General features: G+C 45.5%; 2 protein-coding genes and 2 long non-coding RNA genes across 13 annotated transcripts; 1 reads left to right on the top strand and 3 right to left on the bottom strand.

Moving 5' to 3' along the window:
* Positions 1 to 430: 430 nt before the first annotated feature.
* Positions 431 to 5,978, bottom strand: LOC127327838 (uncharacterized). Of its 10 annotated transcripts, XM_071825027.1 has the most exons (12): positions 5,250 to 5,978; positions 4,996 to 5,178; positions 4,782 to 4,877; positions 4,579 to 4,675; positions 4,430 to 4,488; positions 4,214 to 4,232; positions 3,354 to 3,464; positions 2,961 to 3,050; positions 2,230 to 2,330; positions 2,016 to 2,085; positions 1,832 to 1,916; positions 1,108 to 1,168 (listed from the first exon to the last, which is right to left on the bottom strand). In XM_071825027.1, the coding sequence occupies exons 5-10, from the start codon at positions 4,441 to 4,443 to the stop codon at positions 2,058 to 2,060; spliced, it is 363 nt and encodes a 120-aa protein (XP_071681128.1). In that variant the 5' UTR covers positions 4,444 to 4,488; positions 4,579 to 4,675; positions 4,782 to 4,877; positions 4,996 to 5,178; positions 5,250 to 5,978; the 3' UTR covers positions 1,108 to 1,168; positions 1,832 to 1,916; positions 2,016 to 2,057. The 10 variants fall into 10 exon arrangements, 2 of the variants coding, with proteins under 2 accessions (XP_071681128.1, XP_071681127.1); XM_071825026.1 differs by lacking the exon at positions 4,782 to 4,877 and having other exon boundaries at positions 5,250 to 5,975; XR_007868750.2 differs by lacking the exon at positions 4,782 to 4,877 and adding an exon at positions 431 to 756 and having other exon boundaries at positions 2,016 to 3,045; positions 5,250 to 5,951.
* A 1,389-nt stretch (positions 5,979 to 7,367) lies between these two features.
* On the bottom strand, positions 7,368 to 11,663 carry LOC127327837 (uncharacterized). Its single transcript, XR_011750791.1, has 5 exons — positions 11,478 to 11,663; positions 11,231 to 11,296; positions 9,780 to 9,876; positions 9,480 to 9,674; positions 7,368 to 9,211 (listed from the first exon to the last, which is right to left on the bottom strand). It is a non-coding gene; the product is annotated as an uncharacterized lncRNA (long non-coding RNA).
* An 11,041-nt stretch (positions 11,664 to 22,704) lies between these two features.
* LOC139835627 (uncharacterized) lies at positions 22,705 to 28,632 on the bottom strand. Its single transcript, XR_011751212.1, has 3 exons — positions 28,512 to 28,632; positions 24,258 to 24,342; positions 22,705 to 22,938 (listed from the first exon to the last, which is right to left on the bottom strand). It is a non-coding gene; the product is annotated as an uncharacterized lncRNA (long non-coding RNA).
* A 5,796-nt stretch (positions 28,633 to 34,428) lies between these two features.
* LOC127327836 (uncharacterized) lies at positions 34,429 to 37,764 on the top strand. Its single transcript, XM_051354639.2, has 9 exons — positions 34,429 to 34,554; positions 34,648 to 34,759; positions 35,685 to 35,721; positions 36,315 to 36,384; positions 36,588 to 36,692; positions 36,794 to 36,944; positions 37,059 to 37,141; positions 37,241 to 37,334; positions 37,425 to 37,764. The coding sequence occupies exons 1-9, from the start codon at positions 34,527 to 34,529 to the stop codon at positions 37,507 to 37,509; spliced, it is 765 nt and encodes a 254-aa protein (XP_051210599.1). The 5' UTR covers positions 34,429 to 34,526; the 3' UTR covers positions 37,510 to 37,764.
* The last annotated feature ends 33,824 nt before the right edge of the window (positions 37,765 to 71,588 follow it).

The following is a 71,588-nucleotide window of genomic DNA, read 5'->3' as shown; positions in this document are numbered from 1 at the left end:
GGTCGGCTCCGTCGCCCAGGCGCGTGCTGGGCGCCGCTGCTACCATGTTTCTTCCCGGTTTGAGGCCGATGGCGCTCGCCGGAGAGGAAACCGGTGGCGACTCACCGGAGAGGAAACCGGCAGCGGGGGCGGAAGCTGGGGAAGAGGTTGCTGCAGGATTGGGGGAGGATTGAGATAGGGTTTGGCTGGGCGCTAGGTTTTGTCTCGCACGAGCGTCCGTGTTCAACCGAGACCCACCACGTCCACTTGCCTCGCGAGCCTGTAGCCACACGTGACTCAACCAAAGCACACCCCAGGTAACAGACGAGCGGGTCAACCAACCGCAGGCCCCGCGTGCAGCCGCATGTGAGTAGAGTGGCGCCATTGCATGGCTTAATCTAGCCAGTGGGGAGCGACCAGAATCGACGGATGAGATGCACCGATGAAAAGATCCGACGGTCCACGTGCTCAAATCGTTGTGAGGCCCCCTATGGGGGGCATCTATTACACCTTTAGACTAGATTTAGATGTGCGCCTTGGCGCACGATCCCGTGAAATTCGCAATGATTTACATTTTATATAACAATGATAAAATAAGTTGAAAAATGGTAATAGGTTTCTTTGATTTTACAAAACAAAGTCTATAAGATCAAATTAGGATAATGCACACGAAATCATGAGAACCGCCGGAAGAAGCAAGGAGCAACGAAGGGTTCCATGAAGCTCGATGAAGGCCTCCCCGTCTTGCGTGGAAGAATCGACCTGACGAAGCAGCACCTGCAACAGCAGATGACAATAAAATTAGGAGGTGAAGACTTAGTCGACAGCTACATCCGAATCAAGGAAGCACACCATCATTTTAAGCTAGTGACTTATAATAGTCAGCTACTACCATTTTTGAAAACTGAAGCCACAACTTCTTGGATGCTGGTTTGAAGATATCGGAGTTAAATTTAGCTGTTTACTCTGCGTCCTTGAACATGCATGCAATGAAAGCTACCGAAGTATTAACAAATCAAAATATCATTGCAACCATGATTCCAACTTTATAAGACATTGCATTTGCATTGGTCATGAAGCATTGACCTTACTGAAACGAAAAGGCATAGTAACGACCAGAGAGTTCACCTGTATGCAGTCTAGTCCAGCACTCGTAGGAGGTGCTGCCATGTCATTATTCATCGCCATCCTACAAACAACAAAGAGCTCAAATTTCTTGTGAACCAAAGAAAAGGCAGTCTGGTTTGGGCCACGTCATTGCAAAGCAGGTCATTACAGAGAAATAATAGTTTACGCAAGTCCATATAAATCAACTGATTAATCAACATATTTCTTATGGAAATGGTCTGTTCGATGATAAGAATGAAACACAATTATTTACTACTGTTTTGTGTAAAGGATCTTCAAGATGCTAGACAACTTTGCACTGCTTGATAATACTTGATCAGTATTCTCACATAGCACAGTATAGTTCCTTGAACTGCAACATCCCTTGCAGTAATGGCCATAGATATTGGCAATATCTAAAATTGTTGAACATCACTTACAACAACGTCAATAGACACAAAAACCTAATCTAGTTTCCTATCATTTTATTCAGAGCAAGACTGAAAAAAGGAAAATTATTCAAAACTGACTTAACAGGAGAAGTGATTGCAACAGTGGGCATCACATATATTTCGCTTAAATGAGTTAAATAAGTGTATATATAAATAGATTAGCTTAAGAAAGAATAGTAATCATGTATTTTTTTCACTACGATGTATCTGTCACGTATTTCAGTAACGAACAATTTGAAAAATCTGATATTCAATGTCATATATGTAAGATGTCTATGCAAAAAGTATGGAACCTGTGAGCACAGAGCTAATCCTTTTTTTTGTTCTTGGTCTCTGCACCCAACATGCAACATAGCTTTCTTCATCGAGGACTTATGCCTGGAACCATCAGTATAAGGCGACATTAGAACACACAGAAATACACACGTGTATATGACCATCACCATGATTTTTTTTCTAAGGAAGAACAAATATTACCTCTTTTCTGTTCCCACTTTAGCATGTGTGTTTCTAATGGATTCACACGGACATGTGCAATGACCTGCACCTGCAGTTTAACAAGCAAATGAAGAGGAAATCCTGGAGTACCAATGATTGCAGAAAAGAAACAGGCCTGCACCTGCAGTTTAACATCCCTGGAGAACATTCAATACAATGTCATAATAAAAATGGTTAAAAAGAGGAGTCTCACTCAGTAAGCATCAGCATAAACATGAGCCAATTATACTTCCAAGGTTGGGTTTGGATGGTACTGTACTTGGTAATTTCAAGAGCAACAGCAGAGATGCCATACTGGTGCAGATGCCAACAGTAAGGGTATCAATAATCAAAAGTAGACAAAATTGTCAATTAGAAGTTGCTACAGTCTGAACAAAATAGTTGCGCATACCAAGGAGTCCCTAGGAATTTCACTTGTCATCGATCTGCAATTTCATCGAAATATCTAGTCCCTATAGAATACTGTTGCAATGCCTAGTGCAACATATGAGCCTAGTGCAAAAATAGCATGCAATGCCTGCAAACTATTTGAGTCTTTCCCTGATTTCTTGCATTTTGTAAAATCATGGAGAATTAACAGACAGTAAGGATTTAACCATCTGAATCCAAGAAGATATATATACACAAGAAATATGCAGGCCGTGTATTGTTAATCTAAGGTCTAATCAGTCAATTACATAATTAGATTGCATGGTACCTGAAGGCGTTTAGGTAGATGGAAATTTTGCCTGATCACGTTTGTTACGTACGGGGATGAACAACTTAAGTCGCACAAATGTTCAGGGGAATAGAATGTGAAATGCACTATATGCATAAAGAACACTAACATCACATCTATGAAATCTAGGATCTAGAACTTAAATCCGATGTGTAAACTAACCAAGAAGTAGGGAACAAAGAGGGACTTACTCTACCAGGGCATACCTCAATAATTGTGCTGGATTCTGTTTCTAACAATAAAACTACAGCTCTAGCTTCAAACTCGCCAGAACAAAATAGAAGAGGCCATCTGGACTAAGAAAATTCATCAGCCAATTTTTTATACACAATGAAAATAACTGTGTTCCTCATATATTTATAAAATCAAGCTAGTTCTATATTTCAGCAGTTAATCAGGAGAAAGATACCAGGAGAGAAACCTAGTTGATTATAATGCCAATGTAACCTACTACCTCAAACACCCAACGCCACTTTATCCTAATATATATACTAAGAAGTGCTTGAAAGCAAGAGACCAATTCTTAAACATGGCAGACAAAAGCAGCATCCAAATGATTAATTATGGGTTTCCCATTTGGAGTATTTAACTTCACATACTATTAGCATGAGGCGTGATATTCTCCATCTGTCTTTGCACAAGAACACTCCATGAATAAGAATTAAGGGAACATCCTTCAGCAGTGCTCCTTCCATTTCTCCGATGGGCACCTGTGCGGAGCAATGCGAAATCAAAGATTATGAAATGCAAGACACCGAGGCTTTATAAGAATGTATATGTTTCTTCAAAGAAATATACAGGGATGGTCGATTGATTACCTTGCGCAAACTTGAACTGCAAATAGAATCTATCCTAATTAGCAGTTCTACTGATGCACATATAGGAATAAGAACAGAGAGGTGGCACATAAACCAATCATTCGCAATTTTATTTTACCCTCGAACCTATAGGCACGACAACTCCTCGCACGAAAATACATTCTCTAGTCTACAAAAAATTCATTTCAACAGCTATAGCCGGTGCAGAACACATCGGTATAATTTCAGTGGCAAATGGTAACCCATCTATTACCTGCCATGATACATCAAAGAGAATCTGCCCAGGCTTGCATATGGTAAATCTCTGGTTCCAACTAATCAGAGTAGGCCAAAAGCATATAAATAAATAGATAGAGAAAAAGGTAGCACGTGTGTGTCAATGTGCAACAGAGCGATCAGCAGGGAGAAAACCGTCCACCCAAGCATTGTGTATCATTCAGTAGCAAGCCGGAAGAGAAAAATGGTAAGATTTCCAATAGAATGATAGTTATCTAGTTTTATGGAAGATTGAGGTGTATCATACTGACACTGAGTGTGATCAAACTCTGTTGACATCTAAGAACTGGCCTTCTAACAAACTTATATCAACTAAAGAATAAGAAATAGATATAAATTGATGAATTTATCAAAGGGTAGCTCACCTCACAGGACACTGTTTCTCTGCAAAAAGAATAACACAACTATCAGCCTAGAATAAATACGGTAATCCACTAACAGTGAATAAAGGTTCATTTTTGTTACTGTTAGTCATATGAACTGACTATAAGAGCAACCAAACAAAACCATTAGCTGGAGAGAAATTATGGGGAGTGAAAGAGAGAAGGAATGAGACAAATCAGAGCAAAAGAAAAGATAACCTTCGGCTGCCCATGGATTCATGATTGGGGGGGAAAGTGCTTTACATCATGAGAGCACCCTGGACAAAAACATGATCACAATCAATGTGATCTAGTGGTGATATATACATACAAGAGAGATATAGATCAAGGAAATGAATAGGACATACCTTGAGGGCGGATTACCAGCAGAGTGCGGCGATGTGCTTGCAAGATATGGGCCCATTCTTCTATTATTAAGCTGCATCTTCTTCCTTTAGAATACACCTGCACCAAAACAGAGGGTAAAATCAAATAAGTAACCAATAGACAAATGCACAATATGATTGACAAAGAGAGAAAGGCCTAATTGAACTTGTCCTGGACCACGAACCACAGCGCTGCAAGCATCCTCAACCTCTTCTCTAATTCATGTATTATTATGTTCATAAACCGATGGTGAACAATAAGAAGATGCTACAACCAAGACCTACATGTCCGCAATACTGACATTAATTCAGTGCTTTCTGAATAATTCCTAATATTGTCTAAATCAGGAACACATGGACGAACTGGAGATGAACAAATTAAAGGAGAGAAAAAACCACCTAGTTCTTTGGATCGATGCCAGCAGAGGATGGAGGAATCTTGGCATTCTGAACCCATCCTTCCCATGAGACCTCTTCTCCTCCTTGGATCCACCTGGTCATCGCCGTCTCTTCACTAGCCTAGGGATCGCACTACAGCGCCGGCCATGACAAAACCACCGCCCCAGAACGCTCCCCTCGCCACTTGAATCAAACAATTAGAGGTCAAACCCCTGGAAGGATACAAACGCGTGCCAAGCTCGAGCAGATCCTACCTTCGAGGCAGCACCGAGCCGAGCCGTGATGTGCTCCGAGGCGGCGAGCTTAGTGGAGGGAATGGCGGCCTCGGCATCCGACGGGATAGTACCACCATTCCGCCCGTCCGGCCACTATTCAATCTTGGCGATGTGGAGAGAAAAAAAGGGGGCGAGCAGACCATGGGGAGGCGGTGACCCTGCTCGACGTCCTCTCCTTGTCTTGGTCGGGGAGGAAGAGGACGTGGATGGCTGCAGCTCAACATCTTCTTCTCTTGCTCAGGGAGAGAGAGTCAGAGAGAGCAGACCAGGCAAAATCGCCAGAGACGGAGGCGGACGGGAAATCGATGGGAGGCGGGAGGCCTGGCTCCTTCGCGATGCGCGGGGGCAGGGAGGGGGCGTCGGCGCGACCGGCCACTCGCGGATTGGAGAACTCCACTGGCTCGCCGCCGTGTCCGGCCGTCCGGCAAGCCTCCGCCAGCGTTGCGGCCGGCCGTCCGGCGAGCCAGCGCCGCTCCATCCGCTCGTCTGGTGAGACTCCATCTCCGCGCTGCCGCGTCCGGCCGCCCGGCAACGTCGCGGCCGGCCGTCCGGCAAGCCAGCGCTGCTGCATCCGTTCGTTTGGTGAACCTCCACCTCCGCGCTGCCGCCTCCGACCGTCCGTCGCGGCCAGCACCACTGTTGTTGGATCTGGAGCTCGAGGCGGGGGGGGGGGGGGAGGGGGGGGACAGCGGGTCGGGACGGCGCCGCCGCCGCGGCACACGCAAGGGAGCGGGAGGGGAGGAGACGAGCAGATGAACGGGATTGTGGGGCTAGGGTTTGAGGGGGATTGGAGGAGACGGCCTTTTTGTCTCAGTGGGGGGGATTTTTTTGTCCGGCCAGTCTTCGTGCACCGAAGCCAACCCCACCTACGGCCACTGACGGGCGGGCCCGGACGTTGGTGGGACCCACGACCAGCCTCAGACGGGTAGGACATCGCTGGTGCATGGATTTATCTAGAAGCTGTGAGCTAAAAAGCAACGGACGAGATTCGCTAGGCAGGACGATCCGACGGCCACGAGACGCAAATCGTTGTGAAGCCCCCTATGGGGGGCATCGTTTATACCTTTAGACTAGATTTTGATGTGCGCCTTGGCGCACGACCCCGTGAAGCTTGTACCTATGTTTATTTTGTATACATTTGTAAAGATCAATAGTAAGCAAGCAATGAATGAAAAGTGAATAACTATCCATTACAAAAATTATCAGTTGATAAAGAGGAGGAAAAGAACATAACATATCATTTGTCTTATATCAGTCTGTCGCTTCCCGGGCGGTCACCTTGATCCCTCGAGTACCTAATCAAACATGAAGCCAGGGACACAACCCGGCCAAAAGGATGGGGGGCTGAGCCCTAATCTCACCGCCATGCGTCACCATAGCGTCCGCCACTTTATTACAGGCCCGAGTACTGTTTCTTTGATCCATATGAATATAAATTGGTGGTTCTATGTAAAGAATATATCTATCTACCCTAAGAATTAAAAAAAATGCAGTAAGCAAATAATGAGGTAAATAACTACTTAAACCCTACAAAACAGTTTACTGCCAAAACTGATTCATATAAATGGGAGATCATCCAATAAGATGGGAAATTAGCTTTTCTGGCCAAGTAGTACCTTAGGGTATCAACTAAACCAATGCACAACATTGTTAATTAAATAATTCCTCGGATCAGATTCCCGTATAAAAGGTCTGGAGCAAGCAAGAGGTAGTCGACAGCCCAACAGATCACTGTGCAAACAGGAAAATAGGATAAAAGTATAGATACATATGAAAATAAAATTAATGGCTATCGGTAGATATGTTTATCAAATAAACAATTAACGTAACGTAGCTGAGCTACTTCTTACATTACATTGAAGGTAAGAACATCTGACATCCTCATTAAATAGAACTGAATTTCTTATAAATGCAATCTAAAATAGAGTGAACAGAAATCTATGAAACAAAAAATGATTGGATAAATAGTAGCCTGGCCTTCATCTGTTTGTCAAGAAATCAGCCTGTTCACTTTTATCGAAAATTGTCCTGCTCGTGAAAACTACTGAAGGGAAAGAATGATGAAGTTAACCTCCCCATCCAAGGACCTTCGAGAAGCTTCCTCGGAAAGCTAGCTTGAATGGAAGCCATTTTGCCTGCAGAATTCAGAAGTATCAACATAGCATCTGAAGCCCAAATGACACTAATTATAAAGCGTAGCACAGAAGATTTTCCAAGAAGTGAGCAGAATCATCAAGATATGAGTAGTAGACTACACCTTTGCAGTATGGGCACAAAAGACTAAGGTTCGTTCCGACAGCCGGCAGCGTTTTCACCATGCGAGGGTTCTCATTCAAAGAATTAATGGAGCAAGGCAAAAGAAAATCTCATCATATGACTAACAAAAAGAAAATGCCAGTAATTCAAGAGAAACATTAGTCTATTACATTCGAAAATGTACACCAACTAAGCTACTGCAACTATGGCATAGAAGCCTGGAATATTGCTGCTAGCAGATAGCCTTTCCCTGACCCAAATTAAATTGCTTAAAGCCACGGCATCAAATACTGAAATACATACTTAATATTTATTCACCATAAACTGAGATAACATTATGAACTAACCATATAGATGGCTTATGTTTTCACATGATTATCCTTACAGATTGCTAATTTATTTCCTAAGAAAATATGGCTACCTCAAAGGGAAAACATGGCAGTTCGGTAAGCAAGGAACAACTTTCCTTGATGTTCCCTGATGCACACAATTGGGCACTCAAATACACGCTGATACATATATGCCAAAACAAAACAGAGGGCCATGCATTCAACTATTCAAGATATTTATTCGCCTGCATGCTATGAAGATTTGATTTGATCCTGATTGCAGGAATCAATGGACATATCAAACATATCTCCTACTCGACATCTATCATTCGTGGCAAGCAGTCTAGTAAGACCACTCAGAAGATGCACAATTCAATTGCATCCGACAGGGAAAAGGACCTGACATCACATGGCGAGTGCAGTTGTAGGCAGAGTAAAAAAAGAAGAGAAGAACACACAATTTACATGCATAGATGAGAGAGTGAGTCTAAGTTATAGGACGATGATCTTTCTGTTGAAAACTAATTGACAACGGCAATGCAATTTTAAGATTGTCAAATGAATACTAAGGTTATTTTGAAGTACTTCAATAGATCGACTGTAGGCCAACAACATCGAGCACAGTGGCACACACACCATGAGGAGTACCGATGGTTGTTTTTCTGCATAAAACACTGTGTTTGATTAATATCTTACCATGGCATGTTTTAGAAACAATTAATGTCCGGAATTGCCAGATCGATGTACCTCACGTAAGTCATGTAAATGAGTCGTTTTTCCTATTTAGCATCAATGACTACATGAACCAAACCAGAGATCTGCAGTTTACATATTGTTACTACAAAAACCTTTGTATGCACGTGAGGTTATCATACCTAAACCAATGATTTACTTCCAGGCCTGGAAACATAATATTTTGATCCATTTGATTCGCTCACTCTGTAGTTACAAACATAGAGAAGTTCTCAGCCAGTGGAAGCACTTCATTTACTAAAGTTATTTCAGTGGAGTAGATCCCTAAGGGGTGGACGACTGTGTTGGACTGTATCTGTATGCAAGTTGTGCCATCCCCGAGACTCTGATTCCACCAGAGAGGGACATGAGCTTGAGGAGGAAGGCTGGAGGGCCACCCGCCGAGCCAATTCATCAAGTATTGGAGCAATGGTAGGCAGCGATTGCATGATTTGTGGTTATAGGAAAGGAAAGGTAGGTAGAGGAATACCTGAACGCAGCCGAATTGATTTCTAGGCATCGAGCAGCGGCACACAGCCCGCCTCGATGCAGTCCGCCTCCGTTGGTGCCCAATGACATCACAATCTTTGATGTAGCAAATAACTCATCTTGATTCTTGAACAACTATAAAAATTAACACAGTAAAAACAACATGTTTTTGGAAATCACAATTCCGGGCACAAGATTAGCAGCCACTTTATACAGAGATGTTTTTAGGATCTAAGAAGAATCACCCGCACCATCAATTGCATGCAGAACTAAGCCCACTGCTGTAAGTTTATTTAGAGGGGCCAAAAAGAAATCAGGGTATAAATAAACATAGCGCATCAAGAAAAAAAACACCTTCTGTAGGGACGACGGTGGATTGGAGGCGAGATGGAACCACCCTTACCCTTTCCTAGATCATTAGAATCATCATGAACAAGAACTGTCCTTCCCAGTATGGAGTGAGGTCAGCTTAATGAAATCTTCATGCAAGAAGAGAAACGAATACCAATACAACAATTATTATACCAAGATGGTCAAATGATATATTATCCTTCAAGCCAACGGAACCTATAAGTCCTTCATCAAACTTCTGCAATGCCTGAAATAAATAACGGATGTATTAAAAACAGGGATTACATCAAGACAACAACTTAAACCGTAGTTGCCTAGACCTGAAGAAACATCGAGTAGTCATATAACTAACCATCTTTGTTGGCTTGTATGCTTCGCCGGTCACCCACATGTCATGTCATCATCCACCGGTACTTCATGTGACTTATTATTAGGATTAAAATGAGGTCCTGTTAAAAAAATAAGTTTGATCAGGACAACATAAAGTTCCAAATAAGGTACTTTCTTCAGATTTAAATCATTATCTACAGAATATGTAGTTTGCAAGAAGTTGCACAAGATACCTCCATGTAGCTTAGATAATAAAGATATTTTTATTACTTAATGAAACTATTATCTCAGCTCGAACGATTAGTAATACAAAATAAGCAATTAGCCCAATATGTCAAGAAGAGACCGTAATCTAAAGTCTACCAATGCACTAAACTACAATATCCTGTGAAGAAAATCGCTGCCCCATCTAATAAAACACAAGTAGACCATCTGAAAAGAGCAGCAACCAGTAATCCCATATAATAACTGGAAGGAAAACAATTCAACATTGGAAAAAATATTTCACACCCACACTTGACCTGCACTATTCTATGCACAGCATTATTAATTGTTTGAGCTGAATTACTCCACCAACATGTACTGAAGACATCTACTCAAGTGGTTTCCATTTGCCATCAGTGGCGTAAATTTCCACAGGCAAGATAATTTTTTGGAAAACAACCTCAAGACCCAGGTTTCTCTGGTACTTCAAAATTGGCATGTGAGAGAACCATTTATGTGATAGAAGCGTGTTGTACATGAGTAGTGCTCTGCTATGGTTTGCTAGGTAGGACTTCAATGTTCTGTACTTCTATGGCGTTCATGTACTCAAACACAGCAGGGGGGGGGGGCGGGATGGTAGGTCAAACATACGCATGTCACTCTGGTACTTCATCACGCTTCCATAGTCCCATGTATACATTATGCAGAGAACCAATGATGAGAAAGCTTACATAATAAAAATACCTCGATATAGCTTACATAATAGAGATAATTTTTATAACTTTATGAAACTGTTATCTCAGCTCAAACAATTAATAATGCTACAAAATAATCCATTAGCCCAATATCTCAAGGAGAGACCGGAATTTAAATACCACAATTCACTAAACTATAATATCATCTGAAGAAAATCGCTCCCATCTGAAAAGAGCATCCGGCAGTAATCCCATATGATAACGGGAAGGAACAAAATTCAAAATTGGAAAAAATATTTCACAACCACATCGAACCTACACTATTCTATGCAAGCTTACTACCAAAACAATGCACAAAAATGGTTGTCTATTCCGCCAACATCTACTGAAGTGGTTCCATTTGCCATCAGTGGTGTAAATTTTCACAAGCAAGGTAAATAATTAATAATATCATATGTCTATGAGTGGTAACTGGACATCGGCTGACTGTTATTCAACATAGTATGTTATGGCCATGCCAGATTCACAACACCATTAGATAGAAACAAAAGAAAAATACAGGAGAAACACGCACCTTCTTGCAGCTAGCTGATCCATCCTGTGACTTCCACGAACTTTTCATCCAATATAAATCATGGATCTGTATAAAAAAAATTCAAATAAAATCAGAGCTTAGGTATATTGGCAGGTGCAGAGAGGCAGATGCAGCATCTCCCAGCACAGCTTTCCATGATAGCCTAGTATTCAGGCTTAGAAGCAAATTCCCACTATCAAAGATTGATGCTCCCAAAAGATAGAGAGAGTGGATGAGAGAGATGTACCAGATCAAGCACACGCTCTCCTCCTTGATGCAAGGACTGACGACGATGTGGGCGGACATGGAGTACACCACATTCCCAAGATCAACCGTGAGACAAATCACTCGAGCAGGATCTGCGGCCGGCCGGCCGGCACGCCGCCATGCCATCTCGTGCAGTAACGACCCACTTTCCTCCTGTCGGTGAGGCAAGCGGCATGAGAAAAAAGAGAGGTGGATTCCAGAGAGAGGGAGGGAGAGGATACCTGTTATCCTCAGTACGCTCTGTCTCTGATGCGAGGAGGAAGAAGATGGTGGCACCATGGAATCCGTCTTTGGCGGCTTGTGGATCTGCCCTCTTCTGCTCCCCTGCCCAATGAAAAAGGGAGTGGTGGAGGAGGAGATCCTCCACTGGACTTCACCACCGCTAGCTACTGCTCTGCCAGATCCTGAGTTAGGTAGAGGAGCGGAGGAGGACGAGAGCACCACCTCAACATCGTCGCCCCCGGCTGTAAAGAGAGTGAGAGAGGAGATGAGACGGGCGAGGGAGAGAGAGCAGAGACGGGCAGAGATGGAGGAGGGAGAGAGGGCAGATATGGCGGAGGGAGAGGGAGGCGTACCTGCAGGCGACGCCTACGACCACTACAAGGTACACAGTGTCGACGTGCTCGGGATCAAAATCGCCGCCGCGCTTGTGATCTTGTCGTCGCCACCGTGCTCTATGTCAGACACGGGGTGGACAAGGAGGCCTCTGCCTCCGTCGCCGCATGGTCACCTCCGCCGTGTTTCGCCAGATCCATTCACCCCACCACCGCTTGCTCCTCTCCTCCCTCCTGCTTCTTGATCCTTTCCTCTGCGCGCCGCCATACCACGGAGACGTACGAGGGAAGAAGAAGAGGGGAAAAGAGAAGATAGGGTTTCGGGGTGAGCTCTCGTTCTCTCCCCAATCTCCATGTACGGGGCCAGGGGCAGCCGGCCGAGGGGCCTCGCCGACATCGCGTTGTAGCGAGCGCGTACGGCGTCGCCTCCCAGCCGCCACGCGCGTCCGGCGGTGGAGGAGAAGGACGAAATGGGGATGCGAAATGGCAAAAATGCCCCTGGTGGACAATCAAAACCACAAATTCAGCCACCGCGCGTTACTGTTTGGCTGTACACCACAGAAGCTCACGTACACTCGGTCGCTGCCGTCCGGGCCCCGCGGAAAGAAGTCCCACAAATCAGTGGCTGGGCGGGTGTATCACGCACGGTGAAAAGGGAGGCTTCGCCTGCTGGTTGTCCCACGCTCTAGTCGCGCCTAACCAAACCAAACTTACCCCATGTGAATGACGAGTGGACCCGGACAAACATGGGTCCCGAACGCAGCTGCAGCTGGGTAGACCATGGCCGTTGCATGGCTTGATCAAGAGAGTGTTGCTGTCTAGAATGGATGGCCAAGATCCCCTGCCTAAAAGCTGATGGCAAGATCCGACGGACCAGAAGCTTAGATCGTTGTGAGGCCCCCTATGGGGGGCATCGTTTATACCTTTAGATGTACGAAGGGCATTTTCTCTTCAGGAGGAGGTATAAACCACTGTCCTGGACATCCTGATTTGTGTGCTTGGTGCTTGGCCTATGAACATTTTACTGATGATAACATATCGATCTCCCTGTTGGTATTTAATAGGCTAAAAAATCTATATGTTATTGTATTTTTGAAATGCATTTTGCACAACAAAGTTACACCTTTTTTTTTGAACAAGAGTTACACCTTTTTCAAATATAATTGGATCATACAACAATTGTTCTTGTAGTTTAATTAATTGTACTAGCACACAATGCCCGCACGTTGTTGCGGAAGAACAAGCACAAAGATCGGCATTGCTATAGTAGCACATTAATTAAATTAAAATAACAATATTTGATATGTTCAAATCTATACGTCAGTCGAATCAATAAATTCAAAGCTTTACAAATACAACATGTGAAAATATATTAGTACATTGCAAGAGGAAAAAATAAACTCGAGTCATAAAATCATGGACGACAATACCATGGTGAAGAATCTTTCAACACCATCTAGTTCCATCGACATATATAAGAGACCACGGAATCATTTGTCAACCTTGATATAGCACGCTGCAATCAGTTGTATAGTAGTACATCTCCCAAGCTTTCTCTTTCTATCTTAAAAAATAATTGAGTCATGAAAATACACGCAGCCATACATATCCGGTCCGGCGAATTGGCCAAGGAATGCAACCGACGCCCCAAACCCTCGAACGCAACTGCTCAGCCACGCGATTCCCGATAGCCTTTCACCGTTTCTCTTCAGCCCTCGCCGCCGGCTCCTCCATCAACTGCGGCACCGCCCCAAATTCGCACAATCCTTAGAGCATCCCCACTCGTTGGCGCTCCCCACGCCCAAATCCGGCGAAATTTTCGTCCGGATTGGATGAAGATTTGGCGTGGGGAGCGCCGAAGTTCCAGCCGTCCCCCCGGCAGGAAACCCCCAACCTCGACCATTTGACATATTTCAAACAAATTCAACATAAAATTTAACAAGTTCGGCATACAAGAGGACGAAAATTGCTGAAACAATTTCGGCGATAACAGTACAATGTTTAACAAGTGCTGAAACAAATGAAGCACACAAATTTCACAATTTTTCAAACAAATTAAGACAGACTAGTTGGCGTCGGCGTTGGCGTTGCCTCGGAGCCTCCATATGTGCTCCACCAGATCATCTTGCAGCAGCTGGTGCATTGTAGAGTCTCGAATCTCCTGGCGCATAGCAATGAAGGCGGCCCATGATGGAGGCACCTGGTGATTAGGCTGTGCAAGAGGACCCTCTCTCTCATATGGTGCTTCTTGCTCAGCCAGAGGAACCGGATGCTTTCGCTCATCTTCAATAATCATGTTGTGTAGGCACACACAGCAGTTCATCACCTCCCACATCTGATCTTTGGACCAAGTCATAGCGGGGAACCGGACGACAGCAAATCTCTGCTGTAGGACACCAAATGCTCGCTCGACGTCTTTTCGGCAAGCTTCTTGTTTCTTGACAAACTCGCAAAGTTTGGGGGTGCTAGGGTTGGAGATCGTCTTCACAAATGTTGCCCACTTTGGATAGATACCGTCTGCAAGGTAGTATCCTTTGTTGTAGTGCCGACCATTGATCACATAGTCCACCGGGGGAGCATGACCCTCAACAAGCTTGGAAAAGACCGGGGAGCAGTTTAGGACGTTGATGTCATTGTTGGATCCAGGCATACCAAAGAAAGAGTGCCAAATCCAAAGATCATGGGTAGCCACTGCTTCAAGTATCACAGTGCAGCCTTTTTTGTGACCCTTGTACATTCCACCTGCCACGCAAACGGACAGTTCTTCCATTGCCAATGCATGCGATCAATGCTTCCAAGCATCCCTGGAAAACCTCTAGCTTCATTTGTTGCAAGGATCCTCGAGTGTCTTCGACAGTGGGTGATCTCAAGAAATAGTCCTCGAACAACGCTATGACGGCCTGCAGTAACCGGTAGAAACAATCAAGGGCGGTGGACTCCGCCATCCGAAGATAGTCATCTGCAGTATCACCGGAGCTCCATACGCCAAGATCCTCATAGCCACTGTGCACTTCGCGGTGGACGAAAATCCAACCAAACCAGTGCAATCCGCCTTGCATCTGAAGTAGGGATCAAAGTGGCGGATGGCATACACAATTTGCAGAAATAGCTTTCTGCTCATCCTGAAACGACGCCGGAAAACAGTCTCACCGTGCAATGGATTGTCGGCGAAGTAGTCGGCGTATAACATGCAGTAGCCCTCCATTCGCTGTCTCGGCTTGCACTTCCGGCGACCTCGTGCCGACCCACCACGCCGACGAGTTGCCAGTCCGGCGTACATGCTTGCCAAGCAACCAAGGATCATCATGTGCTCGTCGTCTTGGGCGGCTGCTGCCATCTCTTCTTGCATAAGCTCGACGAACATCTGCTCCTCCTCTTCGTCCGAGTCCATGGCCGGCGAGGCAAATGGACGAACACCTGACGGGCGTGGTCGAGGCAACCCGAGCCGCGAGCGACGACGAGCAAGCAGGCCGGAAAACAGGCCGGCGGAAGAGCAGCCAGATAGGCCGTCGTCCAAACACGGCGGAATATAGGCAGGTGGGGAAGGAGTGGCGGCGCAATCTGGGCAACAAGCCGGCGGGGTGGTGCCGGCGGCGAGAGAGATACGAGGGGTGGGGGAGATTTTGAGCGACGTGGCGGTGGGGTTCGTGCGTCGAGTCACCGACAGATCGGGCCCTTCCCCGCTTTTCACTCGTCCGGAGTCCCCGAGAGCTCCCCGGGGGGCCGGGGGGGGGGGGGGGGGCGTGGGATCGCCGGATGAATTTAGGCCCAAATCCGGACGAAAACGAGGAACCGGGGGCGCGACTGGGAATTTCGCCGTCCGGATGGAAAAAACGCTCGCCGGGGGCCTCCTCGGGGGGACGAGTGGAGATGCTCTTAATGCCGTCCTCTCTCTCGCTTTCGTTGGCAGCCACGGGGCTCACATGGCCCATGTGTTAATTCCTTCCTCCTCTTTAGTTAATCTTAGACCAAACGATAATGGTGCTGCTTATTGTTATCCAAGGCGGCTTGTTGATTCCGGAGAGGTTGATGTATATAAATGGGTGAAACTGGATATGACAAATCGAGATGGGACTATTGCACAGGTCTGAGGTGATACTAATTTATTTTACGTTGCCTGTTGGAAAAGTCTTTGCAACCTATTTGTGCAGACCAGGCCTTGTAACGGAGCTACATGGCCCATGTGCAATCCGGACAGTTCGGTGACCCAGAGCAAGACAACACGTTTGCACAATAGTAGATGGCCCATCAGCGCAGAGGTACTATCGGACAGAGAAAATATCGGGACCATGTGAAACGTTTTTCTTTTCACGTTCATTAAGCGGTGGTAACAGCCGTAATTCTTATCAAAAAATATGGACAATATAAAAACGGACGAAAAATAGGGGAGAAACCTTACTTCCTTTATTAGTAGGTAAAGATAAGCTGCAGGAATGAAAAATGAAGAGCACAATACCAGGTACTAACCTATAGGAAAACCAGTCTTCTGGCAGTATTGTGTGTATGCTCAGAAAGTCAAACTCGCAAAGTCAGTACCATGTTGCCTTCTTGGAAGAGATCGGAATACCACCAACATTGTCGCTGAGGTTGAGGCAGCGCTGGCGTGTCCCGACTCTCCAGAGTTGATGTCGTCTAGGAAGAGGTATCTGCATCCTTAAGGAGGTCTGAAACTATTGAATTATCACCAATCATATCTTCTAATTATTAAATTATGGTAATTTTGATTTTACTGCTTACAGGATTTCTTCTCGCATATATGTGCCTTTATGGTTAATGCTTCATTCAACTTTGGCTAGCAGCTAGGGTGCGGGATCGATTGAACAGTGTATTGCAGCATAGCAATGGAGTGTATCTAATCCAGAAAGGCATGCATAAAATCAGATATGGGAGTGTATATTATTTGTGAGCAAAAAATGAAATTGTTTGCAGTTGGCAGTTCATTGATATTGTTAATCTGGATTTATATGCCCTTTGGTCTCCCTATCTGCGGCCACGCTCTTTGGGCCACTGATTATTTATTTAGGCATTTATTTAGACAATCAGAAAGTGTGTGCATGTGCACACTTACCAAGACATAGTTTTTTTTGAAATTGATACTTCACTTGAATTTGGAGCATAACGAAAACCAATCCACATATTACACGGGCATCGCACATGCACATTTACTAATATTTCATCAATACCTGCTCAGAGCAATTTTTCCATCCATCCTCTCACTCTGTTCCGTATCCTATCTTTTCAGAAACTTGAAGACTTCATCACTCTTAGAATTACCTTCATCTGATGGCATTTCTTCTCCGAAAAATATTCACTGGAACATTTAGGGTGTGTTTGGTAGACTGGGTCACCTCAGAGATTCTCATCTCAACCCAGCTTTTTACAGTTTTTGTTGTTTGGTGGGTCGGCTCGGGTCAACTGGGCAGTGCCCACCTCATACGAAAAAGGGCTCTCAGCCCTGCCCGGTAGAGAAGCTGAAATCGAGCTTCACACATGGGCAGGGCTGACCTCGCCCGGAAAACCCCCCGCGCGTCTCGCTCCTGGGCCGAAACCAACTGGGGTCACCCGCCCGAGCCCTCATTTCCCCCCCGAAACGCTCTCAATCGACCTCGACTCCAGGCCTCGCTGCGGCCTCCCCGTCTCCAGTCCTGCGCCGCCGCCTCCCCGGCTCCAGTCTGCGTTGCGGCCTCCCCGTCGCCGGCCTGCGCCGCCACGCCATGGACGAGCTCCACGACGCCATGGACACGGGACAGCGCCGCCATGGCCAGGGACACAGGCCAGCGCCGCCATCTCCCCGACAAGTCCCGCGCCGCCGCCTTCACGACTCCGGCCTGCGCCGCTACCTCCACGACTCCGACCAGCGCCGCCGCCTTCCCGACGCCATGGACACGAGCCGGCGCCGCCGCCTTCCCGACGCCACGGACACGGAGCGCGCCGCCACCTCCCGACTAGTCCGGCGCCGCCGCCTTCACGACTCCGGCCTGCGCCGCTACCTCCACGACTCCGGTCAGCGCCGCCGCCTTCCCGACGCCATGGACACGAGCCAGCGCCGCCGCCTTCCCGACGCCCTGGACACAGGCCAGCGCCGCCACGTCAAGCTAGGGACCCGATTGCTTTTGTTTTTTATGTATAGGGACTCGATTGCTTTTTCGTTTTCTTTTCATGGGCCTTTCTGTAAAACTAGGACCTCAGCCTGGTTGAACGCATCAATGACCACCAAACAGGTTCTTATCATAGCATGGTTGAAGGCACCCGACCCACCAAACACATGGAAAATTCTGGATCCAACTTGTATGAGATGAGCATGTCTTAGCTGAGAAAGACAATCTGTAGTGAGCCGACCTACCAAACACACCCTAGAATCTGTTTCACTTTTTCTCGGATCTGATCGGGTTATCTGAAATGCATTCTGGGCTGAGACTGAGAGTGAGGCCGCTATAATCATGCTGGGCCTGCACGGGCAGACCACTAAAAAAGTCTCAAAACGCAGTCTGCACTCACTGAGAAAAATAAGGCAGTCTCAAAATTCCCCGCACCTCTCGGTTCCGGCAGCTCGCCTCCGCCGCCGCCGTACGCGCCGGCGCGGTCGTTTCCGTCGCAGCAGCAGGCCGGCCGGCCGTGCACGGGATGGAGAAGAGGAAGAAGAAGGAGGACGACGAGAAGAGGGTCAGGTGGCAGCGGCGGCGCGGCGGGGCCGTGGGCGAAGTTTCCCCAGCGATCTCCTCCCCGAGATCCTCCTGTCTCTACCGGTCGCTCTGCCGCCGGTTCAAGTGCGTGTCCAGGGCTTGGCTCGCGACCCCGCCGTCCGGAAGAGGTCTCCCCAGACGCTCTCCGGCTTCTTCTGCTGCTCCCTCCGCCACGGCCGCTCGCGCCTCGACTTCCTCAACCTCTCCGGATGGGGCCGGCCGTGCGCTAGTCGACCCCTCGCTCCGTTTCGTGCGCGGCTACCAAGAGGTCAAGCCCCTGCACTGCTGGGGCGGCATCCTCATCTGCTACTGCTGGAGAGTAGACATGCAGGAAACTGAACAAGTCGTGTGCAACCCCGCCACCGAGGAAATCTGGGCCGTTCTGACCGCGCCTTGGAATGAACTGATGAAGAACCTCAACAACACCCACCTATGTTTCAACCCTGCCATTCCGAGCCGCTTCACGGTGTTCGTGTTCATGCACGATCGTACCGGGATCATCAGTGTGGAAGTGTACTCCTCGGAAACGGGACAATGGACTTCCATGAAGAGCGAGTGGAGCCCCACGACTCTCGTTTTGGCGAGGATTCAAGATGTGTCTTCTTCAATGGCGCCCTGCATTTGGCTACCTGTGATTCACGCTCTGCATACATGTTGGACCAAGAGGGGAAACTGATACGCTGGATAGTTGCGGTGGACACCGAGGGGAAGACTTGGAGGAGAATTCAAATGCTGCACCGCATTGATTCTTCTGGTATCATTGGGCAGTCGCAGGGGCGACTATGCGCTGCGTGTATAGGCCGCGAAAATGGCTGCCAGCTGTCAGTTTGGGTTCTTGAGGATTATGCTAGTGGAAAGTGGACCTTGAAGCATACTGCCAGCGTTTTGGAACTGTTAGGAAGGCCTCGCCTCCAAACCGGTGAACTCTACATGTTAATTGCAATCCATCCAGAACATAATTTGATTTTCCTTGAAGGCGGGGTGAGACCGGAAGAAACACTTATGTCGTACGATATGGATAGCAAGAAACTGCAAGTTATCTGCTCTCTTGGAGAATCCCAGGCGTGGAGATTCCAGCCTTACATTCCCTGTTTTGCGGAAAGGCCGTCAGCATCAGATGGTCACGAGCAGCTTAACATTTGCCAAGTCGGCATGACTCCGGTGCCTTATGAAATTCAGATGTTGGGTATGGTCCAGATTCTCCTAGTTTTGGGCAGTGGATTGGATAAGTCCTATATCTACCCCAATTTGGTTTTCTTGTCTGTTGGTATTCAGGATCTTCAGGGCGCCTTTGAACAATGTTGGCTAGCCTTGAACATTTTGTAAGCTACCCTTCCATGTGTAATGACTAGTTATATGAATGAACCTAGTCGGTTAATCTCTTTGCTTTAAGCACTGATTGTTGTGGTCACTTGTTAGCTCTGCATGTGGCTAAATGTGAGACACTGGGCATTATATATGTTTGAAATTATCAGCATTTTCACCTCTTTCTATTCATCTATGTAGCTGGAACCTTTACTGTCCAACTTGTTATCTGTCACAGCAAAATTTCTATGTCACCCTGAATTGATGGACTTGAAAGTAGTATTCTCATATGTTATTTGAAATAGTTATCTCTTTTGTAGTAGTTTAATACCTTGGAGTCTTGGATCAACTGTTCTGAGTTGTTGTATATATACAGTGATTCTTCCAGTTAAATCTTCATATATGGTGTCAAACAACAGGTGCTAGACCAAGACAGAATTATATTTTTATTTATTTGTAAGGGAATATTATATTTATTTGTTTCTAGGAGAAGAAAATAGCACAACTGCACAACTCATTCACTGATATGTTTAGTAAAGACTGGTTGTGTAATGCCATGAAGGTTCGCCGTTCATCACCATAGCTCTTACACCCTATAGTCTGTTCTTATCCTTGTTCTGAGTAAACTGTCCATACCATTATAGTTCTGCCCTGAGTTCCTGACTAGACTAGAGCGTTATACCTTCATCTCTTCTTACTTTTAATCCAGGTTGTTGCCCGATTGAATCCATTCCTGAAGCATCATAAGATTTCTGTTATCCATATTTTAACTTACTGATTTTTCTTATCCTCTACGGAGCAATCTAAACTGTACATTGAATTCTTAAATATGCAGATTGAATTCTTTTCTTGTAGCTATACAGTAGTTCTTAGTTTAGATTGGTAAGGTTAAGCAGAACAAACAAAGCAAAGTCAAATCTGGGTATGATTAATGAATCATGCAATATCTTCCTGTTATTTCAGTTTTGATCACTTCTCTTCACTAGAACCTGAACATGACAGCATTTTTTATACGGAGACCACATTAAACACGTTACCTTGATCCTGTTAATGTTACTTATGTAGAAAGTTAGTCCTGTTATTGTTACTTGCCAAAGGTAATCTATTTACCATGGTGTTTCTTTGAAAAAATAGCCACTCAGGAATGATTCTCATAAAAGAAAAGGAAAACATGAAACACAGAGTGTGAATTCCATGTTAAAGCTTAAAGTGAAAGATAGGCTGTGCAAGATCATGGTGAATCAGCAATCACAAATCACCAGCAACGATTACATGACGCACATACAGTGAATTCTGAGGTTTCCCTGTGAAAGAATTGTGTTTTCTTTTAAATATTAGCTGTTTGATCTCCCCCCTTCATAGACCTGACTTTCACTACTGTGCTTTGACATCTATCCATTGACATTCTCACACTCTAACAACTCTACCACGCCTGTAGCTATAGGCCACATCAAAGGAGATAATGTTTGATTCTTCCACTCTACCAACTTTGAGCCTTTTTTCGACGTTCAGGATTTCAGAATAACAACAAATAGCTGGAATTTCCTGCCTGGAAAGTTGAGTGTCTAGAACATAGTTGTTCCTTCAGCATCTTGCAAACTTCTCTTTGTTGATTTGAGTGATGTGATGCATCCATCCCTTTGCTGTAAACATGATGTTATTTGAGAGAATTTTAGTCGGTAGCATGATAACTTCACTTGTTGGCTGGATGCTGAACTTGGCATAAATCCAGAAATGGGCTATGTGTGTACATTCGTTTTGAACATAGCGGCAATAGCACGTAATTCCTAAACAGTAATATACTATTCTGATCTTGATCTTTTGCCAGCGCACTTACAAACATTTTTTCTATTAATGTCAAGGGAAGGTAATCTTTCACATGTTCTACTACAGTTCTATGAGGTATGTTGGTTACTCATAGGCTAGAACTTACATCCAGCTTTGCGTTTCTGAATCTGGATCTTGTCATCATTGTGTGCTCTTCTCCTTTTCTGGTGAGAACCGATAGCTCTGATAAAGTTGAATACAAGACAAAACATACACACTTAGAATGACCTGATCAATGGATATTCAAACTTAATCCATGGGACAAGCTCTAGCTTTGAGCTCTGATAAAGGCATAAAGTTGGACTACAGTTTGTTCAAGTAATGACATTTTAACTGCCTGAGCCTGTAGGCCCATAGACACTCTAGCTTTGAACTCATTTTCCAATGTCATTCATGGATTATATTGTTCCATCTCCAAATTTTAAGAGAGATTAACGTTTTTTTATTACTTAAGGTTGATCATAGGATGTATTCTGCAGCATGCTGACCATAACTTCATTTTGTATCTCTAATATTTTTCTCTTCGGTGCGCTTTTCAAAAGCCTAAATTGAACATTGAATCAAACATGCACACAAAAAGACACCAAATATATAAAATAAAGTTAATGCATGTCAACAACCAATAGTACAAAGGGGAATATTTGTTAATTTGAAGAGAGATCAATCAATACAATAGTGAGCACACATGTGACGCCCCGGAACCGGTACCATGAGGATCCCAGCGAACCTGCCGAAATCCGCACGATATCGATTCTGAGGCGCCCTCTGACACGACGTGCGCGATGAATCACACACGTGATGCCAGAGGAATTAACACGAGCGGTAACATTACATCAGGTTTACAATAGAGCCCACAAGATACATATATTACAACAACGACTCCAACGAGTCAAGATACAAATATACAATACAAAGATCCAAATCATACAGAAGATCGAATACGTCCGAGTACGGACAAGATACAAATTGGACTAAGAGTCCTGAAGATAACCAGTGACGTCCATAACCCTGCCCAGGCCAAGCCGGAAGGGTAACCTCGCTAACGTCGTCTTCATCGAACATAACTTCATACCTGTCCGGTTATGTCCCAAAGAAGCAGCAATAAGTACGGGTTCGTACTTAACAAGACTTCAAGACGTATAAGCATTCGTCAACCAGTCGTCCTTTGTACTTGAGGCACGCAGGGGACTTAGAGGACGCAAGAGGAACGTCATAGGCAATATGGTGGGGTTAAGCGGCAGCGCGCAAGCACTAAAAGCCTATAGAGACACTCTGCAACAGTCGTCTAATCAGAGAAGATGAGAGAGCGTATAAGCTAGCAATTCTATACTCTGCAAACATAACACAACCGATGCGTTCCCCCCTTGCAAGGAAGTACTTACAAAGGCACTCACACGGTGGACAAGTTTTATTAGGTAGCCGTTGTAGTAATTCTATATTACTACGCAAGTTATTATCAAATTATAAACATCAATATAAAGGTGTAAGTTGTTCTATGATCGAGCTATACAATTCCAAGTCGTCCATAACCGCGGACACGGCTTATCGATAAGATGTACACCCTGCAGGGTTGCCCAAATGTAACCATACGCATGCTCGACCCACTTACGACAGGTGGATGTCTCACAACAAGACCGTTCCCAGTTCAACAAGAAAGTCTAGGGGGGCCACCCGACTAAGCTACCTGTAACGAAGTCCGGCCGTACTCCGAAGCGGACTCAGGGTTTGCGTTAACGGCTAGGCGTGCAAACCACACGCTTCGCTAAACGTTCCGCGGGGTACAGTACAGAATATAAACACCCGAAGGCAACAGGAAGTAAACACCCGAAGGCAACAGTAAGTAAAGCATGGCATACATGGCATAGGCAAATAAAACCAAGGTTGTGGCCCCCTTTTCAACTGACTTGACAAAAGGTAATGGGTGAGGGGGGGTCCCAATAAACGTCCCCACGTACGGGTAGAGCGCTCAATCTCGGAACGGATAACAAGAACTCGGGTCCTAGGGGACATTAGCGAGTCAAAGTTCCGATGCTTTCGCAAAGGGGCTCACAGATGCCTCTGCTTACAATTTTAGTTGTTAACAAAAAGTAAGTGTGATTATCTCCAACAACATATCCATAAACCATGTATCATGATTCCCCAACAGATAACCCGATAAGATAACGATAACGGCAACGAGATAAAACAGCACTAGCATGCACTAAGACTCGCAAGGCAGACCCGATAACCAAACAACAGCTGTAGGAGGTTGGTGGAGGCAATATAGGCTGCTTAAGGTAACAGGTGGGTAGGACATGTGACAAGAACGCAACTCAAGGCTACCATGAGGGAGAAGACAAAATAAAATAGGTAAGCGACTCCTGCAGAGACAGGAGTTTAGGAAATGCTTGCCTGTTAAAGCTTGCCGAGGAACATCCGGAGAACTTGTCGTATCTCACAACACCACTTCGCGATCCTATCCGGGAAGAAGCAAATGCTGGAAACACACATCGTATGCAAGTCTTACTACTACGGATAAGAAAAACTGGCATGCTCAAGATATGGTATGCATGCATGACATGGCAAACATGATGCGGCGATGCAACTTATCCAATTAGGCGGAGTCGGAACCCCGGACAGACAATTAGGGTTGAAGTTGCATTTCTACCGACAAAGTTAAGTTGTTGTTAGCATGGCAGTAGCATGGCAAGGGTGAGCTACTTCAAGTTTAAATGGAACCGGGACAACAAATAGTTATATCCCACATATTCCATATGTTCCTTATTAGGTGATAATGCAAACTATCACGAGATTGTATGATGCATTATGCAAAAGCAAGTATGGATGGCATATTCATGTTCCTCTCATTTTTCTGATCAAAAATCATATATAACACTTTTTATTTCGAGTTACGGTTTAAAAGATATGATTTATACGAGATATACACATTTCTGGAATTTTCTGTAAAACATAAAACAGATGGGGTTTTCCTCACCGAGGGGCTGGCTAGCCCTGGTGGCTAACGCGCGGGCCCAGGGAGAAGCTGACAAGGCAGAGGGGGTCCGATTTGGTTCACAGCACCTACGGGGGGGGGGGGGGGGGGGTTCAGAAAACCAACATGAAGAGGGGCACCGGGTTAGGGAAAAAGAAGCACAGGGGCCTTGATGCAAACTTGCCAGATCTGGATCTGGTGGGGTTTTCTCACTGGGAGCTGGACCAGCCGCAGCGGATGACAGGTGGGGCCCAGGGGACGACGTGGCCGCCACGCTGGCGAACCATCCGCGCACGCACACCAGGTGCTCGACGCCGTGCACGGATGGTGATCACTGCGGGCCGGCATGGCGCGCGCGGGCGAACGAGCGCGTTCCAGGAAGCTTGCGTGGGCGCGTTCGCCTCGTCTCGTCGACGCGGACCAGGGGATGGCGGCGCCGCTTCCAGGAGGTAGCCGGAGCGTCACCGGCGGCGGGTTCCTGCGGCGGCGCATTTCGGCTTCGCGGTGAAGAGAAGCAAAACGGAGGCAAAAAGGAAAAAGGGGATGTCCAGAAGGTGTGCGAGCTCACCCGCGAGCTCAACGTGCAGACGAGGTGGCCGGAGAGGAACCAGAGACGCCGTAATGGACGGAAAACCGCGGCGGCCGGAGGAGATGGCGAGGTCGATTTCGTCGCGGTTGAGCCCTCCCGGCTCGATTCGTCGCACCAGGAAGAAGAGGACGTCAATAGGAAGCTTTTGGTGACCTTGGTGCGACGCGGGGCTACCGAAACTGGTGGCGCCATGGCGAGGAGGCGGTGGCGTTCTCGGTGGCTTGCAGAGAGGAAGAAAAAGAGGGGAAAAGAGGTGGCGGCGCGAGGGAGGGAGAAGGTAGGGGCTAGGGTTTTGCAGGGCACCGAGGTGCGGCTAAAAGGAGAGGGGAGCCGGTGCGGGGTGGTTGGCGAGGAGGACCACTGCATCCTCACGCACACGGCGTGACCGCGCCGTGGGGGAAGACGACAACCTCTCCTTTTTCTCACGAAGGGGTACGGTGGAGCTGGGCCGGGTCAGGCCAAGAAAGAGAGAGGAGGTGGGCTGCTGGCGGGAAAGAAGAAGAGAAAAGAAGCTAGGGGTTGGGCTGAGGGAAAAAAAGACGCGGCCCAGGATAGGTTAGGTTAGATTAGGGTTAGGTTAGGTTAGGTTTTCTCTCTTCTTTTATTCTAAAACTGTTTTGAAAACTTTGTAAATACAAAATAGAAGAAAACCAGTTTTATTTTGAAATATGAAAATATCTGTAAACATTTTATTTTGTTTTCTAAATACTTAGTGTTTAGGGTTTTGTTAAAAGAAAAAGAAGGGAAGGTTTTATTCAACCATATGAGAGGAAAAAAAAATAGTTTAGGATTTATAAAATAATTTTATTTGATAATACATGGATGACATGATGCATGATGCATGATGATGCACAAAAGAAAAAGCACAAGCAAATCTAATAGGGGGTTCTACCCGGGGCCGTTACAATCGACACCACTAATAAGGAATCTCGCCCCGAGATTCCACGTCCAGGTACGGGGGAAGAGAGGTGAACTATCGGATCTTCAGGCGACGTGTCGATCTCCTCGACACCACTAACAAGAGTTCTTGCTCCATGCTGATCGGTCGACACCACTAACAAGAAGTCGTTGTTCCGCTGTCGATGGTGATGCACTTCTGATGAAATCCTCCGAAGATCGGACCTAACAGGTGAGGGGCAAAGATCGTCCAACCCACGTGGAAGTCTAAGACTCAGAGAAGCAGATTAGAGTGAAGACTCAAAACTCGCAAGGTAAGAGGAGCAAGAATAGGGATAAGGAGAAAAATCAGAGCTAATCAGAACTATCCAACGAATTTTAGAAAATAGTTTAGACACTAGACACAACAACGTCCGTTGGCAAGGTTATCCTACAGGCTGGACTAGTGGGGTACCGTCAAACCTGAGGCTCTGATTCCAACTTGTGACGCCCCGAAACCGGTACCATGAGGATCCCAGCGAACCCGCCGAAATCCGCACGATATCGATTCTGAGGCGCCCTCCGACACGACGTGCGCGATGAATCACACACGTGATGCCAGAGGAATTAACACGAGCGGTAACATTACATCAGGTTTACAATAGAGCCCACAAGATACATATATTACAACAACGACTCCAACGAGTCAAGATACAAATATACAATACAAAGATCCAAATCATACAGAAGATCGAATACGTCCGAGTACGGACAAGATACAAATTGGACTAAGAGTCCTGAAGATAACCAGTGGCGTCCATAACCCTGCCCAGGCCAAGCCGGAAGGGTAACCTCGCTAACGTCGTCTTCATCGAACATAACTTGATCCCCGCCCGGTTATGTCCCAAAGAAGCAGCAATAAGTACGGGTTCGTACTTAACAAGACTTCAAGACGTATAAGCATTCGTCAACCAGTCGTCCTTTGTACTTGAGGCACGCAGGGGACTTAGAGGACGCAAGAGGAACGTCATAGGCAATATGGTGGGGTTAAGCGGCAGTGCACAAGCACTAAAAACCTATAGAGACACTCTACAACAGTCGTCTAATCAGAGAAGATGAGAGAGCGCATAAGCTAGCAATTCTATACTCTGCAAACATAACACAACCGACGCGTTCCCCCCTCGCAAGGAAGTACTTACAAAGGCACTCACACGGTGGACAAGTTTTATTAGGTAGCCGTTGTAGTAATTCTATATTACTACGCAAGTTATTATCAAATTATTAACATCAACATAAAGGTGTAAGTTGTTCTATGATCGAGCTATACAATTCCAAGTCGTCCATAACCGCGGACACGGCTTATCGATAAGATGTACACCCTGCAGGGGTTGCCCAAATGTAACCATACGCATGCTCGACCCACTTACGACAGGTAGATGTCTCACAACAAGACCGTTCCCAGTTCAACAAGAAAGTCTAGGGGGGCCACCCGACTAAGCTACTCGTAACGAAGTCCGGCCGTACTCCGAAGCGGACTCAGGGTTTGCGTTAACGGCTAGGCGTGCAAACCACACGCTTCGCTAAACGTTCCGCGGGGTACAGTACAGAATATAAACACCCGAAGGCAACAGGAAGTAAACACCCGAAGGCAACAGTAAGTAAAGCATGGCATACATGGCATAGGTAAATAAAACCAAGGTTGTGGCCCCTTTTTCAACTGACTTGAGAAAAGGTAATGGGTGAGGGGGGGTCCCAATAAATGTCCCCACGTACGGGTAGAACGCTCAATCTCGGAACAGATAACAAGAACTCGGGTCCTAGGGGACATTAGCGAGTCAAAGTTCCGATGCTTTCGCAAAGGGGCTCACAGATGCCTCTGCTTACAATTTTAGTTGTTAACAAAAAGTAAGTGTGATTATCTCCAACAACATATCCATAAACCATGTATCATGATTCCCCAACAGATAACCCGATAAGATAACGATAACGGTAACGAGATAAAACAACACTAGCATGCACTAAGACTCGCAAGGCAGACCCGATAACCAAACAACAGCTGTAGGAGGTTGGTGGAGGCAATATAGGCTGCTTGAGGTAACAGGTGGGTAGGACATGTGACAAGAACGCAACTCAAGGCTAGCATGAGGGAGAAGGCAAAATAAAATAGGTGAGCGACTCCTGCAGAGACAGGAGTTTAGGAAATGCTTGCCTGTTAAAGCTTGCCGAGGAACATCCGGAGAACTTGTCGTATCTCACAACACCACTTCGCGATCCTATCCGGGAAGAAGCAAATGCTGGAAACACACATCGTATGCAAGTCTTACTACTACGGATAAGAAAAACCGGCATGCTCAAGATATGGTATGCATGCATGACATGGCAAACATGATGCGGCGATGCAACTTATCCAATTAGGCGGAGTCGGAACCCCGGACAGACAATTAGGGTTGAAGTTGCATTTCTACCGACAAAGTTAAGTGGTTGTTAGCATGGCAGTAGCATGGCAAGGGTGAGCTACTTCAAGTTTAAATGGAACCGAGACAACAAATAGTTATATCCCACATATTCCATATGTTCCTTATTAGGTGATAATGCAAACTATCACGAGATTGTATGATGCATTATGCAAAAGCAAGTGTGGATGGCATATTCATGTTCCTCTCATGTTTCTGATCAAAAATCATATATAACACTTTTTATTTCGAGTTACGGTTTAAAAGATATGATTTATACGAGATATACACATTTCTGGAATTTTCTGTAAAACATAAAACAGATGGGGTTTTCCTCACCGAGGGGCTGGCTAGCCCTGGTGGCTGACGCGCGGGCCCAGGGAGAAGCTGACGAGGCAGAGGGGGTCCGGTTTGGTTCACAGCACCTGCGCGGGGGGGGGGGGGGGGGGGGTTCAGAAAACCAACATGAAGAGGGGCACCGGGTTAGGGAAAAAGAAGCACAGGGGCCTTGATGCAAACTTGCCAGATCTGGATCTGGTGGGGTTTTCTCACCGGGAGCTGGACCAGCCGCAGCGGATGACAGGTGGGGCCCAGGGGACGACGTGGCCGCCACGCTGGCGAACCATCCGCGCACGCACACCAGGTGCTCGACGCCGTGCACGGATGGTGATCACTGCGGGCCGGCATGGCGCGCGCGGGCGAACGAGCGCGTTCCAGGAAGCTTGCGTGGGCGCGTTCGCCTCGTCTCGTCGGCGCGGACTAGGGGATGGTGGCGCCGCTTCCAGGAGGTAGCCGGAGCGTCACCGGTGGCGGGTTCCTGCGGCGGCGCATTTCGGCTTCGCGGTGAAGAGAAGCAAAACGGAGGCAAAAAGGAAAAAGGGGATGTCCAGAAGGTGTGCGAGCTCACCCGCGAGCTCAACGTGCAGACGAGGTGGCCGGAGAGGAACCAGAGACGCCGTAATGGACGGAAAACCGCGGCGGCCGGAGGAGATGGCGAGGTCGATTTCGTCGCGGTTGAGCCCTCCCGGCTCGATTCGTCGCACCAGGAAGAAGAGGACGTCAAGAGGAAGCTTTTGGTGACCTTGGTGCGATGCGGGGCTACCGAAACTGGTGGCGCCATGGCGAGGAGGCGGTGGCGTTCTCGGTGGCTTGCAGAGAGGAAGAAAACGAGGGGAAAAGAGGTGGCGGCGCGAGGGAGGGAGAAGGTAGGGGCTAGGGTTTTGCAGGGCACCGAGGTGCGGCTAAAAGGAGAGGGGAGCCGGTGCGGGGTGGTTGGCGAGGAGGACCACTGCATCCTCACGCACACGGCGTGACCGCGCCGTGGGGGAAGACGACAACCTCTCCTTTTTCTCGCGAAGGGGTACGGTGGAGCTGGGCCGGGCCAGGCCAAGAAAGAGAGAAGAGGTGGGCTGCTGGCGGGAAAGAAGAAGAGAAAAGAAGCTAGGGGTTGGGCTGAGGAAAAAAAAGACGCGACCCAGGATAGGTTAGGTTAGATTAGGCTTAGGTTAGGTTAGGTTTTCTCTCTTCTTTTATTCTAAAACTGTTTTGAAAACTTTGTAAATACAAAATAGAAGAAAACCAGTTTTATTTTGAAATATGAAAATATCTGTAAACATTTTATTTTGTTTTCTAAATACTTAGTGTTTAGGGTTTTGTTAAAAGAAAACGAAGGGAAGGTTTTATTCAACCATATGAGAGGAAAAAAAAATAGTTTAGGATTTATAAAATAATTTTATTTGATAATACATGGATGACATGATGCATGATGCATGATGATGCACAAAAGAAAAAGCACAAGCAAATCTAATAGGGGGTTCTACCCGGGGCCGTTACAACACAGAAATGCAGAATGCCCCAGGTACTTTAAAAGGCATAATTCCTCTGATAATGCTATCTACAATCTTCCCATTTTGCAACATTCCTTCTCGCATTCTGGAAGTTTGACTTCTGAGCATCTCCAGCCGCTTCCCCCAAACGGCGTCGGATTTATCGTTTGGGGGACGTGTTTCCTTCGTGCCGCGTTTGGGAGACGTCGCTCCCTAGCCGCGTCCCCAAAACAAAATTTCAGATATTTAAATCTTAAGCAAATTCATTCAAACTTGCTATATATTACATAGATTCGAACGAAATTCGATAAAATTTAAACTAAACCCTAATCTAGTAGTACTTGCGGCGGCTAGATGTGTCGCAGTACTGGTGGAAGTTGTACATGTCATCGACGACGACGTCCTGCTTGTCGCGCTCGTCAGGCTCGTCGACGGGCTCGTCCTTCACCGCGCCGCTTGGCCCAGCCACGCCATCGTCGGTGAGGTCCACATGCGGCTTCCCGGAGTCGCGGATGGACATGGCGATCGCCGTGTCGAGGTCGCCCCTCCATGCGTCCTTGTCGTTCAATGATGCCAAGCACGCCGCTCGCAAGCCAGGGCAGTCCTCGGGGTCATCGCTGCTGGCGATGAGACGCTGCTGCCGCTCGTACTCCGCCAACAACGTCGCCTTCCCGGCTGCCTCGTTGTCCTGCTCCTCCTTCACCTCCGGCTTTGGGATGAGGAGGGCGCCGCTGGCGCGCCTGTGCTGCTGTCGGCTAACGCTGTTGCCGCCGCGCCTCGGATTGACGGGCGGCATCGCGAACTCTGGCTCCTCCTTCACCTCGCGCTTAGGCACGGTGTAGGGTGCGGTGCGGTGCGACGAAGAAGGCGCCGGTCCTGACGAGGAAGAGTTGGAGGAGGAGTACATCCTCCACGCCTGCCAGCGCGCTGCGGGCGTAGGGGATGGTGGCGGCGATGACGGCATCTCCAACCTGGGGGTGCCGTTCTGGATGCCGTCGACGACGTGCTCCAGGGTGCGCCCCGGAACGCCCCAGAAGAGGAGGTGCCCCTCCTTGTTCCAGGTGTTCCGCCGGCCGATGAGGCCGGCGTTGCTGTTCATCTCGGCGCTGTGCTGCGCCTGGAAGTAGTCGACCCACCAGGCGTCGTTGCCGGTGGACGCCCAGGTTGGATCGGCCCGCTCCTCGGCGGTGAGGCGAGCCCGCTGGGCCCTGATTGCGTCCCTCCAGCGCTCCGTGCCCTCCCGCGGTGGCGGCGGGACTCCGACGCCGTTGACGGCCATCTTCCACCCACTGCTGCTTGGCAGCCGCATGTCCGGCGGGACGGGATATCCCGCGCAGCGCCCACGCCTCCACCACGGTGAGGCTGCCGCGGCCGAAGCCGTTCGCCACGGCGATCTTGCGGGACGACGACATTGGAGGAGGAGGTTGGGAACGGCGAGGGAGGAGGAGATTTGGGAGCGGCGAGAGGTTGGAGCGGCGAGAGATTGGGATGGGGACGGAAGGAGGGGCACTCTTATTATGCAGCGACGCCAGACGAAGCGGCAGCGGGGCGTTGGACGCAATAAACGCCGGCGCGGATGGCCACGCGGCCATGCACGGCGAGACACGTCCCTTCGTCGCTTAGGAAAGCTGGGACGCCATTAACGTCGCTTGACCAGAGGGTAGGCGACGGGGTTTTAGGCTTCCCAGTCGCTGACGCGTCGGGCCCGCGTCTTCTCGCCTCGCTTTTCGTTGTGTCCGGCGTACCCGGAGCGTCCCCTGTGTAGCGGGGACGGGCTCGGGGCACCGGGCACCGTATTGAGCCGCGCCGGACGGAAAGGGCCTTTGGGGCACGCGGCTGGGAACGGAATTTTGTCCGGCGCGCCCCAAATCCCTTTGGGGGCCGCTTTGGGGGACGCGGCTGGAGATGCTCTCAAGCTTTGATGTGGATTTCTTGTTACAGTGAGTAATCTATACCAAGTGATTTGGCCCTAGTGGTAGCTGAACTCGAGAATGTATCTAACTGCATGTTCAATCAGAAACTTGCTTGCTTGGCAAAATATCAGTGTTACGGTGGAAGTAGACTACATGTATATTGTCACTGCTATTGTATATCATCCTCTTGGCAGGAGTAGTGTTGGAGTTAGCTTGTTGATTTGCAAAGCTGAATGAAGCATGAAGTAGATAATATTTTAAGAAGAGTGTTCTTTTACTGCTCTCATGTATTCCCTAACCGTATACTGTTGAAAACGACAAATCTGATATTCTGTACATGAACCTTCTCAAGAATGTTTTCTGACTTCATAAAAACCCCACCTTTTGTAGCAGTATGTGCATAAGGTTGAGGAAAAATATGTAATAGTGAGGAATATGCGGGCTTCTAGTACTAAGACAGAGCACAAACATAGACTACAATTTGCAGTGTAAGAAAGGCTAGATCAGGTAGCTGATGAATCCGTCTCTCGAAATAGCTTCATCTACCTCAGTGCAGCTCTAAACTTCTAATGTTAGAAAGGGACAAAAATTGCATATAGATCACATACAAATCATTAGAAAATGCAAAGGGGAATGGTATATGATTCTTGCTGCATGTAGTGGGTTAGTAGTTAGCACACCAGAAAAATCAGATGCAAACTTTTGCATCACTCTGGTATCAAATTACTGAAATTTCGTTGAGGTCAATTTATTTTTTAGCACCACTTGAATTTCCACCGCCGAAAAGGGATCAACTGCGCTCCATTGCTGAAATAAACTAGGCATATTGCGCAAAGGTTCCCACCTTTGCTGCCAAGCAAACCTAGAGTAGAAGATAGCTATGAGGTAGCTCACACCAATGTAATTATGTAAACGAAAAAGATTGTTCATGTCTTGTTCAGTAAAATTAATTTCTGTTGTAAAATAATGTAAGCAAGACTGACTTCGTTATTTTACGGCAAAAAAACACTGAAGCTTAGAATAATTCCAACATGATATTTTAACAATTTTTGCCATCAAAAGTAATAAGCAACCATATGATGTGTATGACACTATAACTACTTCATATTAATCACTTATGTTTGTGTACTTATGTCTGAAAGAATTTGTACCTTCATCAAGAGCGCACCACGTTTTATGCTGCAAGTTGAATTGCATTTCAGCTTGATATGGTTCCCTCATCCATGCTGATTTGGTACTGGCACTTGACAGGTACTGCTGGCAATATAATAATTCTTTCTTGACACTATAGCCTGATGGTATACCAAAACAAGTTGCGGTATACAATTCTTTTGACACTGAAATTCCACTGTCGGAAATTATTTTCTGAAAGTCCATGGATGATACTTGAGGTAAGGGTTCCGCATGAAAGCTTCATTGTCTAGGAAATAAATTCGCTTATGATTTATATTCCTTGCCATTTACTTAACTTTGTAGCATAGGAGTCACGCCAATTCGTGCAGAAGAAGGCAGTGGGCATTAGTACTCCATGCAACGAGCAGAGAAATGTTTGGTTGGCTGCAAAATGAGATCAATGGGGGATGAAGCAACATTTATATATTTTGGTTCCCTCTCCACTGCCGAAGATGCATCTTATCAACCTGTGTGCGAGATGCACCCTTAACCTTTGTATGAAATGGCAGGTTTCACCATCACCATCTGTGTCTAGGCTGTAAGTATTGTGCCAAATTCTTACTTCTAGAGCAATACCCATCGATTGTCCTGCTAATCCCGAGAGTTTTCTAGGTTCCAGATTCTCTTGTCATGACAGCTTCAGTGAGCACGGTGGCAAAAAAACCACTGTTGTGTGATTGATGCAGATTCAAGGGATTCTTCGACATATATTCCCTTCTTCAAGGCTTCAGGCTTCCACTATAAATATAGACAAATGGGGATGTGGACTTCATACACTTCCTTACATCTGAGATTATACTAGTACTAGAGCTCATAAGCATAAGTACCTAGTGCTCTTGTTGCAGAGACAACAGAGGCCATGAGCTATTACGGAAGCAGCTCTTCTGGTAATTTACATCTTCTCCATAGATATGACCATGCTCTAATGCACCATGGACACTGAAAGGTCAATGCTGAGATCATTGCAATTGGCCATTCAGGTGGCAGGGGTGGCCGTCGAGTCGAGTATGGGAGGAGCTATGTGGTGAGGCCAAAGGGACGTCACTTAGCCACCATTGTGTGGCTCCATGGCCTAGGTGACAATGGTGCAAGGTATTACTTTTATCTTAAACTACGACTACTCAGGTTATGCCACTCTAGTGCTAGCTAAACATGCCACCTATCTGGTTTTGATCCTTGGATTGACCTGGCACACCTTGCTTCTCTTAACAGAATACCAGAATTCCTAGCCAAATTTAGTAAATCAGCCAAATTTAGTAAATCATAAATGATGGCACTTTTCATGCAACATGCATGCTATGTGTTGTGTAAATGTGATAGGGATGCAAGAAATCACACATGTCGACCAAAGAGGATCCGAGTTAAGATCATCGCGATGTTTATGCAGACACTTTATTCCCTTGCATCTTTTTGCTTGAAACAATTGAAGTGGCCTCCTTTTCGCATGCATATATTCCTAGTATTGCATTACTCAAAGTAAATAATTTCCTTGTCCTACATTAAACCTAACAATCATCTCATGGCCATCAATATGCTCTCACTTTTCTTCATGCAGTAAGTGGAGAGGAATATCAAATACTTCGTTGATGTGGTCTAATAATAGATAAATACCGCACAAGTGTAGGTAGCTCATGGAAGATCCCTAATTTCCTATCCCATGTCTTGGAAAAGCATGTAAAGGATGCCATAATTTATGATTAGGCAGTAGAAGAGAGCATTAGTTTCTGGAGCAGAGCAGCTAAAAAGCAAGCCTAAAGATTTACCTTTTTGTGAAAAGGAAAATACAGTAATACCTAGAAGGATCTAGATGTCTTTCTAACAAGTAGGACAATAACAAGAGCTGAGCCGAAAAAGACTCAAACCTGGGGGGTAAGAATGCACTTTTAGGAGACATGTGCAGTTTACATAATCTGTTGCAAGACGCTGGAATGGAATATCTTCACCAGTTGCTGCTGCTGCTGTAATGCTATTCCTGATACAGTCTTCTAACTTCTTTTGTCCGTTCTGCAATTTTCAGCTGGTCCCAGCTTCTGGATTCTCTTCCTTTGCCCAATGTAAGCATCGATGCTTTGTACTTGAAGCACTCTTGTTGCCCGAAAATCCAATTTAGAGCTCGAGCTACATGGAGCTCGGTTTTTTTCCAAAATTTGAAAACACAATTTTAAAGTTTCAAAAAAAAATCTGAATTTTTAGATAATGATGTACTCTATGAACACACAAAATCTCAACCCGAAATGACTTATATTATGGGCTTAACAAAAATGAAAAAATCTGACAGAATTTGGAGGATTGAATTTTTGCACTGTTCACTAATTTGGATGTCAGATTTTGGCATTTTTGTGCAGCCCAAAATACGGGGTATTTCGAGTTGAGTGTTTTTTTTAAGTTGATAGAGTACATTATTTTCCACATTATTTTCGTTTTTTGGAAATTCAAAATGTCATTTTTAAATGGTTCAAAAAAGGGCCTATGTGTAGCCCGAGCTTCAAATATCCACTCTCTCTTATTTCCCAACTTAGGCATAATATTCACTTTCAATGCAATACAATCAAAGTGCAGTAGTGTAGCCTGTCTTTTTCAGTACCTTTGGGCAGTTCGTTTATCCTGCAACCAAGTTTATTCACCTTGAGGTTTATTGCTCATGTAGATCAAGTGGATATGCCCCACCGCAGCAACTCGGCCTGTCGCTGCTTTTGGCGGATTCCCCTGCACTGCATGTGGGTTTCTTCTTCGTTCGAACTTTGTTGCATATTTTGAGGCCCGATTTGGTACCTGGGAACTTCCCTTGAATGCTATGGGAAATGAACCGAGTTTTTTTTTCTCGTGAAATTCATGTGCTCCACAGAAGCCATGAAATTCATTTGAACATGGTTATGTATCTGAAAACGAGCTAAACAGCAGTTTTGTGGCACTGGAACAGGGTTTGACGTGGACGACACTTCGGTGGATGGTCGCGATGACATAGAGGGCCTGGATGCTTCAGCTGCACACATATCAAACCTACTGTCGTCTGAGCCGTCTGATGGTACTAACCTCAGGATCAACCGTCCCATTACATGGACAGCTCAATAGCTTCATCCAACTGATTATTCACCTCGTTTGGTGTTAACGATTGTGTGGATGCAGTGAAGCTCGGGATCGGTGGCTTCAGCAATGGTGCAGCCGCGGCGTTGCACTCGGCAGCATGCTATGCTCACGGCAAATTCAGCAGCGGCATCCCCTACCCAATCACGCTCAGCGCAGTCATCAGCTTGAGTGGCTGGCTCCCTTGCTCAAGGTGGTCCAACTCTGTCCACTCAGCGCAGAATCTCATCTACCAAGAACACCTGGCACTTTTTTGCTCCTAATATTGTAAGAGGCCCTAATGGTCTTGGTAATTTGATGCGTTCAGGACCCTGAGGGGCAAGATCGAGAGCTCACACATGGCAGCAAGAAGAGCCCTCTCCCTGCCCATCCTGCTCTGCCATGGAAGAGGTAAGAAGCAAACGAACAAGGTTATTGAATCAAGTAGAGCAACTCAAAAGATGAATTACACTGCCTGTTACTGAATTCTGTGTGATGTTACTCTTGCAGCGGATGAGGTCGTGTCCTACAGGAACGGTGAGCGGTCGACCGAGTATCTGCGGTCATCAGGGTTCTCATCCGTGACCTTCAAATCCTACAACGGGTACACATCTCGCATCCTAACTCGTCCTCTTTACTCCCTTGCTCCCCAGATTACATGAACACTGAACAAGGGTTTTCTCTGACGGTGCAGGTTGGAGCACTACACTATCCCCGAAGAAATGGACGATGTCTGCAAGTGGCTCAGCTCAAGGCTCGGCGTTGACCGATCTCGCTAAATGGAACAGCCTCAGTTGTGCTGGCGATGGCTTTGCCAATATAGCATATACTCCTAGCAATGAGTGTAAAACTATAGAGGGATGAATGCAGACTTAATTGGTAGCTTGTAACACTACGTGCCATGGTGTAGTGTTGGTGCTGTATAACTGGTAAGAAGTGAGTACATCGGAAGAATATGTAATGTAGTGCTTGTTTTGTAATGCTGTAATAACGCAACTGAGACAGGATGTCCGTACAATCATGTATTCATACTATACTGCCTGTGCTCATATAACTGCAGAATTTTTTTGGGTTTCAAACACCGATCAGAATCCCTCTAAAGTATAAGAAGAAAACTTTACAAGACTATACAACCTTTGCTGGCAATTATTCCTACACTTATACGTTCTGAACTACTATATCAATTTGATCTAGAGCTAGGTCCACTGTCCTTAACCTAGTTGTGTTTACAATCGCATATTCGACAGGCAGGAAGCGGCATATTTGAATGGAGGATGGGCGTCATGTACTCATGTTGAAGATGGTAAGGCGGCATGCTCTGAACTGATAACTTTGAGCATCACTGTACAAAAGGTGACTGAACTGAAGACTGTCATCATCACTGCGCAGAAGGTGACATTCTCTGAACTGAAGACTATGATCATCGTTGCAGAAAAGGTGTCTCGATCAACTGACTGTCATCATTTTTTTTTTTTTTTGAAACGGGGGCAAAAGCTTTGCCCCAATCTATTGATTAAGAAGGAGTTTTACATGAAAGAAACATGTTTAGGTCCGAAAACACAAAAGCCTACTCTCTCGGCATGATTTCTCCCAATCTCTTGGCACCCGCAATGATTCAAAGACGTGCCTCCCTCTTGACCCTATCTAGCATTACATGCAACGGTGCACTCTTATTATGAAAGATCCTATCATTACGCTCGTTCCAAATTTCCCACGTGACAAGAAGGGTGATGGAGGCCATGGCCTTGCGTTTTCTTGCTTGGTCTCCCGCCATAAGATCCCACCACTCGGTGACGGTGAGGTTGGTGCCATTGTGATGTTGATGCCCCACATCGAGTGCCAACCATTGTTTGATGGAGTTCCATAGTCGGGTTGTGTAACGACAATTGACGAAGAGGTGGTCGACGGTCTCCGTACATTGCTTGCAAAGTGGACAAAGGCCGCAATTTGGCCAACCACGCTTTGCCAAGCGATCGGCCGTCCAAATCCTATTTTGGTACACAAGCCATGCAAATAATTTGGTCTTAGGCGGCGCCCATGCCGAACCATTGCATCTCATAGGCCGATTTGGCGGTGTAGCTCCCATCTTGTGTGAGCTTCCAAGTGATCTCATCATTGCTATCGGGGTCAAGGAGGACGGTATCAAGATGCGCCCAAAGATCAACAAATTGTAAGAAGTGTTCCATGGTGAAGTCACGTTGTAGGTCGATCTTGTCAATCCAAGCCTCCCGGTCAAGCGCTTGGCGATTTTTTTTAATAATACATTTTTTTCCGCTATTTCTAGAAATAATACTCGGTTTCAATATTTGTTACAAATAATACACTTTCGGGGAGTACAGGAATCGGGAACAGCAAACCCGATTAGATATAGTCAGGGTAGACTACCCCGAATTCTTCTGAATCTCTGCGCCAGTCTGTACGATATTGCATAAGGAAACCTATCGGAAAACTCTAACCCGAGTGGCGCTAGTCGGGATGGCCTAACCCGATTAGCCATGTCCGTCAAATCACTCTGCCGTGCATGCCTCACTCCAAATTTAGACCCCATTATTTTTTTATCAAACTAAAGCTGGTTCATTGCTCTGCCATGCAGCAGCTCTACAACGAGTACATGGTATTTTGGATTCGCTGCCTTTCTGCGAGAAAATCAGCAAATAAACAGTTTGCGTACTTTTGGCTACCAGATCATAAACCAACGATCCAGATCGACTGCTACAGTACATTGCACATCAGGGCATCTCCAACGGGGCAGCGTATTTCGGAAGCTCAAAATATCCGCGCGCGTCCGTTTGCGTCGGGGGTGCCCAGCGGCACGACGCATTGTTTTCGGTTTTGCATTTTTTTCAACAAAAAACATAATTTACATAGTAAAGAAAGGAAAATATAAAATATAAAAACTAACGCATACGTCTACTCGTCGTCGTCGTCGTCGAGCACGGCGAAATCCGGTACCGGCAACAGCTAGTTGGCAACCGGCAGAACATACGCCGGTCCCGCCAGCGGTGGAGGTGGAGCATCCCACGCTAGTGGTGGAGGTGGAGGTGGAGCATCCCACGCCGGTGGTTGAAGTGGAGGTGGAGCCGCCCACGGATGGTACGCCGGAGGTGGAGGTTGAGTCGGAGGCGGCGGTTGCGAGGCCGAGTTCTAGAGCGCCCGTCATAGGGCCTCTTCCTCCGCGAGGCCCGGCGGCATGATACTGGTGGCGTACCGGGGCACCGGTGGCTGCATCGGTCGGTCCACCTCCGAGACGAGGACGCCGAGCCTCTCGATCTCGTCGTCGGTCATCGTCGTCGGGAAGTTGAACTTCCGGCCCTCCGCCATGGCCGCCTGCCATTCGTGGAAAATGCAGGCGACGAAGACGTCGCTGTCGTCCTTGGCCTCCTCGTTGTGGTAGGCCAGCGCGTCGCTCGTCGTCCTGTGGAGGCGCCGTCGACTGCCGTGTTCTATGACAAGGTGGCGGTGGCCGCTCAAACGGGAAGTCCCGGTCACCGAGGAAGCCCACCTGCCTCCTCGGATCGTCGTCGGTCTCGCGCCAGGTGTGCCAGCTATTGGAGTCGACGGCGAAGGCGGGATCGGCGCGCAGGTCCGGCGGCAGGTACCGTCGCCTGAGCCGGATCTCGGCGCTCCTCTCTGGCTCGTGCAGAGGCACGGGCGGGACAGGCACCCGAATGTGGCTGAGCCGCCAGCCGCCGCCAGGCAGGTGCACGTCCCCCAGCGGTGGCACGACGTCCAGATCCGGTGCATGAGCCGCCCCTGTTCGTCCGCTCCGCCTTCTTGGTGCCGCTACCGGATGCCTCGGAGTCGTGCTTCTTCTTTCTCATGGTTATGCGGTGTCACGTGGCGGTGAGGCGTGGGAGTGGAGGTCTAGGTGGTGTGGACAATGGCAGGGACGATGCCGGTCGACTTTTAAAGGCCGGACGCGCGCGGGATACGATGCTATTGATGGCGGCGCAGAATTCCAGCCGCCGCCCGCCAGTGCGCGTGCAGAAGAGGCAGCCGCGACATTGATGGCGAAGGCTGCGGTGCAGACGCAGACGCGGAAGCGATGTCCGCAGAAGCGGCAGCCGCGGAAGCGACGCACTCGATATATTCCTATGGCTCGCTGCGAGACGAGCCCGTTGGAAAAGCGATCGGTCACTTGGCGCGTCCACGCAGCGTCCACCGCGATGCATCCCGGGTGCAAATATACGCCGCGTTTGCGTCTCCGTGGACGGCTCGATCGCTATGCGTCGCCCCGCTGAAACAGGGTGCAGACGCATTTTTCGACCGCACGGATGTAAACAGTTGCTCAGCGTCCGTTTGCGTCGCCCCGTTGGAAATACCCTCACCATCCAAAAAGTGTTTTGTGCAACATTACTTCTGCAAACAGTGTTTTGACATCACGTTCAGCCAAACCGAGCCCATCACAGGCAGGAGCTGGGAAACAACTGCATGCAAGCAGCTGACTCGGGGTAGCTGTTTCCGATTTGAGCCGACAAGAAGCAATCGGGGAGCACGAGCCCGACAACATACGATGGAGGAGGCTGGATGCAGATTAATTCGCTGCTACTCGGGGTGCCTTATCCCAATACTTTATAATCGGGGTACTAGTCCCCGACAGTGTATTATTTTTGGAAAATTTTAAAATCATACATTATTTCTGGAAATAAAGAAAAAAATGTATTATTTTAAAAAAATTGCAAGCGCTTGTGCCACTATCATCATTAATTACTGCACAATAGGAGCAGAACTTATTTTTAAAAAATGTTTAGCAGCTTCGGAGAAAATGTTGGCAGGTTCAAAAGATGTTCACGAGGTCCAATAAATCCGTTCATGGATTTTAAAAAGTTCACCGATTATGAAAAAACTGTTCACAAGTTCAAAATAAATTTTGGGAATTATAGAACTGATTTTAGAAAATTGAAAATGAAATTATCATGTACTTTCATTTTTATTTCCCCTTTCTATTTTTTATTTCATAAACTATGTGATATTTTTTGAAATATATTACTCGCTCCATCGTAAATTAATTAACGTGGATTAGGAGTACACTTGTACTAGACATATTACATAGTTTTCGCCAATTAATTTGGACTGGAGGGACTAACATATTATATAATGTATATGCATATTATTTTTTATTAATGTATATTAATTTAGAATATTATTTTTATTTATATGGACATTAATATATAAATGTATATTAAAATTTAAAAGAGCACGAGTAACAATTTTCGCAAGTTCGATGAACATTTTTGCGGAGATAAATTTTCCATGGACGTTAACAAATGTGTTCTTACTATTATGCTAAAGCTCCTATAAAACTATTCATGTTTCAGCAAAAATATGAACATTCCTCTCAACAAAAGAGTTCTTAGGACAACGTTATTTTTATAAAAACACAATTTTAATTTACTATAATCTCATAATGACACACGAGTGACACGACTCCGTTAGTTAGCCAACACAACTGGCTAACCACAAGGACACAGAAGTTGGCAAATTGCCAGACCATAATTGCCGACTAATCTCATGTTCAAAAAAATGAAAATGACAATAAAAATACTAGATGCTGTTGTTTCAGTGAACAGGCCTAGCAACTAGCAAGGTACCACTGATTTTTCGATTAACACAAGAAAGAAAGCGGGAGAAACAGCCGGAACGCGTAGTGGGCCTGGCCCATATCAGGTCTCCTTCAGGCGTCAAACAGGCGCTCGCTACAACGCCCGCGCAGGCCTCGGTGACCCGCCTAGACGACGGTAGACCCTAGATCGGAGTTGGCGATGCCGCCGCCGCGAGGAGGAGATGGCTGCACAGAGCAGCACCACCAGCCAGCGACCGTCCACCGTGCCAATGACGAGGACGCTCTGTCCCATGCACCGCAGGTTTGTGTTCTATCTCCCAGCACGGCTCCCATCCAAGAACGGGAAATCAATCGACGACCTAAGCGACCCATCTCTTCCTCCGTTTGTAGAAGAAGCAGGATCATCGGCGCGCGGCGAGCCTCCACGACGACGTCCTCATCGACATCCTGTCGCGGGTGCGTTACAGGTCGCTCTGCCGCTTCAAGTGCGTCTCCAAGGCGTGGCTCGCCCTGTGCTCTGAGCTCGACCTCCACAACAGGTCACCGCAAAGGACCGTTTCTGGCTACTTTGGCAGGAACATCGGCGAGGCTTTCAGCTTCCATGATTTGACGGCGGGCGATGGATACCATCCTCCTCTAATGGATCCCACTCTCGCTTTCTTGGGCAGCTACCAACGCATCGACATCGAGCAATGCTGCGGGGGCGGTCTTCTCCTCTGCAAATGCTGGCAGTCACGTTCTGATGAAGACAAATACAGTTATGTAGTGTGCAATCCCGAGAAGTGGACCGTGCTGCCTCCTATAGAATTCTCGGACACCTCCCCGGATGGTCGCCATACCGTGGAAGGTCGCCTATTTGATGTAAGGGTGCATGGAGCCTCGTGGAGAAGCAATCGCTAGTCCATGGGGCTCATACTTCAGCGCTGCAGCGCTTGGTACTCGGACCTCAGCTCGAGGCATTTTCTCTACCCCTTCTTACCCTGACAAAGCAGGGTCACCTTGTGTTCTTAAACCTATAACCATCTTTCGGCTAACCTATGATAGATGCACTAGATCGTCTAGAGTAGATCTTAGCCGGGTAGGATTGGAATACTGCGGGTGCTGTGAGTTTACCTTGTCACTTGGAGGAGAACTCGCTGATCTGGACATGGCGAGGACGGCGGTGCGTTGGGCGAGGTGGTGGTGGTGCTTCCCGTCGGCACTGCACTACCCTGATCGATGGGTTGTCTGGTGGAGCGAGTGGCAGCTCAGGGCAACCTCGTACCGAGTGCCACTGGCCCCCACCACTCTATATAGTGCAGGCGACAGGGGCCCACCAACCAGCGAACGGTTGGGCGCCCCCGATCAGGGCGCGGACGAGGTCAAGGGATCGTGCCAGAGCCGTTGGGCTCTGGTGCGGTGGAGATCAATCCTAACATTCTCCCCCTTGATCTCAACTTTTCTTTTAACTTTATACTTTCACTTTATTCGTTTCATTTTGGATCAGTCCATAGGGCATGTTTCATCGTCACAGCTCTATTGCCGATAGAATCAGACATGCACAATACACTTCTCTGTTTTGAAACAAATTCTTTTACTTTTGGGCCTCTTATGATCCAGGATAGGTAAAACTTTCCCTTAAACCCATGCCGGCTACGTGCTCCTTGAACACGCTGGGTGGTAAGCCTTTCGTTAGCGGATCCGCAAGCATATCTTTTGTCCTTATATGCTCGAGACTTATTGTTTGATCCTGGACCTTGTGTTTCACAACATAATACTTAACCTCAATCGGTTTCGTAGCATTACTCGACTTGTTGTTGTGAGCATAAAATACTGCAGGCTCATTGTCGCAGTACATCTTTAGTGGTTTGTCAATACAATCTACCACTTTCAAGTCGGGTATAAATTTCTTTAACCATAATGCCTGCCCCGTGGCTTCATAACATGCTATAAATTCTGCATACATCGTGGATGATGCAACTATCGTCTGTTTGGAGCTTCTCCACGAAATAGCTCCCCCTGCGAGGGTGAATACATATCCAGATGTGGATTTTCTATCATCTTTATCCCCCGCAAAATCTGCATCTGAATACCCTCTTATTTCTAGGGAATCAGATCTTTTGTATGTTAGCATGTAACTCTTTGTGCCTTTCACATAACGCAATGCCTTCTTTACCATTTTCCAGTGTTCAAAACCTGGATTTTCTTGATATCTACCGAGTACTCCGGTGATAAATGCTAAGTCAGGGCGAGTGCACACTTGTGCATACTGTAGGCTTCCAATAGCCGAAGCATATGGAACCGCTTTCATTTGATCGAGCTCGTATTGATTTTGGGGACTTTGATGTTTCCCAAAACTGTCGCCCTTGACTATAGGGGCAGGTATGGCACTGCACTTATGCATATTATACTTACTTAGAATCTTTTCTAAATAAGCCTTTTGCGATAGTCCTAATACTCCATTGTTCCTATCTTGGTGAATTTCTATGCCCAAAACATATGACGCTTCACCAAGAGCTTTCATATCAAAATTTGAGGGCAAGAACTTATTTGTCTCTTGCAGTAGACTAACATCACTGCTGGCAAGCAGAATATCATCCACATACAAGATTAGGAAAATATATTTCCCACTTTTAAATTTTGCATAAACGCAATTGTCCTCAATATTTTCTTTAAATCCAAATCTCTTAATTGTCTCATTGAACTTTAGATACCACTGTCTGGAGGCTTGCTTTAATCCATAAATGGATTTCTTTAGGCGGCATCCCATTTCTTCCTTTCCTTCCATGATAAAACCCTTGGGTTGTTTCATGTAGACATTTTCTTCTAAATCACTGTTTAGAAATGCCGTCTTTACATCCATTTGATGCAACTTTAAATCAAAATGTGCAACTAGTGCCATGATGATTCTGAAGAAATCCTTACATGAGACCGAAGAAAATGTCTCATTGTAATATATCCCTTCTCTTTGTGTAAATCCTTTTGCCTCTAGAGGTGGTTGTTGTTGCTCCCTTTCATGCTCAACAAATGGTTCATTCGGCTCATGACGGACAGGTTCCAAATTTTCACTCATCGTTGTCATAGGTGGAGTCACAACAGGCGCTTGCACTACAATCGCAGGGATCATCGGTACAGGTGCACATGGTAGCGCAAAAAATGGCTCCCGAGTCATCGGATTAGGTGCATGCACCCTTTTCTCCTCAAGATCAATTTTCGGAGCTACCATGCTCCCCCTCATCATTTCGTCTTCTAAGAAGACAACATGTCTCGTTTCCACAAACTTTGTGTATTTCTCTGGACAGTAGAAACGATAACCTTTTGACTTTTCAGGATAGCTAATAAAATGGCAGCTGATTGTTTTGGTATCTAACTTTGCGATATTTGGATTGAATACTTTTGTCAACACCCGGATTTTTAAGTCCAGATGCCTATTATGCCATTCATCGCAATCCCAGGAATATTGTTTTTGCGAGGCATAATAGATTGATATCACAACACATCATTCATTACATACCATAATCGTCTTACAAATAAAGGATCACATGATCCATTCTCATTACAACAATAGAAGTTCTATTTATTCATTACATAACACATAGCGGAAGCGAAAGTAGCGTAGCAGTAGTCCATCTATTCCACAGCAGCTGAGCGTCAGGAGTGATCCTAGTTGTCGTAGACGTCCTGCTGTCCTTCTTCCGGGTTCTGGTACTCCTCTTCATAGTCTGGCCATTTGAATAGCCAGGGACACAGCCATGAGTACTTTAAAGTACTCGCAAACAATTACTAAGGTAAATACTATCAACTATAGTAAGGGGGTTCTAAGCTCTAGTTTCATTTGCATAAAGCCAGTTTTATTTCGTAAACACTTTAATAATCAAAAACCTTCATTTGCTCAACTAACTCAAGTGGGAACATTAGTGTCATTCCCACAACTCAGTTGTGATTCAAAGTCAAAGTCACCTTTCAATTCAAATCACAAGTCACCATTCATATTTTTAGAAAAGTTCTGATGACGGAACAGTATGGCCTTTCCAACTGTCCATAACCGCGGACGCGGCTATTCGAATAGGTTTAACTCTGCAGAGGTTGTACACTTGTGCCACAACAATTGCAATAGTTCGTCAGGGGTAACTGGCCCTGATTTATCGTACGCAGTACACGAACTACCAATCCTAACCCTTCATTTACATACTCTAGTATGAGCACCTCTCCCCATGAGCTTGGCCTCCCGGTGAAAACCGCAGTCAACCCGGGAACTGCACAGGGCTTGGGCCGGACATTCACCTCATTTCACGTCATATCGTATCGTTGTGTTAGTTGTAGAGGCAGCCCTCGGCCTAACCCCGATGACGCTTGTTCAGAGGGAACCCATACTAAAGCACATAAATTTCCAGCTAAGCCTTACCCAGATTCAGGTATTGTGGGGGTACTTGTAAAATTGGAATGGTATCGCATCCGAACCCAACCATCAGTTGTTTTTGGTAAAAATTCACCAAGTCATTCACCAGTCATATTCACCTTCAAAATCTCTCAATAGAATGACTCATCATTCCAAGGTTTTCAAAGTCGTTTCAAATTCACAAGTTCCCAACTAGAGTAGCCACTTTCAATATTGAGCACTAGCCACTAGTTATGAGGGTGCTAAGTATCTTGGAGCTTGCTAGGCTAAGTGTGATTCTCTTGTACTACTCTATAACTCCACTAAGTGAATCATAAATCAAAAAAAAGTAACTTTGATAAATAAAATCAAATAAAGCTTGTAAGGTAAAAACTTGGGATAGGTTCATAAAGAAAAAAATGTAATGGTGCCTTGCTCTAGTAGAGCTTTGCACAAGGGGACCTTGCAAGATTGTTAGCTTGCCTTGATTGGTGATGTGATCAAAGTGTTCTTGCTCTTCCTCTTGGTAGAAGACCTCTTCCTCTTGATAGTCTCCGGTACTAGCGTCTATAAACGAATACGAGGATACAATCACCAAACAACACTTAAGTATTCTTAATTAGCCTTAATGGCTCACACAATTGATCTAGCATCATTACTTAACATTTATTCTCAAATTATGCTAGGGTTTCTTTATTTAACATTAGGAAAATAATTTCCTCTCATTGAAAATTGGAAGTAGGGTTTATCTTTGGTTTGGAGAAATAATTTCCTCTCATTGAATTCTTCTTAAGATTTAATTTCTCTCATGAATAATATATGACCTAGGTTGACCAAAGTCAACCTCTTCATACTTATCATTTGAGAAAATGATTTAAATGAGGTTCCATACCTCATGCAATTTAATACTAACAAGGTAGTGATTTAATGCCACCAAATAATTCATTATGGGAGTATTAGACCATGGTCACTACCTCATGTTGAATTACTTGAGAACAAGATTTAAATGAGAGGAATACCTCTCATATGCTTTAACACATAGTTGTAACTAATTTAATAACAACTACTATTGAGGTGATGCAATACTCTCAAATAACCAGGGATGATCCCATGTGGACCAAGGTCAACACTTCACACTTAGTATTTGAGAATAGGGATTTAAATGAGATTCATCATCTCATGTGATTTAAATAACTAGTGCAATTTAAAAACTAGGTTGGTTTAAATTCTACAAGTGAGCAAGTATGAGCCTAAGCATTTAAAGGTCAACACATTACTTCACCACTTGTGAGAATGATTTAAATGAGGTGCTACACCTCATTGGTTTAAATTCTAAAAGTTGAAATAGTTTAAATGGGCTAGTATTGACTACATAGCCAATATTTTGATTCTAGCCCATGATCATGTACAGAACCCATATCATATTTTTACATAATAAATTAGAGTTTGTTAAATGTGAATTATTGCAATTGGATTCACTTCAAAATTCAAAATGGTTGAATTTTAAGATTTAATTGAATACTGAAAAGTCTCTGTTTTGTCATTTTTGCTATTCAAAATCTACACCACATATGAGGTTGAATCCAGTGGGGTTGGTTAGGGCAAAACATAAGCTTTCTGAATATATAAAATTTACTAAATTTGGTTCAGTAGATTTTAAACTATTCAAATTTGAATTCAGCATCAGCAGGGAATTTGAGTTAACAGAAATTTGGTTTTTGAATTATTGGGCTTGGCGGGAACGCGAAATGGGCTACACAGGAAATAACGGACTGGGCCGGCCCAGCAGTGTGACTCGCTCACGCGGGCCGCCTGACGGCGTGGGCTCGACCGGTCGGGGACCCTTTAAACGCCGAAACGGTACCTGGCACGGGCGCCGTCGGATCAGGTGGACGATCGACGGTCGAGCGTTGTCGTCGTCGACGGGGGAGGAGAGCCTGCTGCGCCGGCGAGGTAGGGGGTCGGAGGGCGCGCTAGGTCGCCGGCGGTCGAGGGAGGGGGTCGAGGCGTCGTTGGCGAGGGTGAATAGGTGCCTGCACGATGGCGGAGCTCGGGGCGGCGTGGATCAACGGATTGATCTGCGGCGGGCTTGCGGGTCTCCGGCGAGAAATTGGAGCTCACTGTGGAGTAATCCGTGGGGAGAAGAGGTGGAGGAGGTCGAGGAGAGGTAGGGGAGCAAGTTTGTTGTGGAGAGTGAAGGCGGATATGGCCTCTATTTATAGATGGCGAGGTGACCGGCGGTGCTGTGAGAGGGTGTCCAGGGCGCGGCTGTCTGGAGCGGTGAAGGGGCAAGCTAGGGGGTGCGCGAGGTAGGCGACGGCTAAGAGAGGCTACCGCGCGTGCTGGCGCAGCAAGGGGAGGACGATGGCAGGCTGGCGTCGTTCGAGTGCTCGCGGTACAGGTGCGGCAGAGCGTTGATGATGGCGACGGTGTCAGTGCTTCCGCGAGCTATCGAGGATGTCTAAGAGGTAGCTGGTGCAGGGGGCCGTGCGTGTGCAAAGTGAGAGAGGGGTAGGCGGACGAGGGCGACGGGTCGACGGTGTGCTCTGGCGCGTCCAGGGTTGGGTCGGGGCGCGGTCACCGCGTGCCTGGCACGTCCTGGGCGTGTCTGGGCACGCTTTGTTCGGCCAATGCCATGGTCGAGCGTCGCTGGGGCGTGTACCGTTGAGGTACTGGAGGGGTATAGATGCTCCAGGACAAGGAGAGGCGCCAAGATGGTGGCCAGAGAGGAGGGTTGCGTGTGTGCGTGCATGCTCACGGCATGAGCAAAGTCTTGGCATTTCTCCAACTTAAACAACCGATGCAAGTACTGGGTTTGGTGTAGGGGTGATAGGGGAGCAATGATCATCCAGAAATAAAGGTAGTTTAGGCAAAAATCCAGAGGATATTAGCATGTCTCTTATTTGCCAAATGATGCCTGCAATGTGTTCGACTAAATGGCCGCAAGAAACTTCTTTTCAAAATTTGAAATTCTTTTTGGTGAGCTTCATTTATATAAATAGAGAAAGGGTTTTGTGGTGGTGGTGGTCATTTTGACAAAGATTTGTAAGTTTTCAAAAAGTGAGGTAATCTTCTTCTCTCTCTCGGGTTCCATCTTTGCACAATTTTTCTGGTCAACCTAGTCAACTTCAGCAGTGATGGTCAACATGAAAGTTGTTGACCTTGACATGGTCTTGGATGACATGGTCATAGTTGACCAAGTTTGGTTGAAGAAAAGTCAAATGCAGGGGTGTAAAGTAGGGAAGATTTTATAAATGGGTCATATGACCATTATCACATGTATGTGAGTTTTGAATTTTCCTTTGATTTGATTCTTGTTTCTTTGATGCAAATGTGTTTGTTTATCATATATAAGTATTCTACAAGCAAGAGATCAAGCAATGGTGGCCTTGGTTGAAGATTTGCAAATTGGGCTAAGTGTATGTGAGTGAAATTTGGGGATTTTCTCACTATGTGATTTCTCTTCATTTGAATTGACTTTGGTTGACTCTAATGTGATTCCTATTGGTTTAGAAACATTTTCAAACCATTGAATCCATTTCAAAAGGTCTTGGTCAAAGATTTGCAAAAATGGCCATAACACATAAGAGGTGAGGTGTCACTTTTTATTATTTTTGTAAAGTGTTGATCTTGCTTCACTTGGACATGGGTTAGGGTCAATTTAGTGTTATATGAAGTTTAGAAATGGTGGCACACCATTTGGTCAAGGTTTAAAGTCATAGGGCAAGAATTGGGTATTATGGCTATGTGTCACATATGCCTCTATGCATATGTTGCATTTGATTTTTAATTTGGCTTGACTTGACCCCTTTGGTGTTGTTGAGTGTTGAAAAGGTATATGGAAGTGATCCAACCATTCACAACAAGTCCTAGGGTCAATCTTCTCAAATTTATAATTTTGCACTTTTGCTCTCATATGCCTCTATGGCATTTTTAGTTTCTTTTTATTTTCTTTGGAAAACACCTGGATTTGGTTTGATAAGCCTTAGGTAAAGTGTAAGAAGGTTTTCCAAATCTCTAAGCATAGTAGAAAAGCTTAGGGTAAAGTTTTATAAATATTGCCATAGGCACATATGCCTTTTTCTTATTTAATTTCCTTTTATTCTATTTTAACTAGGGTGGTGAGAAGAGGGGTGAGGTTTAGGGTTTAGTGTGGTTCACAATGGTTCACCACCATTTAGCATAATTAAAAAGGTAGGGTTCAAGATTTACCTATTAGGGCTATATGCCCCCATATGTCTTTTATTTTATTTTGGTTTCTCAAAAATAGATCCAAATGATTTTTGGAGAAGATTAGGGTTTAAGGTTTTTCTTATTTGATTTCTTTCTCTTTTATTTTATTTGGTTGGTGATCTTCACTTGATCACTTTAGGGTTTTAGGGTTTAGCACATAAGCATACTAACACTCATCATGGCAAAACACAAGATATAAACAAGATCTATATGTATCCTACTTAATTAATAAAAGTTTTTGTTGGTTCCAAAATTTGGAAGTAGTGAAATTCATTTGTTTTATTTTGAAAATTCTTGGGATGTTACAAACCCTTCCCCCTTAAACAAATCTCGTCCCGAGATTTTAAGAAAAGTTAGGTTCCTAAGAGAGATTGAGCATTTTATTAACAGAAGACATACTTGGCATGGTCTGGGGTGCTTCCTGAGCTTCAGTGGCATTCATGTGGTAGAGGCGGCCGTTGGTGTTGTTCTGGTTCCTTCTACCTGCGAAGCGACGCTGTTGCTGAGCAGGTGCAGCGGTATTGGCGGCAATCCTGGCAAGCTTTTTGGGGCACTCATTGGAGAAGTGACCCACAACTCCACATTCATAGCAGTTGACGGTGGACTTGTCTTTGGGAATGACGGGGGTAGCATTGCTTCCAGTCCTTGGGGCAGTATTTGTGTTGTTGTTGTTTCCATGGTTGTTGCTGTTGTTGGGGTGGTTGTTGTTGTTGTTGTTGTTGCCTCCGGTCTTCGGGGGTCCTCCGTTGTTGTTGTTGTTGTTGGGGCGATAACTCTGAGCAGGGGGCTTGTTGTATCTTGGGGTGAATCCTCCAGAGGAGTTATTGCGGTACTTCTGGGTATGGTGGGGTCCATTCTGGTTCATCATCCTACGCTTGCGGTTCTCATTGGCCTGATGCAGCTTTCCTTCCATCTGTATGGCTGAGTCTACGAGGGCTTCCAAGTCAGCGAACGGAATGTTCACTAACACAGTCTGCATCTCGTCGTGCAGTCCGTTCAGGAATCTTTCCTTTCTCTTCTCATTGGTGTCGGTCTCATCCGGGGCGTACCTTGACAGAGTGAGAAACCTGTCGCGGTATTCTACCACGGACATTCTTCCTTGCTTGAGTTCACGGAACTCGTCTCTCATCTTCTTGATCAGTCCTTGGGGCACATGGTATTTGCTAAACTTCAGCTTGAAGTCTTCCCAGGTCATCATCTGTCCCGCATTCATTGCACGGGCACTTGTCCACCAGGCTCTGGCGGGTCCTGACAGATAGTGGGTGGCAAACAGTACTTTTTCTGCGGCTTCAACTCCCGCAACTTCGAGGTTGTTCTCCATGGTCTGGAGCCAGTCATCAGCATCGAGGGGCTCTTCAGTCTTGTTGAACATCGGAGGGTTGGTGTGTTGAAAGTTCTTCAGCTTCGATCCAGGGTGATCGTGGTTTCCATGGCCTTGATTGTTCTGAGCTAGTTGTTGCAGTGCAGCAATGTTGGCTTGGCGTTCAGCTCTCTCGACTTCTCGGTCTGCTATCATCGTCTGCAGCAGTTGCATCATGGCATCCTGGGTGGCGTTGCGGGTTGGTGGGGCCATCTAAACATTGATGTAGAGGATAAGATAAGAGGGAAATTTTCTATGGTTTGTTTTGTGAAAGTTTAAAAAGTTCATAATATTGAAAACTTGAGTAGTGTTGCGGGGGTAAAAACCAACAACACTTTTTCATTCATACCAAGCATCATATATTACAAAGCTAACACACCGTTGGTTTGAAGAACCATTCATCGCTCTACGATACAAGGGGATCCTGATACAACCCACACATACGAAAGTGCTTTAAATGAAACTACTCTTCAGGGGGGGATTCTTCTTCTTCACGGGTGAGGTGCTTTGCGAGAGGCGAGGGCGTTGTTCAAATCTCTGCGGGTTTTGTACCGCTCTGAAGTCCCGGGTGCTTCATAGGGGTTCATCTTGGGTTGTGGTGGGGGCATGGTCATCGGTCTTCCCATGGAGTCATGTCTTGGGTAGTAGATGAAACGAGTGCTCTTGATCTTTTCCTCATTTTGTCCACACAGACGGAACATTGCTTCTTGCATAGCTTTGTCTAGTCCTTCCTTCCAAGTGTTTCCCGTTACAGAAAACCAGATGGTTTCCCATACCGGGGCATCAAGCTTCCTTCGTAGATCAGTAGAAACGTCCCACCGAGGTGGTTCTCCTAACTGAGCCTTGAGGGGTATTCCGAAGAACTCGGGATACGGGTGTCCCAGATAGTCCACTAGTTGCTTCAACTCTTTTTCGAACCTTAGTTCTCCTCCGTGACCAAGCTGATAGCACTCCCATTGGTACTTCATCTGTGAGCAATTAGGATAAGTAAGTTAGAGAAGTGTGTCAACATTTTATGTAGTAGTATAAGGGAAAATAGAGCATAACTTTCTTATTTTGAAGCAGATCTCAAGGATAAGAGTGAGAATAAGTTTTTCACAAATATTCACTTCTTTGGTTTTTGAAACTAGGTTTTGCAGACGTCCATTCTAACTAGGGTCTCCTAAGGTCAAACAATGGCTCTGATACCAACTTGTCAACACCCGGATTTTTAAGTCCAGATGCCTATTATGCCATTCATCGCAATCCCAGGAATATTGTTTTTGCGAGGCATAATAGATTGATATCACAACACATCATTCATTACATACCATAATCGTCTTACAAATAAAGGATCACATGATCCATTCTCATTACAACAATAGAAGTTCTATTTATTCATTACATAACACATAGCGAGCGAAAGTAGCGTAGCGATAGTCCATCTATTCCACGAGGCAGCATTCGTTGACGTCGAGTGATCCTAGTTGTCGTAGACGTCCTGCTGTCCTTCTTCCGGGTTCTGGTACTCCTCTTCATAGTCTGGCCATTTGAATAGCCAGGGACACAGCCATGAGTACTTTAAAGTACTCGCAAACAATTACTAAGGTAAATACTATCAACTATAGTAAGGGGGTTCTAAGCTCTAGTTTCATTTGCATAAAGCCAGTTTTATTTCGTAAACACTTTAATAATCAAAAACCTTCATTTGCTCAACTAACTCAAGTGGGAACATTAGTGTCATTCCCACAACTCAGTTGTGATTCAAAGTCAAAGTCACCTTTCAATTCAAATCACAAGTCACCATTCATATTTTTAGAAAAGTTCTGATGACGGAACAGTATGGCCTTTCCAACTGTCCATAACCGCGGACGCGGCTATTCGAATAGGTTTAACTCTGCAGAGGTTGTACACTTGTGCCACAACAATTGCAATAGTTCGTCAGGGGTAACTGGCCCTGATTTATCGTACGCAGTACGCGAACTACCAATCATAACCCTTCATTTACATACTCTAGTATGAGCACCTCTCCCCATGAGCTTGGCCTCCCGGTGAAAACCGCAGTCAACCCGGGAACTGCACAGGGCTTGGGCCGGACATTCACCTCATTTCACGTCATATCGTATCGTTGTGTTAGTTGTAGAGGCAGCCCTCGGCCTAACCCCGATGACGCTTGTTCAGAGGGAACCCATACTAAAGCACATAAATTTCCAGCTAAGCCTTACCCAGATTCAGGTATTGTGGGGGTACTTGTAAAATTGGAATGGTATCGCATCCGAACCCAACCATCAGTTGTTTTTGGTAAAAATTCACCAAGTCATTCACCAGTCATATTCACCTTCAAAATCTCTCAATAGAATGACTCATCATTCCAAGGTTTTCAAAGTCGTTTCAAATTCACAAGTTCCCAACTAGAGTAGCCACTTTCAATATTGAGCACTAGCCACTAGTTATGAGGGTGCTAAGTATCTTGGAGCTTGCTAGGCTAAGTGTGATTCTCTTGTACTACTCTATAACTCCACTAAGTGAATCATAAATCAAAAAAAAGTAACTTTGATAAATAAAATCAAATAAAGCTTGTAAGGTAAAAACTTGGGATAGGTTCATAAAGAAAAAAATGTAATGGTGCCTTGCTCTAGTAGAGCTTTGCACAAGGGGACCTTGCAAGATTGTTAGCTTGCCTTGATTGGTGATGTGATCAAAGTGTTCTTGCTCTTCCTCTTGGTAGAAGACCTCTTCCTCTTGATAGTCTCCGGTACTAGCGTCTATAAACGAATACGAGGATACAATCACCAAACAACACTTAAGTATTCTTAATTAGCCTTAATGGCTCACACAATTGATCTAGCATCATTACTTAACATTTATTCTCAAATTATGCTAGGGTTTCTTTATTTAACATTAGGAAAATAATTTCCTCTCATTGAAAATTGGAAGTAGGGTTTATCTTTGGTTTGGAGAAATAATTTCCTCTCATTGAATTCTTCTTAAGATTTAATTTCTCTCATGAATAATATATGACCTAGGTTGACCAAAGTCAACCTCTTCATACTTATCATTTGAGAAAATGATTTAAATGAGGTTCCATACCTCATGCAATTTAATACTAACAAGGTAGTGATTTAATGCCACCAAATAATTCATTATGGGAGTATTAGACCATGGTCACTACCTCATGTTGAATTACTTGAGAACAAGATTTAAATGAGAGGAATACCTCTCATATGCTTTAACACATAGTTGTAACTAATTTAATAACAACTACTATTGAGGTGATGCAATACTCTCAAATAACCAGGGATGATCCCATGTGGACCAAGGTCAACACTTCACACTTAGTATTTGAGAATAGGGATTTAAATGAGATTCATCATCTCATGTGATTTAAATAACTAGTGCAATTTAAAAACTAGGTTGGTTTAAATTCTACAAGTGAGCAAGTATGAGCCTAAGCATTTAAAGGTCAACACATTACTTCACCACTTGTGAGAATGATTTAAATGAGGTGCTACACCTCATTGGTTTAAATTCTAAAAGTTGAAATAGTTTAAATGGGCTAGTATTGACTACATAGCCAATATTTTGATTCTAGCCCATGATCATGTACAGAACCCATATCATATTTTTACATAATAAATTAGAGTTTGTTAAATGTGAATTATTGCAATTGGATTCACTTCAAAATTCAAAATGGTTGAATTTTAAGATTTAATTGAATACTGAAAAGTCTCTGTTTTGTCATTTTTGCTATTCAAAATCTACACCACATATGAGGTTGAATCCAGTGGGGTTGGTTAGGGCAAAACATAAGCTTTCTGAATATATAAAATTTACTAAATTTGGTTCAGTAGATTTTAAACTATTCAAATTTGAATTCAGCATCAGCGGGGAATTTGAGTTAACAGAAATTTGGTTTTTGAATTATTGGGCTTGGCGGGAACGCGAAATGGGCTACACAGAAATAACGGACTGGGCCGGCCCAGCAGTGTGACTCGCACACGCGGGCCGCCCGACGGCGTGGGCTCCACCAGTCAGGGACCCTTTAAACGCCGAAACGGTCCCTGGCACGGGCGCCGTCGGATCAGGTGGACGATCGACGGTCGAGCGTTGTCGGCGTCGACGGGGGCGGAGTGCCTGCTGCGCCGGCGAGGTAGGGGGTCGGAGGGCGCGCTAGGTCGCCGGCGGTCGAGGGAGGGGTCGAGGCGTCGTTGGCGAGGGTGAATAGGTGCACTGGTACGGTGGCGGAGCTCGGGCGGCGTGGATCAACGGATTGATCTGCGGCGGGCTTGCGGGTCTCCGGCGAGAAATTGGAGCTCACTGTGGAGTAATCCGTGGGGAGAAGAGGTGGAGGAGGTCGAGGAGAGGTAGGGGAGCAAGTTTGTTGTGGAGAGTGAAGGCGGATATGGCCTCTATTTATAGATGGCGAGGTGACCGGCGGTGCTGTGAGAGGGTGTCCAGGGCGCGGCTGTCCGGAGCGGTGAAGGGGCAAGCTAGGGGGTGCGCGAGGTAGGCGACGGCTAAGAGAGGCTACCGCGCGCGTCTTTGGCGCAGCAAGGGGAGGACGATGGCAGGCTGGCGTCGTTCGAGTGCTCGCGGCACAGTGCGGCAGAGCGTTGATGATGGCGACGGTGTCGGTGCTTCCGCGAGCTATCGAGGATGTCTAAGAGGTAGCTGGTGCAGGGGGCCGTGCGTGTGCAAAGTGAGAGAGGGGTAGGCGGACGAGGGCGACGGGTCGACGGTGTGCTCGCGCGTCCAGGGTTGGGTCGGGCGCGGTCACCGCGTGCCCGGCACGTCCCGGGCGTGTGCAGGCACGCTTTGTTCGGCCAATGCCATGGTCGAGCGTCGGCTGGGCGTGTACCGTTGAGGTACCGGAGGGGTATAGATGCTCCAGACAAGGAGAGGCGCCAAGATGGTGGCCGAGAGGAGGGTTGCGTGTGTGCGTGCATGCTCACGGCATGAGCAAAGTCTTGGCATTTCTCCAACTTAAACAACCGATGCAAGTACTGGGTTTGGTGTAGGGGTGATAGGGGAGCAATGATCATCCAGAAATAAAGGTAGTTTAGGCAAAAATCCAGAGGATATTAGCATGTCTCTTATTTGCCAAATGATGCCTGCAATGTGTTCGACTAAATGGCCGCAAGAAACTTCTTTTCAAAATTTGAAATTCTTTTTGGTGAGCTTCATTTATATAAATAGAGAAAGGGTTTTGTGGTGGTGGTGGTCATTTTGACAAAGATTTGTAAGTTTTCAAAAAGTGAGGTAATCTTCTTCTCTCTCTCGGGTTCCATCTTTGCACAATTTTTCTGGTCAACCTAGTCAACTTCAGCAGTGATGGTCAACATGAAAGTTGTTGACCTTGACATGGTCTTGGATGACATGGTCATAGTTGACCAAGTTTGGTTGAAGAAAAGTCAAATGCAGGGGTGTAAAGTAGGGAAGATTTTATAAATGGGTCATATGACCATTATCACATGTATGTGAGTTTTGAATTTTCCTTTGATTTGATTCTTGTTTCTTTGATGCAAATGTGTTTGTTTATCATATATAAGTATTCTACAAGCAAGAGATCAAGCAATGGTGGCCTTGGTTGAAGATTTGCAAATTGGGCTAAGTGTATGTGAGTGAAATTTGGGGATTTTCTCACTATGTGATTTCTCTTCATTTGAATTGACTTTGGTTGACTCTAATGTGATTCCTATTGGTTTAGAAACATTTTCAAACCATTGAATCCATTTCAAAAGGTCTTGGTCAAAGATTTGCAAAAATGGCCATAACACATAAGAGGTGAGGTGTCACTTTTTATTATTTTTGTAAAGTGTTGATCTTGCTTCACTTGGACATGGGTTAGGGTCAATTTAGTGTTATATGAAGTTTAGAAATGGTGGCACACCATTTGGTCAAGGTTTAAAGTCATAGGGCAAGAATTGGGTATTATGGCTATGTGTCACATATGCCTCTATGCATATGTTGCATTTGATTTTTAATTTGGCTTGACTTGACCCCTTTGGTGTTGTTGAGTGTTGAAAAGGTATATGGAAGTGATCCAACCATTCACAACAAGTCCTAGGGTCAATCTTCTCAAATTTATAATTTTGCACTTTTGCTCTCATATGCCTCTATGGCATTTTTAGTTTCTTTTTATTTTCTTTGGAAAACACCTGGATTTGGTTTGATAAGCCTTAGGTAAAGTGTAAGAAGGTTTTCCAAATCTCTAAGCATAGTAGAAAAGCTTAGGGTAAAGTTTTATAAATATTGCCATAGGCACATATGCCTTTTTCTTATTTAATTTCCTTTTATTCTATTTTAACTAGGGTGGTGAGAAGAGGGGTGAGGTTTAGGGTTTAGTGTGGTTCACAATGGTTCACCACCATTTAGCATAATTAAAAAGGTAGGGTTCAAGATTTACCTATTAGGGCTATATGCCCCCATATGTCTTTTATTTTATTTTGGTTTCTCAAAAATAGATCCAAATGATTTTTGGAGAAGATTAGGGTTTAAGGTTTTTCTTATTTGATTTCTTTCTCTTTTATTTTATTTGGTTGGTGATCTTCACTTGATCACTTTAGGGTTTTAGGGTTTAGCACATAAGCATACTAACACTCATCATGGCAAAACACAAGATATAAACAAGATCTATATGTATCCTACTTAATTAATAAAAGTTTTTGTTGGTTCCAAAATTTGGAAGTAGTGAAATTCATTTGTTTTATTTTGAAAATTCTTGGGATGTTACAAACCCTTACCCCTTAAACAAATCTCGTCCCGAGATTGTAAGAAAAGTTAGGTTCCTAAGAGAGATTGAGCATTTTATTAACAGAAGACATACTTGGCATGGTCTGGGGTGCTTCCTGAGCTTCAGTGGCATTCATGTGGTAGAGGCGGCCGTTGGTGTTGTTCTGGTTCCTTCTACCTGCGAAGCGACGCTGTTGCTGAGCAGGTGCAGCGGTATTGGCGGCAATCCTGGCAAGCTTTTTGGGGCACTCATTGGAGAAGTGACCCACAACTCCACATTCATAGCAGTTGACGGTGGACTTGTCTTTGGGAATGACGGGGGTAGCATTGCTTCCAGTCCTTGGGGCAGTATTTGTGTTGTTGTTGTTTCCATGGTTGTTGCTGTTGTTGGGGTGGTTGTTGTTGTTGTTGTTGTTGCCTCCGGTCTTCGGGGGTCCTCCGTTGTTGTTGTTGTTGTTGGGGCGATAACTCTGAGCAGGGGGCTTGTTGTATCTTGGGGTGAATCCTCCAGAGGAGTTGTTGCGGTACTTCTGGGTATGGTGGGGTCCATTCTGGTTCATCATCCTACGCTTGCGGTTCTCATTGGCCTGATGCAGCTTTCCTTCCATCTCGTATGGCTGAGTCTACGAGGGCTTCCAAGTCGTGAACGGAATGTTCACTAACACAGTCTGCATCTCGTCGTGCAGTCCGTTCAGGAATCTTTCCTTTCTCTTCTCATTGGTGTCGGTCTCATCCGGGGCGTACCTTGACAGAGTGAGAAACCTGTCGCGGTATTCTACCACGGACATTCTTCCTTGCTTGAGTTCACGGAACTCGTCTCTCATCTTCTTGATCAGTCCTTGGGGCACATGGTATTTGCTAAACTTCAGCTTGAAGTCTTCCCAGGTCATCATCTGTCCCGCATTCATTGCACGGGCACTTGTCCACCAGGCTCTGGCGGGTCCTGACAGATAGTGGGTGGCAAACAGTACTTTTTCTGCGGCTTCAACTCCCGCAACTTCGAGGTTGTTCTCCATGGTCTGGAGCCAGTCATCAGCATCGAGGGGCTCTTCAGTCTTGTTGAACATCGGAGGGTTGGTGTGTTGAAAGTTCTTCAGCTTCGATCCAGGGTGATCGTGGTTTCCATGGCCTTGATTGTTCTGAGCTAGTTGTTGCAGTGCAGCAATGTTGGCTTGGCGTTCAGCTCTCTCGACTTCTCGGTCTGCTATCATCGTCTGCAGCAGTTGCATCATGGCATCCTGGGTGGCGTTGCGGGTTGGTGGGGCCATCTAAACATTGATGTAGAGGATAAGATAAGAGGGAAATTTTCTATGGTTTGTTTTGTGAAAGTTTAAAAAGTTCATAATATTGAAAACTTGAGTAGTGTTGCGGGGGTAAAAACCAACAACACTTTTTCATTCATACCAAGCATCATATATTACAAAGCTAACACACCGTTGGTTTGAAGAACCATTCATCGCTCTACGATACAAGGGGATCCTGATACAACCCACACATACGAAAGTGCTTTAAATGAAACTACTCTTCAGGGGGGGATTCTTCTTCTTCACGGGTGAGGTGCTTTGCGAGAGGCGAGGGCGTTGTTCAAATCTCTGCGGGTTTTGTACTGCCTGAAGTCCTGGGGTGCTTCATAGGGGTTCATCTTGGGTTGTGGTGGGGGCATGGTCATCGGTCTTCCCATGGAGTCATGTCTTGGGTAGTAGATGAAACGAGTGCTCTTGATCTTTTCCTCATTTTGTCCACACAGACGGAACATTGCTTCTTGCATAGCTTTGTCTAGTCCTTCCTTCCAAGTGTTTCCCGTTACAGAAAACCAGATGGTTTCCCATACCGGGGCATCAAGCTTCCTTCGTAGATCAGTAGAAACGTCCCACCGAGGTGGTTCTCCTAACTGAGCCTTGAGGGGTATTCCGAAGAACTCGGGATACGGGTGTCCCAGATAGTCCACTAGTTGCTTCAACTCTTTTTCGAACCTTAGTTCTCCTCCGTGACCAAGCTGATAGCACTCCCATTGGTACTTCATCTGTGAGCAATTAGGATAAGTAAGTTAGAGAAGTGTGTCAACATTTTATGTAGTAGTATAAGGGAAAATAGAGCATAACTTTCTTATTTTGAAGCAGATCTCAAGGATAAGAGTGAGAATAAGTTTTTCACAAATATTCACTTCTTTGGTTTTTGAAACTAGGTTTTGCAGACGTCCATTCTAACTAGGGTCTCCTAAGGTCAAACAATGGCTCTGATACCAACTTGTCAACACCCGGATTTTTAAGTCCAGATGCCTATTATGCCATTCATCGCAATCCCAGGAATATTGTTTTTGCGAGGCATAATAGATTGATATCACAACACATCATTCATTACATACCATAATCGTCTTACAAATAAAGGATCACATGATCCATTCTCATTACAACAATAGAAGTTCTATTTATTCATTACATAACACATAGCGGAAGCGAAAGTAGCGTAGCAGTAGTCCATCTATTCCACAGGCAACTGTTGACGTCAGGAGTGATCCTAGTTGTCGTAGACGTCCTGCTGTCCTTCTTCCGGGTTCTGGTACTCCTCTTCATAGTCTGGCCATTTGAATAGCCAGGGACACAGCCATGAGTACTTTAAAGTACTCGCAAACAATTACTAAGGTAAATACTATCAACTATAGTAAGGGGGTTCTAAGCTCTAGTTTCATTTGCATAAAGCCAGTTTTATTTCGTAAACACTTTAATAATCAAAAACCTTCATTTGCTCAACTAACTCAAGTGGGAACATTAGTGTCATTCCCACAACTCAGTTGTGATTCAAAGTCAAAGTCACCTTTCAATTCAAATCACAAGTCACCATTCATATTTTTAGAAAAGTTCTGATGACGGAACAGTATGGCCTTTCCAACTGTCCATAACCGCGGACGCGGCTATTCGAATAGGTTTAACTCTGCAGAGGTTGTACACTTGTGCCACAACAATTGCAATAGTTCGTCAGGGGTAACTGGCCCTGATTTATCGTACGCAGTACGCGAACTACCAATCATAACCCTTCATTTACATACTCTAGTATGAGCACCTCTCCCCATGAGCTTGGCCTCCCGGTGAAAACCGCAGTCAACCCGGGAACTGCACAGGGCTTGGGCCGGACATTCACCTCATTTCACGTCATATCGTATCGTTGTGTTAGTTGTAGAGGCAGCCCTCGGCCTAACCCCGATGACGCTTGTTCAGAGGGAACCCATACTAAAGCACATAAATTTCCAGCTAAGCCTTACCCAGATTCAGGTATTGTGGGGGTACTTGTAAAATTGGAATGGTATCGCATCCGAACCCAACCATCAGTTGTTTTTGGTAAAAATTCACCAAGTCATTCACCAGTCATATTCACCTTCAAAATCTCTCAATAGAATGACTCATCATTCCAAGGTTTTCAAAGTCGTTTCAAATTCACAAGTTCCCAACTAGAGTAGCCACTTTCAATATTGAGCACTAGCCACTAGTTATGAGGGTGCTAAGTATCTTGGAGCTTGCTAGGCTAAGTGTGATTCTCTTGTACTACTCTATAACTCCACTAAGTGAATCATAAATCAAAAAAAAGTAACTTTGATAAATAAAATCAAATAAAGCTTGTAAGGTAAAAACTTGGGATAGGTTCATAAAGAAAAAAATGTAATGGTGCCTTGCTCTAGTAGAGCTTTGCACAAGGGGACCTTGCAAGATTGTTAGCTTGCCTTGATTGGTGATGTGATCAAAGTGTTCTTGCTCTTCCTCTTGGTAGAAGACCTCTTCCTCTTGATAGTCTCCGGTACTAGCGTCTATAAACGAATACGAGGATACAATCACCAAACAACACTTAAGTATTCTTAATTAGCCTTAATGGCTCACACAATTGATCTAGCATCATTACTTAACATTTATTCTCAAATTATGCTAGGGTTTCTTTATTTAACATTAGGAAAATAATTTCCTCTCATTGAAAATTGGAAGTAGGGTTTATCTTTGGTTTGGAGAAATAATTTCCTCTCATTGAATTCTTCTTAAGATTTAATTTCTCTCATGAATAATATATGACCTAGGTTGACCAAAGTCAACCTCTTCATACTTATCATTTGAGAAAATGATTTAAATGAGGTTCCATACCTCATGCAATTTAATACTAACAAGGTAGTGATTTAATGCCACCAAATAATTCATTATGGGAGTATTAGACCATGGTCACTACCTCATGTTGAATTACTTGAGAACAAGATTTAAATGAGAGGAATACCTCTCATATGCTTTAACACATAGTTGTAACTAATTTAATAACAACTACTATTGAGGTGATGCAATACTCTCAAATAACCAGGGATGATCCCATGTGGACCAAGGTCAACACTTCACACTTAGTATTTGAGAATAGGGATTTAAATGAGATTCATCATCTCATGTGATTTAAATAACTAGTGCAATTTAAAAACTAGGTTGGTTTAAATTCTACAAGTGAGCAAGTATGAGCCTAAGCATTTAAAGGTCAACACATTACTTCACCACTTGTGAGAATGATTTAAATGAGGTGCTACACCTCATTGGTTTAAATTCTAAAAGTTGAAATAGTTTAAATGGGCTAGTATTGACTACATAGCCAATATTTTGATTCTAGCCCATGATCATGTACAGAACCCATATCATATTTTTACATAATAAATTAGAGTTTGTTAAATGTGAATTATTGCAATTGGATTCACTTCAAAATTCAAAATGGTTGAATTTTAAGATTTAATTGAATACTGAAAAGTCTCTGTTTTGTCATTTTTGCTATTCAAAATCTACACCACATATGAGGTTGAATCCAGTGGGGTTGGTTAGGGCAAAACATAAGCTTTCTGAATATATAAAATTTACTAAATTTGGTTCAGTAGATTTTAAACTATTCAAATTTGAATTCAGCATCAGCAGGGAATTTGAGTTAACAGAAATTTGGTTTTTGAATTATTGGGCTTGGCGGGAACGCGAAATGGGCTACACAGGAAATAACGGACTGGGCCGGCCCAGCAGTGTGACTCGCACACGCGGGCCGCCTGACGGCGTGGGCTCCACCAGTCAGGGACCCTTTAAACGCCGAAACGGTACCTGGCACGGGCGCCGTCGGATCAGGTGGACGATCGACGGTCGAGCGTTGTCGTCGTCGACGGGGGAGGAGAGCCTGCTGCGCCGGCGAGGTAGGGGGTCGGAGGGCGCGCTAGGTCGCCGGCGGTCGAGGGAGGGGGTCGAGGCGTCGTTGGCGAGGGTGAATAGGTGCCTGGTACAGTGGCGGAGCTCGGGGCGGCGTGGATCAACGGATTGATCTGCGGCGGGCTTGCGGGTCTCCGGCGAGAAATTGGAGCTCACTGTGGAGTAATCCGTGGGGAGAAGAGGTGGAGGAGGTCGAGGAGAGGTAGGGGAGCAAGTTTGTTGTGGAGAGTGAAGGCGGATATGGCCTCTATTTATAGATGGCGAGGTGACCGGCGGTGCTGTGAGAGGGTGTCCAGGGCGCGGCTGTCTGGAGCGGTGAAGGGGCAAGCTAGGGGGTGCGCGAGGTAGGCGACGGCTAAGAGAGGCTACCGCGCGTGCTGGCGCAGCAAGGGGAGGACGATGGCAGGCTGGCGTCGTTCGAGTGCTCGCGGTACAGGTGCGGCAGAGCGTTGATGATGGCGACGGTGTCAGTGCTTCCGCGAGCTATCGAGGATGTCTAAGAGGTAGCTGGTGCAGGGGGCCGTGCGTGTGCAAAGTGAGAGAGGGGTAGGCGGACGAGGGCGACGGGTCGACGGTGTGCTCTGGCGCGTCCAGGGTTGGGTCGGGGCGCGGTCACCGCGTGCCTGGCACGTCCTGGGCGTGTCTGGGCACGCTTTGTTCGGCCAATGCCGTGGTCGAGCGTCGCTGGGGCGTGTACCGTCGAGGTACTGGAGGGGTATAGATGCTCCAGGACAAGGAGAGGCGCCAAGATGGTGGCCAGAGAGGAGGGTTGCGTGTGTGCGTGCATGCTCACGGCATGAGCAAAGTCTTGGCATTTCTCCAACTTAAACAACCGATGCAAGTACTGGGCTTGGTGTAGGGGTGATAGGGGAGCAATGATCATCCAGAAATAAAGGTAGTTTAGGCAAAAATCCAGAGGATATTAGCATGTCTCTTATTTGCCAAATGATGCCTGCAATGTGTTCGACTAAATGGCCGCAAGAAACTTCTTTTCAAAATTTGAAATTCTTTTTGGTGAGCTTCATTTATATAAATAGAGAAAGGGTTTTGTGGTGGTGGTGGTCATTTTGACAAAGATTTGTAAGTTTTCAAAAAGTGAGGTAATCTTCTTCTCTCTCTCGGGTTCCATCTTTGCACAATTTTTCTGGTCAACCTAGTCAACTTCAGCAGTGATGGTCAACATGAAAGTTGTTGACCTTGACATGGTCTTGGATGACATGGTCATAGTTGACCAAGTTTGGTTGAAGAAAAGTCAAATGCAGGGGTGTAAAGTAGGGAAGATTTTATAAATGGGTCATATGACCATTATCACATGTATGTGAGTTTTGAATTTTCCTTTGATTTGATTCTTGTTTCTTTGATGCAAATGTGTTTGTTTATCATATATAAGTATTCTACAAGCAAGAGATCAAGCAATGGTGGCCTTGGTTGAAGATTTGCAAATTGGGCTAAGTGTATGTGAGTGAAATTTGGGGATTTTCTCACTATGTGATTTCTCTTCATTTGAATTGACTTTGGTTGACTCTAATGTGATTCCTATTGGTTTAGAAACATTTTCAAACCATTGAATCCATTTCAAAAGGTCTTGGTCAAAGATTTGCAAAAATGGCCATAACACATAAGAGGTGAGGTGTCACTTTTTATTATTTTTGTAAAGTGTTGATCTTGCTTCACTTGGACATGGGTTAGGGTCAATTTAGTGTTATATGAAGTTTAGAAATGGTGGCACACCATTTGGTCAAGGTTTAAAGTCATAGGGCAAGAATTGGGTATTATGGCTATGTGTCACATATGCCTCTATGCATATGTTGCATTTGATTTTTAATTTGGCTTGACTTGACCCCTTTGGTGTTGTTGAGTGTTGAAAAGGTATATGGAAGTGATCCAACCATTCACAACAAGTCCTAGGGTCAATCTTCTCAAATTTACAATTTTGCACTTTTGCTCTCATATGCCTCTATGGCATTTTTAGTTTCTTTTTATTTTCTTTGGAAAACACCTGGATTTGGTTTGATAAGCCTTAGGTAAAGTGTAAGAAGGTTTTCCAAATCTCTAAGCATAGTAGAAAAGCTTAGGGTAAAGTTTTATAAATATTGCCATAGGCACATATGCCTTTTTCTTATTTAATTTCCTTTTATTCTATTTTAACTAGGGTGGTGAGAAGAGGGGTGAGGTTTAGGGTTTAGTGTGGTTCACAATGGTTCACCACCATTTAGCATAATTAAAAAGGTAGGGTTCAAGATTTACCTATTAGGGCTATATGCCCCCATATGTCTTTTATTTTATTTTGGTTTCTCAAAAATAGATCCAAATGATTTTTGGAGAAGATTAGGGTTTAAGGTTTTTCTTATTTGATTTCTTTCTCTTTTATTTTATTTGGTTGGTGATCTTCACTTGATCACTTTAGGGTTTTAGGGTTTAGCACATAAGCATACTAACACTCATCATGGCAAAACACAAGATATAAACAAGATCTATATGTATCCTACTTAATTAATAAAAGTTTTTGTTGGTTCCAAAATTTGGAACTAGTGAAATTCATTTGTTTTATTTTGAAAATTTTTGGGATGTTACAACTTTGGCCTCAGCAGGGCTCCCCCACACTTTCAGGTGGTTTAGAGAAGGCACTCTCCCTGTCCAAAGCTCATAGTAGACACCGATTTTCTTGTTACTCTGTTTAGAATGTGAATAGCGGGTTTTAACGCCTCAATCCACAATCCCAATGGTAGGATGGAATAGCTCATCATATTGCGCACCATATCCATGAGGGTACGGTTGCGCCTTTCAGCTACCCCATTCTGATGAGGTTCGCCCAACATCGAGTACTAGGCGACTATTCCAGTCTCCTGTAGGAACCTTGCAAAAGGTCCAGGGACTTGGCCATATGGAGTATCTCGACCGTAGTACTCCCCTTCACGATCAGACCTGACTATCTTTATTCTTATATCATGCTGATTTTCAACTTCAGCTTTGAATATTGAATTTATCCAACACTTCTGTTCTTTCTTTTATTGGATAAATATAACCATATCGGGAGTAATCATCCGTGAATGCTACGAACGAATCATAGCCATCCACACTTTTCACAGGAAATAATCATCCGTGAATGCTACGAACGAATCATAGCCATCCACACTTTTCACAGGAAATGGTCCACATATATCGGTGTGAATTATTTCTAGTGTTGTTGTGCTTCGGTTTGCACCCTTTTTAATTTGCTTTACAAATTCTCTTTTAATGCAATCGATGCACTGTTCTATGTCTGAGAATTCTAATGGAGGAAGAATATCATTTTTAACGAGTCTTTCTATTCTCCCCCTCGAAATATGGCCTAAGCGACAGTGCCATAATTTTGATGATTCATCAGTTCTTTTTCTTTTCTTTTGTTCTTTGTCCGACGCGGACAACATTCTTTCACTCACATTACACACAGACAACACCCACATAAGCATTATTACAACATATGGCACACTTGCCATGTCCTTCCTGTCCATGTGTACTTTTAAATACGGTTGCTTGAGTGGTCGCACATATCTTTGAAGAACATGTGAACTAGCTCTTTATTCTTTCAAGATACTCCCCTACGGAAGCACACTCTGCAATTGAGCCCACAATAGCGTTCTCAATTGTATTCTTTATAAATGCCACTTAGCCACCTTTTATACTGCCATGCAGCATCATCATCCTTGTCATTTCTGACTGGATCTTTTGGTCTGACCGGCTGTGGAAACCCAGTCCACCTCAGCACAAATCGACCTTCTTTTCTCCATTCAGTGTAGTTGTCACCTTTGAGGGTTGGAACATCCTTGATGCAGCTCATCAAGTAGTACCCTCCTTTAAACCATAATGAAATGAGATCATAACAACAATTGCATGCAATAATCCGACGTTGGTCAAAATTAGAGCATACAACTGTTTGTGCAATTAAATATATATCATCGTTGGGCAGAAAATAGAGATAAATGCACACCTTATTGCAACAAATCATGATCATGTCATTAATAACGTTGGTTAAAAAATAACAGAACCATAATTGTCACAATAATCACTTTGATTATCACGTTTGCACATGTTATTACAACAAAACATGATCATGCCATCAATAACGTAGGTCATAAAATGACATATCATAATTGTTTCAACAATCACTTTTAAGCAACTTTTAAATTTTAATCATCACTTTTGCATTTTTCCAAATTGAAAATGCATCTTAACTATTTGCAGCGGAAACTTTGAATTCAAACTTTGAACTTTGAACTTTTCAGAGGCATTACTGTTACTTTATTTCCTAAAACAAATATCTCGTTGGTTCAATTTGCTTAGGAAAATCTAGACAAAATTCGACCAAAAACAGTCCAAAAATGCCTAAAATAGCCTCTGTTAAAACAAAAAACAGACAAACTGTAAAACTGTGCAGCCAGACTTTTGGCCCACGGCCTGTGGCCTGTTCGGCCAGGGCTGCGCCCACACGCGGCGCGCAACAGCGCGGCGCACATGCTGCGGCCTGCTACGCGGCCCAGCACGCGTCACCCACGCGGCCCGCACGCGGCCTGACTGGCTGTTTCACCGCGCGGCGCACTGCCGGCCGTCGGATCGAATCCGACGGTCACCCGTCGATGTCGGGCCGTAATAAAAGGCCGAAAATGGCCAGAAACCCTAAACCTACCTCCATTTGCCCCTTCTCTACCTCTCTGTCAACTCCGGCGGTGGCGCGGAGGTTGTGCCTCCCGCTCGCTCGCGCCGCCCGGCGGCTCGCCGGCGACGGCGGGGCTGTCCCCTCCACTTTCCTTTCTTTTGTTTTCTTCCTCTCCACCTACACCAGAAACTCGCCCACGCCACCACAACTACTACCAGCGGCGGGCGACGAGACGAGAAGGAGCGGGCGGAGGAAGTACGACGGCGCCCCCCTGGCCCTCTTGCCGGCGCGTGCGTGCACCCGAGCATGGGCGCACCGCCAGCAAGCGGCTCAGGTGGCGGCGCCCTTTTCCTGTCGACCACCAGCAGCAGCAGCAGCGCTGTGGCCGGCATTCTTTCGGCGCCTTTTTTTCTTTCTCTGCTCATTCTCCACCCAAAAACGATGGCCTCCAGGGGAGAAGAAGCAGCAACCGGCACCCCTCTGGCCCTTTTGCCGTCGCGTGCGTGCACCCGAGGGTGGACGCACCGGCGTCAAACGGCTCAGTGGTGGTGCCCTACACTTTGCCGGCGCCATTTAGAGTAGCAGCAGCCGGTGACTGTCGGGGTGGCGGCGTGGTGGCCCCACCGCCCCTGTACTTTCTCGCCGGCGAGCCCAAGGCTCCGGCCTTTAAGAAACTTTCTTTTCCCTTTTCAATCTAGGGTTTCTGTGCGGTGGGGATCTAGGGTTAGGGTAGGTATTCATCTATTCTACCCGGAAACACACAAGATCTACACACTAGTGGCTCTGATACCAATGATAGATGCACTAGATCGTCTAGAGTAGATCTTAGCCGGGTAGGATTGGAATACTGCGGGTGCTGTGAGTTTACCTTGTCACTTGGAGGAGGAACTCGCCGATCTGGACATGGCAAGGACAGCGGTGCGTTGGGCGAGGTGGTGGTGGTGCTTCCCGTCGGCACTGCACTACCCTGATCGGTGGGTTGTCTGGTGGGGCGAGTGGCAGCTCAGGGCAACCTCGTACCGAGTGCCACTGGCCCCCACCACTCTATATAGTGCAGGCGACAGGGGCCCACCAACCAGCGAACGGTTGGGCGCCCCCGATCAGGGCGCGGATGAGGTCAAGGGGTCGTGCCAGAGCCGTTGGGCTCTGGTGCGGTGGAGATCAATCCTAACAACCTAGCCTCCTCCGTCCCTCCGTACCAACAAGGGGTAGTACAGGAATATTGACCTGAGTCTCAGTTGACTGAGATTTTCTTAAGTCCCAGTCAACTAAAAAAAGTGCAACTGCAGTTTAAAAAAAAGTGCAACTCGGTCTAGTTGCACATTTCTGATAGAAAAGTGCAATTGCACTTTTTTAACAGAAAAGTGCAACTCAAGCACTTTTTTTGTAAGTGACTTAGACTTAAGAAAATCTCAGTTGACTGAGACATAGAAAAACCTTTGATGTAAACAAGGCCCATCACAAATTGGGTTTCTATGCGCTCAACCCATCCAGATTTGTGGTAGCTGTGGGCATGGATAATAGTTTTGACGAAGTCAGAGAAGTGGCCATCTACTCGTCGGAAACTGGACGATGGACTTTTATGCAGAGCCAGTGGCCTTCCGAAACCGTATTGGAGGATTGTGCCGATGAGGCTATCTTCCTCCGATGGCTCCATGCGTTTCCCTACCAGTTCGGATTCGATGGTAACCGTGGACATAAAGGGGAAGGTCTGGAAGGAAATTAAAATGCCAAACATCCATGGTTCACTCACAATTGGACAGTCTCAGGCTACTTGCATTATTGTTGTGTGGGTAATTACCAACTCTCTATTTGGGTTCTTGAGGACCATGGTAGTGCAAACTGGACCCTAAAGCCCACAGCCAGCATTTTGGAACTTTTTGGAAAGAATGATCCCGCAGATAAGTGGTTCGGTGTTGCAATCCATCTAGATCGTGATTTGATTTTTCTTTCAGGCTGTGAGATGACAATATCGTATGATTTGGATAGTCGGAAAGTGCACGTTATCTATGCTTCTAAAGCATTTGTGTTCGGTGTACTATATAGGACCCTGCTACGTGGTGCTATAGCACCGGTTAGTCTACCAGAGTGCCCTACCCAAATTAGGAAAAAAACTAATCCGACATCCGCCCATTCTAAAAATAGAAATCCCAAGTCTATACGGCTCCTCCTGCCGCCCGGGTCTGCATACAAACTGCAGAGAACGCCAATCTCTTCCTCGGTGCTGTCGCAACTTCTTGACGAGAAAAAAGAAAGTGAGGGAACTGGTATGTAAAACAGCACACATCACACGCCCAACTAGTTTTGTGATCTCATTTGTAGATGTAAAAGTTGCAGCAATGGATGTAAAAAAAAGATGAAGTTGCATCCAGGTGAACCAAATCTGGGATAACAAAAGCATACTAGTGTGTTAATCTTAAATCCATTCAAATATTCTAGATGTAGAAAAATAATAAAGAATACATCCTGATGCTTAAAGTTTTATCTAAAATTGAAAAAAAAAAACCTAGAGACTTTCATCAACCTTGATGTAGAAAATGGTAGGAAATACATCCAGTTACAAAAACAAGACTCGGAATTAAGAGAAAATTTACTATTTATACATCCATTTACAAAAATTACTTACAGAATGGAGAAAAAAAATAAAAAATTACAACCCGATATAAGTACATCTAGGATGACATCTCCTCCCATTCTAGCTCGAAAATCTGCACCCCAAAGTACTTGCTCTACCCAAATCGAGCGGATCTGGAGGTAGGATAAGCTGCAGGAGACCAGAGGCCTTGAAGAAGGCGAGGCC

Source organism: Lolium perenne, chromosome 1 (assembly GCF_019359855.2).
Source record: "Lolium perenne isolate Kyuss_39 chromosome 1, Kyuss_2.0, whole genome shotgun sequence".
In the NCBI taxonomy this organism is placed as follows: Eukaryota; Viridiplantae; Streptophyta; class Magnoliopsida; order Poales; family Poaceae; genus Lolium; species Lolium perenne.
This window is presented reverse-complemented; position numbering and strand designations above follow the sequence as displayed.

Excerpts from the sequence above, each read along its gene's own strand:
- LOC127327838 (XM_071825027.1), bottom strand. Across the intron at positions 3,051-3,353 it reads TATCACGCCTCATGCTAATA|TCCAGATGGCCTCTTCTATT; the intron begins GTATGTGAAGTT and ends GAATTTTCTTAG. Across the intron at positions 2,331-2,960 it reads AATCCAGCACAATTATTGAG|TATGGCATCTCTGCTGTTGC; the intron begins GTATGCCCTGGT and ends CATCTGCACCAG.
- LOC127327836 (XM_051354639.2), top strand. The coding sequence starts at position 34,527 with ATGAGCTATTACGGAAGCAGCTCTTCTG. Across the intron at positions 34,760-35,684 it reads CTAGGTGACAATGGTGCAAG|CTGGTCCCAGCTTCTGGATT; the intron begins GTATTACTTTTA and ends TGCAATTTTCAG. Across the intron at positions 35,722-36,314 it reads ATTCTCTTCCTTTGCCCAAT|ATCAAGTGGATATGCCCCAC; the intron begins GTAAGCATCGAT and ends TTGCTCATGTAG.